This window comes from Anoplolepis gracilipes, unplaced genomic scaffold (assembly GCF_047496725.1).
Source record: "Anoplolepis gracilipes unplaced genomic scaffold, ASM4749672v1 Contig19, whole genome shotgun sequence".
Taxonomy (NCBI): Eukaryota; Metazoa; Arthropoda; class Insecta; order Hymenoptera; family Formicidae; genus Anoplolepis; species Anoplolepis gracilipes.
In genome coordinates, this window is record NW_027328667.1 from 487,431 (window position 1) to 559,519 (window position 72,089).

Here is a 72,089-nt window from a genome sequence, read left to right on the forward strand (position 1 = left end):
TTTTTAATAAATTATACTAATGTATGTCAAAAAAGTTTTAAGTTTGATTTAATGTGTATGTGTGTATGTGTGTGTGCATTATGTATGTATATATATATATATACATTACATCAATTTTTTGTTTACGAACGTATAAAAATATTAAAGGTTAACAACTACTGTAATACAATTATACATTCTTCTTTACCCTCCTGAGTCTTAACTTTATTAAAAAAACTTATTTTTAAATAATTTTTAATACACGCTTAGACTATCTTTTTATTTGTTAGGCGACAGTTTTGCGTTCGTTTACGCAGTATTGTGAGCAGAGCATCCAGAGCAGAACCTCTGAGGTGACTGCGCAGATGGGATGTATCTCTGCGTAAATGAATGGAAGATTGCGCTGCAGTCGCTTTTGCAGATGGAGTAAACGAACGACCATCTACAGCAGACCTGCATTAAAGAACGCACCCTTTGAGATCCACAATTATGGATCTAGCACGGACACGAACCACAATTTGTGGATCTAGCACGGACTCGAACCAATCGGTCGTTTTACCGTGGCACTGGAAAGTAGATCCAGCCGCGTAGTTCCAAAAACTCAATTGTGGATCCAGTTAGCGCCACTGTACGGCGGGGAAAAAGCGTTCCCTAAAAAACGGGGGCATGACCACTCTCAGTCTTCTCTCTGCTAATATATAAGAAAGTTAGCGGTCTAGTTATAGTATACAGTCTGTGAACTGAACTTGTTTTCGAACACGTCCTATGAATTCGTCATTCTTGGTCACGTGATCCTTTTTATTGCTCAATCGGTTTCAACGGCTCGTGAAAATTTACCTTTATTACATGTTATATGTAGAAAGCGTCTCACGAAAAATACCGGTATAGCCTCTTTCAAGTTTCTTTCAGGTTCAAGATTTATTTTGAAATAAGTTCAACGAATAATATTGAAACGAGAAGAGAAAAAACACAGGCAACAAGAAAAACAAAATCTTTTGCATATTTTGCTCTTTAAAAATTTTTAATACTGAGATTGCACAGAAGTTTATAAATATGGAGGTTAGTATAGTGTATATCATATATATGTGTAGTAAAATTTCAATATTAAAAGAATCATACGACTCCTTATTGCACTGACTCTGTTACTTCTATTATACATTACTTCTATTTCTCTATTGAAAAGGATCCAAAGTGGATCGAAACGTTTGGTACTGTTACAATTTATATACGTCAAATAGTAAACTTTTTTTTCACATTATATATACACGGTACTTACTGAACCCAGGTTCTAATTGGACTTTCTCTTTTTCTCATATAAATAATATTTAAACTTTTTTAATTAATTATTTTTAACAATTTATTAATTTTTAATTTATTATTTATTATTTTAATTGCCTGATAAATATGAATCAATAACACAATAAACAGATGAAAGTAAGATCAAAGCGTATAAGATAGAGACTATATATAATGTTACAAAAAATTGTTGACTATTAAACAAAAAGATAAAAATATAAAAAATGTTTTTGAATCAGTAATATAGAAAGGTTTAATAAATATTTATATAGGTAAAGTCACATCGCGCATCATTGAAACCTGGTGCTTTAACACCATCTGTAAAAGTAAGGACTAAAGCCTTAGCTAAACCAATTACACCATTACAAGAAGCTAGAATGAGGTTACATGTCAGTACAGTGCCTAAGTCATTACCTTGCAGAGAAGAACAATTCAATGATATTTATACATTTTTAGAAAGCAAACTAATAGACAATAGTGGAGGGTAATTTTAATAAATATCATTTAACACTTACTTTTAGTTACTAAAATAATACAAAATATGTACAAATATTAATTGCAGATGTATTTATATAAGTGGTGTCCCAGGTACAGGTAAAACTGCTACTGTAAATGAAATTATAAAATGTTTAAAGAGATCGGTAGAAAAGGGTAAATTAAACTATTTTGAGTTTATTGAAATTAATGGTATGAAATTATCTGATCCAAGGCAAGCTTATGTTCAGATTTTAAAGCAATTATCTGGAAAGGTTTTAACATGGGAACAAGCATATAATGCACTAGAAAAGAAATTCAGTAGCAATGCTAAGAGACCAATGACATTGTTGCTTGTAGATGAGGTATACATATATATTTTTATTTAATTTTTATTGTGTATATTTTCATTTATTTCTTATTTAATTGAATTTTTTGGATTTATGAATTTATATATTATTATTTTATTATTTATTCTATTGCATTAATTTTTATTGTTTTTTTCTTATTTGGATTTTATAGCTTGATTTATTATGTACAAAACGACAAGATGTGATATATAATTTACTAGATTGGCCTACTAAAATCTTTGCTCGATTAGTAGTTATTACTATTGCAAATACTATGGATCTCCCAGAGAGACTTTTAATGGGTAGAGTTACATCACGATTAGGTCTTACTCGAGTAACTTTTCAACCATACAATCATAAGCAATTACAAGAGATAATATTGACTAGACTTAAAGATATCAATATTTTTAAAAATGAAGCTTTACAATTAATTGCACGGTAAATATATCATATTTTTTATATTTTATATATATATATATATATATATATACAGGGTGGACCATTTTAATCCATCCATTCGAATATCTCGAAAACCAAGTCCGGGAGAGAAAAATGTTTCAGACAAAAGTTGTATGGTTTCGAGGGGGTCATAAGATGGTACCATTAGTTTGACCTTAAAAAGTCATTTGAAGGTCATGTGAAGGTCACTTCAAGTTTTTTAAATGGAACACCTTATATATTTTTACATATTCTTGTAGCTCATCTCGAGAGCTTTCCAAAACACTTATGACAAAGTATTTTTCATTAAGTATTTTTTGAGTTATAAGGCTTCAAAGTTGCAGTATTCTGACATAAAAAACAAGATATCTCATAAAATATTCATTTTATGATTATCTTACTCTAATACTTTTATGCACAGAATAACGAGACGAATCAATTGGCATAATTAAAACACATAATTATGTTAAAGTAGAAATGTGTAACTGTTAGTTGCAAATTCAGATTTTTACTTTAAAAACTTGAAGTGACCTTTACATGACCTTCAAATGACTTTTCAAGATCAAACCAATGGTACCATCTTATGGCCTCCTCGAAACCAAACAACTTTTGTCTGAAACATTTTTCTCTTCCGGACTTGGTTTTCGAGATATTCGACTGGATGGATTAAAATGGTCCACCCTGTATATGTCTTTGCACACATACATATGCATATTTTTTAACGTTTTATTGTATAACTTTGTTATATAAGTTTTTAAAATGTTCTCTAATTAAATATTATCATGTTTTACAAATTATACTAATTTTTAGTATATACAAGGTGTTCTCTCTCCCTGCAATTGATGATACAATTGAAAAGATAATAATTTTATGTGAAAAAAATAAGTCAAAGAAGTAAAATAAAATTTTTTAATATATATAAGGTCTTGCTTTTTGAGAAAAACAAATTGATTTCAAAATTTAAAAATGAGTAACATATTTAATATTTTGCTTTCTTTTAAACTTTAACAATTTTATAATAGGGTGTCTACTTTTTAGCAAAACATAAAAAATTGGTGAAAACATTGAATGTTATGGATTTCTTTTGTATCTCAAAAAAATCAGGCAATTCTCATTGAATTTTACTAGGAATAAGATTATTTAAAAAAATTTTGTCTTTGGTAATTTTATTCTTATATATATGCAGTCGATAATCCACCAATTCAAGTTGTAAATTATGTTTTATTATTTTTTATTATTTAATATTGTTTAAAAAATATTAAAAAGTTATATCTATTTTTTTATATATATTCAATATCGTAACAAAACATTGAACATAGAGTACTTATTCTTTATTAAAATTCTGTATTAAAATTTTTAATGACAAAAAAATAAAATTGATATGCAAGTGAAAAATGTTTATATTACAAAAGCTATTCAGTTTTTTAGTATATTTGCAAATCTGACACTTGAAACTTAAGCTCTGTGTTTTCTTTCATATAAGTGAAAAACATTTAAAAATACGTAATAAAAATTTATTTTAGAAAGTTACATTAAAAATCTTTAAAATATTTTCTTCATCTGAAGTTGTGAATAAAAATATCTAAAAGATTAGGAAATATAATGTTCCATTTACTAAAGTATTTAAAATATTATAAGTTACTGAAGAAATTGTGCATAAATATAGTCTGATAAATTTTATATTCTTAACAGAGAATACACACACACACACAGACACAAACACACACACACACACACACACATATATATTTATTTATTTATTTATTTATTTAATAAAATTAGGAGAAAGGCAATATGAGTCAAAAACAAAGTGTAAAGACACAACTAAAAATTTGAATTTTTTTTAAAAACCAAAAAATTCAAGAACAAATTGAATGTAAACAATACAAAGTTCTTAAAAGTATACAGATGTGCAAGTTGTAATATGTCCCTATTTAAAATTTTGGCTTGTATTGCCTTTCTCATGATGTTATTAGTTTTATTTAAGAATATTATAAATTAGTATTTATTATTTAATTATTAAGACTTGGAGACACATTCAATAATGTGTAATACATGATTATTAGTGGTCCCAATATTTTTAAAGCCAAATTTCTCGAAAACAAAATCTATGTTCAATAATTCTCAGTTTGGACCAGCTGGGACTAGAAATCTAGTTTATGTTACATATTATATATTATAGATTCCCAATCCCAGCTGGAAGTTTTTGAACGCAAATCTTTATATGAAATAATTTTTATTTTTTTTTTATATAAAATAATTAGTTATTATTTATGCCATCAATTATGGAACACTATGTTATTGTAAACTCTGTTGTTATAAACATGTATGTGTGCAAGTAAAACTAATATATATTCTATATATAATTATATATAATTTATATATATATATATATATATATATATATATATAATTTTTATAATTTATATATAATTATATATAATTTATTATAATTATGTTATAAAAAGAATTTTTTAAACTGTACTACTTATAAATAGTACTACTTTTTTATTGACAAAGAATTATTAATAAAATAAAATTGATAAAGTTTAATTTAATATTTTAAGAATCTTTACGTAATATAATAACTTATATTATTTTTATATACAATAGAAAAATATCTGCGGTATCGGGTGACGCTCGCCGTGCTTTGGACATTTGTCGTCGTGCAGCAGAAATTACCGAAATACGCAACGATACCACAGTAACCATACATGATGTAAACGAAGCTTTGTCGGAGATGATAACAAATCCAAAGGTTCAAGCAATAAAACATTGTTCGAAATTTGAACAAGTATTCTTGCAAGCCATATGTTCAGAAGTTACACGAACTGGTGTTGAAGAAGTTCGTTTTATAAATGTTTACAAACAGTTTGAATTTTTATGTTCCTTTAATGGTTTGTATAGAGACAATTAATATAAAGTAATATAAAAAAATTGTACATTTTAATAATTTTTTTCTTTTTAAGGCTATGAAACACCCAACATCACTCAAACATTTGATATTTGCACAAAATTAGATGATTATAGATTGTTAATATATGAATATTCAGGTAGTAATATACATCAAAAAATTCTATTAAATATATCAAAGGATGATATACATTATGCATTACAAAGCATTGAGCTCGATTAAAAATATGCATAAGATTTAGAAATAAATGTCTAATTTATTATTACTTTATCATATAGAATATATTCTTGATAATATTTTATAATTAACGAATTTGTGTATAATTGAAATATTTTCCTGTTATATTGTAATGGAACAAAGCAGGATAAAATATAAATAAGATTTTTGATAAGTTGACTTATATCTCTATTTTACATACTTATATCTCGTCACAATAAAAATCTAATGAACAAATATGTGTATGTGTATTCAGAGTTAATATATACATTATTGAAGTATACTATAGCTAGTACAGCTATCTATTATTGGAAAAATTACACAATTCAAGTTCAGCGTCGAACATCCTCTCTCATTTGTATAAATAGTCTGTTATATATTTGTATCCTGCATTCTGTACTCTGCATCTTACAATGTCATGTAAGTAATGTGTCATTTATTTTCTTTTTAAGTTTGAAGAAGAAGAAGACTATATTAAGATTATCTTTCTGTAACAAAAATATATTTAATATTTATATACATATATAATATATTCAGTAACGAGTGATGACAATATCGAAGAAAATATTATTTCGTTATATAATGTTCAAAAGTGGGAAGAAATAACTGCTTTATCTTGCACAACTAATGATCTCAGGAGATTATCATGGATATTGCCTGATTTAAATGATTTGTATTGGATGAATAATATTATACGAAAGTATAAGTTATTTGGAATTGCAAGCATCGGTTGTGGTTGTGGATTACTAGAATGGTTATTACAAAAATATTCAGGTAAGTTTTTGAAATAAAAATATATTAATATTTTCTTTTAATAATATTTTTACAGTTTGTTTTTTTTTTATAATATACTTTTAAGGATTAGACGTTATAGGCATAGAATTGGATAGTTCCTGGTGGAATAGCAAATATTCTCCACCACAATTCTTGAAAAATATTATTTTTATTGAGAAGGCATCAATGAATTTTCAAGTACCAAAACGATATGCTATGTTATTTTGTTACTTTAATAACAATAGTGCATTTTGTAATTATATAGAAAATTACAAAGGCAATTTAATTCTCGTTATTGGACCTATGCAACAGGATAATTGTACAACAGACCCACTACCATTTGATAAAAAATTTGAAAAATATTATTGGAAATTAATAGATAAGAAAAAACTTGTACGTTCCAATGATTATATTACTGCATATACTAAATAAAGATTCTAATATGAAAAAGATAAGAACTATAAATTACAAAATCCAACTCCATAACACTTTTCCTAACTATGCAAACAACAAAAGAAATAATTTTAAGAAAATTTTATAAAACAACTTATTTGGAATATACAAATTATGAAATCCTAGATAATGTTGTTAACACAGATATTTATATTATTAGACTTTTCTTATGAAGAGAGCGTTCTCAGTTTTATGTACATACAAACACATATATAAAGTATGTCTCTGCACATTGATGGCTCATGTGTATGTATGTATATATGTATGTATGTATACATATATATATATATATATATATATATATATATAAAGAGAGAGAGAGAGGGAGAGAGAGAAAGATAGAAGGGGAAGGTGGGCCATCTCTTGTGAACATGTGGTCTCGTATAAGTTCCTATAAATTTTTTTTATAACGCATCTTTACTGAGATTTGTCTTTAAAGTTAAAATTTGAGAATTATTTTTCTGAAATAACTTATATCATTCTATAGATCTTAATAATATTATATTAAGTAAAGATCTTTAAACTAACATAATAGGTTTCTTCCCTTGGAGAGCCAGATACAGACCACCTATAAGCCTTTCAACTTACAAAACTTTAAAGCCAATAGGTTTTCTTTTATTTTTAAATCTGTTTATAAATTTTCAACATCTTTCTCTAAGAAAAAGGTACTTTTGTTCACTCAAGGTGATATTAATAAGAAATCTATTACACTATTTAAAAAATTTTTAATTAATAAAAAAAAAAGTTCTTATATATATATATTATTAAGATATGTATGTATGTATCTACGTATGTATGTATGTATGTGCTCTCTCTCTCTCTTTAAAAAATCTTTAAAAAATTTACAAAAGAATACGTTCAGTTAAAAGAAATTGATTTTATAGCTCAAAAATAAATATAAAATCAGTATACAGGCAAATTAATTACGATTTTAAAAAGTTATTTTAAAAACGTATTGCAAGTCTAATAAAGTAGAAGGAAGTAAAAATATGTATAAAGAAAAAATTTACATCGTTTAATGCTATATTTTCAAACAAAAATCATATTTATTACAATCTACAAATAATCAATCTTATTTATTATACTCTATAATTTTATAGTCAGTTTTTCTGCTTCGACCCGAGCACGCCAAGTTTGTGTTTTCGTCACTTTGTGAAAATTAGTATACCTTTTACATTTGGCATATTGTCTACTGATCTCATATTTATTTTTGAGCTGTAAAATCGATTTTTTTTTATAAAGATTTTTTGTGAAGATAAGATTGAACAAACACATTTGTCTTCGTGACAAACTAAATTCAACTTAAATTATAAAATGGTAAGCCTAATTATATATTTAAACAAATAAAATTTATTATATAAAAATTTATTGTATAACTATAAACAATATTATACAAAAACATATACAAGAAGTTTTTATTGACAGATATACAATAAATTTTAAATTAGAACACATTGAACACATAACTGAACAACAATGGAAAACAGTTAATCCCAAAAAAAGAGGACAGAAATAAAAACCGCTTGTAATTGTAAAAGTATCCGTAGGATTAAAGATAATATAATGTATATGCAAGATTTTAATGTAAAAAGACACAATAAGTAAATGTCGAAATGTTCCACACTATTATAATATCTGACAATAAATGTCAATTTAATTAAGTTAATAATATATATCTAACAATTTATATAGCTCATATTTGATGTTGCGTTTGATATTACATTTACATGTATAAACATTATATGTCTATATAACATTTATTTACAATTAATTATATTAATATGTATATTACATCTGTAACTATGTATGTATATGATACTTAAAACAAGTTATATGTACTTTCATGCATGTACTTAATTTATACAATGCATATGTTATGTATATATAAAATACAGATAATTTTTAATTATAAATAAAATTTATTGATTGTAAAATGTATCAATAATTTATTATTTATTAACTGTTTACAACATATATTATAATAAAATATTAAATTGTCATCTAAAATAATAAATTGTTACTTATTCTTAACTAATTATTATTTTTATAAAAAATAACAAAATTTTTCAGATTGTACATGGAATAAGAATAATTCTAATTATAAACTTGATATGAAATAATCATACTTATATTTGACTTATTTTTATATGAAGAGGGATTTATCCTTAATTATTTTACTAATTTAAAAAGATATATTAATTTATTTTATAAAAATCTAGAGTAACTTTTGTATAAAAAACACATTCATATAGTTATATAACTATTATTTTATACCTATGACATTGTTTCTGTACACTTGTGCTTATACAAAAAAATTATACATTATGTATATAAAATTATTTTATTATAAGCATACATATTCCTATTTATTCATGTTTGACTCTACACAATGCAATATACGACTTTTTAGTGGACAAATCATGCCACCCTACTGGACCCCTCTCACAATCAGCGCAAGCTAAGTACTTGACATTACCTACTGTATGTGACACACCAATATTTTCAAAAGTATACATATCTTCTACTAACCAGTAGTTCAAAATAACTTCTGACTGAATGTCTTTACCTTCTCCTTTGCTATGAATATAAGGTAACGCAAACTGTAAAAAATATTTACATTATTTATTTACTTAATTGTACAATTATCTATTTAGATAAGTTTTTAGGAATGAATATTTTCCACAAATAAGAAATTTATATAGTATATATCATATAAAATAACCAATATAATTTTTAAGTTGTAAATAATCTGCAAAATGTAAAAAACATAATATATTAAACACGTTTTTAAATTAACAATAATAAAGCAACATAAATACATTGATGATTAAATTAATATTATGTAAAAGAAATAAGTAGTCGTGTAATTTTTTCAATATTGAGATGTTACTACGTTCACAATACTAACCTCCAATATTGAGATGTTACGTATACAATACTAACCTCCATATTTATTAACCTGGCAGTCCCAGGATTAAGCATTTTTGAAGGGCAAAATGTACAATAGATTTTGGTTTTGTTTTTGCCTTCTGCGTCTTTTTTCGTCTCAATAATCGTTTCAATAATATTCGTTGACATTATTGTTCAAAATAAATATTGAACCGAATTGAGCGATATGGGTATTAGTGTAGTTTGTTAGAAAGACGTGAAACGTGAAGCGTGAAGATGGCTAACCAAAATTAATAATTTTTTGAACATTCAATAATTTTAATCAATTGTTGATTATTGTTGGTCTGATTTTGGCGTTTATTGGTTATTAATTTAATTGATATTAACAAAATAAATACCTGATCATACCTAAAAATAATTTTTAATATTTTTTAAATTAATTGTATGTTAAATCGATAGGAAATTGATTGTTAGTTTCAATTTCTTCAATGATGTTTGCTGATGGATTATTTATTAATTACAACAAAATAATTTTCAATAATGCACATACTGCGCATGTGCAACTCCCAACCACGAAGTTGGCTCTCTAGAAATATATTATTTTCCGCGGCTTTCCAGTAGAGTTCCTTTCCTCTAGATCCTTGCGCCGCCGCGCCACGCCGCCGCCGCCGCCGATAAATAATCATTCATCGATTCCGCCGCCGCCAATCTTAAAATTTTCGTCAAACACCGCCGCCAAAAATTAATGCGGCGCGCCGAAAAAATAAATTTGCAAGAGATAAAACTCAATGAATACGTTTACATGTCACTTTTATGGCCGTTTCTACCAATGTCGTTTAATTTTAATCTTAGCTTACTCATTCTCTTTGTCTTCTTCTAAAGGCCTTTGCACGTACAAAAATTTTAGTCGTAACCATAAGGTCATAAGAAAATTGATCAATCACAGTTGATTATTCTTCTGAACTTCAACTGGGATTGGTCAATTTCTTAAGTCTTACGCCTATAGGTCCGAATTCATAGGCCCATATTCTGAATCCTCTTTTGCTTTCAACATGAACAAAAGCATTGAAATTCCAATATTGAACTTTATCGATTCCGTCATAAGTTAACAGTTACGGCCTCTAAACCAGCCTTAAATCTGATTGGCTGTATGCCACTTTTAAAAGCCCTTTTATCGATAAAAGAGGATTCATAATATGGACCATAGTAGTTTCTCAAATCTTAAGATTAGAGAATTTCTTAATCTATCATAATACGACCATTTCATTGGTTAAGCTATTCTATTCAACCAATGAAATGGTCGCATTAGGATAGATTTAAGAAATTCTCTAATCTTAAGATTTGAGAAACGACTATGAATTCGAGCCTGCTGCTTTACAATTGTTGTAAAATTCATGAATCTGATTGGCGTATGCTGTTAGATTTAGCCAAAATTAAAAGTATACACTAATTAGATTCACGCATTTTACACAGTTGCAAAGCAGCTTTTTTTCCTGAACGCAGCCAATGATACATGTAAACGTATTAATATTTCATCGTATATTTAGAAGTTGTGTCTCAAATATAATAAATATTAATTTATTTCAAATAAGACTAATATTTACTTTTCTCGAGTGTCATTTTATTAAAACATTATTACAACAAAGATTTTAGGTACAACTTATAGTAATAGAAAATGTATTATTATGTTATGATAATTATGAATTGTGCTGTTATAAATTAATTAGTCTTTCTATAGCAAAAATTAAATGCACTTATATAGTCTATATTATTTTCTGTTAGAATTAGATTAGAATGACTTAATGTTAATAATTTTATTTTCAGACAGTTTATAAAACAAAATGTCACTTAACGAATGTGCAGAAATAGATGTTGACGAGTCAAATGAAAATATTGATAATAATGAACTAAAAAAAAATAAAAATCTTATAGTGAGTATTGAAAATTCCACTCGTACTCGAAGTATTACCAGAGAACATTTTGGCATGCTTAAAAATAGTGAAAAAAGTATTGTAGTAGACAGATTTCACGTATATTGTAAGATGTGTTTTATGCATCCTGATGGACGAAAAATATGTAGATATAAAAAAACAGTTAGTACTGGAAATTTAATTGTCCACTTAACAGAAGAGCATAATATAAAATCAACACAGTTATCAAATCAAAGAGCCAACATTAAGAGATTCTTTCATTCTTATGGACAATCTGAACAATCATCCAAATCTTCAAAAATTACAGAGAAAAAAAAAGAGCTAAGTGATAGCATGACTATCTGGTTTTGTAGAGATCTCATTCCGTTTTTTGAAGCTGAAAAAGATGGATTAAAAGACTTTTTAAAAATACATGGTATTATACAAAATGATGTGGATATGCCACATCCAAGTACATTATCTCGACATTCACTTTCAAGGGTATATAATGATTGCGTATTTGTTGTTAAAGCAAAAATAAATGAGGATAATCAAGTGCAATTTCACTAACCACGGATGCGTGGACTGATAATTATCGTTATATTCCATTTATGACTTTCACTTTACATTGGATATCGCCTACAGAAATCCAGTTGAGATCATGTACATACATTACGAACAAGTTTCTTACCACATCCTCATACGGCAGATAATATTGTTGAAGAATTAAAAAAGGTATTAACAAAATTTAATTTAAACGACAAAATTATAACTCTCGTAATTGATGGAGGAACAAATATGATTAAAGCTGCAAAACTTATGAAAATTGAGAGGGTACCTTGTATTGCACATGGACTCCATAATTTAGTGATGGTAGACACTATTTCCAAATTACCAGATGTTAATAATGTTATAGTTAAAGTTAAAAGTATTGTAAAAATTCTTGCTTTTAAAACTCAAGATATTAATAAAACAAAAGAAATTATTTAACAAGAGACCATTAATAATATATTAGACAGTGCTGAAAACTTAGAAGAGATTTTAGAAGCTGATGTAAGATTTAATTCCACACTTTTCGAAAATAATAATGAGCATTCATATGCTCAGGGCTTTCCTTCATTTATATCACATTCAGGATTACATAAAAATGTATCAACTAGATGGAACAGTACACTAGAAATGTTATCGAGTTTACTTAAAAATAAAGGTAAGTTGAACTATGATAAAATTTATATTTATCTGAATGTATTGGCATTATAAATTTGTAAAATATTATTTACAATAAATTTTTCTATTTTACTGTAGAAGATATATGTTTAAGTTAATAATGTAAACATTACTAAAGAATTATGTAACTTATGCAATTAATATTTTCCATTTATAATATATAACATGTATAACAATTAAACATATGTATAACAATTAAATAATTTACATTGGACATATTTATATGTTATGATAATTGAAGTAATTTAAATATTTGATTAAATTAAGAAAACATCTCTTTATTATCGTATAATTATAAAACTATATACCATTTTATTATCGTATAATTATAAAACTATATACCATTTTATTATCGTATAATTATAAAACTATATACCATTTTATTATCGTATAATTATAAAACTATATACCATTTTATTATCGTATAATTATAAAACTATATACCATTTTATTATCGTATAATTATAAAACTATATACCATTTTATTATCGTATAATTATAAAACTATATACCATTTTACAAACATTAATATTCAAAACTTTATGTATTATTATAATAGTTTTTTATTTAAATGTTATAATTTATTTTTTAGAGATAGTGATACGCTGTTTGGCAATGAATAAACGTTATGATGCAATTCCTACAAGCAATGAATGGAAGGAAATCGAGGGTGTAGCAGACTGCTTAATAAGTATTAAAACAGCAACAGAAATTCTTTCAGGAGTAGAATATCCAACAACCAATCTTGCACTTTTATTTAGGTTTGTAATATATTTTTAAATGAATATAGAAATTTAAAATAAAGAGCAATATCATAAAATGTGTATTGATGTAATGTTCTTATTCAAATTTAATAGTTTTGTATTTTAACGTCACTAATTTATTTTACATAAGAAAGAAGTTATTAAATGCTACTATATCAACTTTTTCTTTAATTTTTTCAGGGCAGAAGTTGAAAGTAGCATGTATGTAAATGAAGATGATTCGGATATAGTAAAACAACTTAAAAAAACTATTTTACAGAATATAAAAAAGCGATTTCCAATTCATGAAACTCATGTTTGTGGAGCACTTCTGTATCCGACATTCAAAATGTTAAAGATGTTGCAGAATATCTCATAACAAACAACAATCTCCAGAAGAATTTTTAAAGTATATGATATATAAAATAATGCCTTCGAGCATTATAGCTGAGCAAGTTAGATAATAATTATCAAATATTCAATTGTATTTATGATATAATTAGATTCTCTAGATGTTTATTTTTGTTTTACAGGTATCTAATAAAAAAAGAGATGATTCTAACAATAAGTCACTTCTTGGAGTTAAGAAATTAAGATTAGAATTGGCTGCAAAACATACAAATATTATTCCTCATGAAGATCCCATTTTTATCGAAATTAAAAAGTATTTACATATTTCAGAATCTATTGAAGATCCCCTACAATGGTGGAATAAAATGAAATTATCAATGCCAAATTTGTACAAATTGGTATGTTGCATTTATGCTATACCAATTACAAGTTTAGTATCTGAGTGTGCATTCTCTTCTGCAGGTTTACTTATTACGGCAAAACGTTCTGTGTTAAAACCATCAAAAACTAATAAAATATTATTTATTCATGATAATTTTAAATTAATAAAAGATATATATTTAAAATCAGTATCAGTAAAATAAATATAATATAATAAAATAAATAAAATATAAATATAAATGCAACAAATCAATTTGTACCAATTAAAATTAAAATTATAAGTTTCTGTTAGAATTTAATTCTGATAACTTTCTGTTAGGTCCGTTCTACAATGAGTCGTAAGTCGTAAGTCGTAGACAAATTGACCAATCATGGTTGATTGTTTCAAAAATAATCAACCATGATTGGTCAATTTGCCTACGACTTACGACTTACGACTCATTGTAGAACGGGCCTAAGCCGGATCTACATTGGTCGTATCGTAACGTCGCAAATCGTAAGTCGTAGGCAAATTGACCAATCATAGTTAATTATTTTTGGAATAATCGACTATGGTTGGTCAATTTGTCTACGATTTACGACTTGCGACGTTACGATACGACCAATGTAGATCCGGCTTTATGTTCACGTTCAATTTCATTTCAGTTCTTTTTTCTTTATAACAATTTATAACATATTGTATTTAAACAATATTAGTGATATATTGTGATATATGATGTTATATATATTACAATATATATTATGAAAATTTATAATATATGAAAATATTATAATATATGTAAAATTTATAATATATATGAAAATATAATTAAAAAAAACATTATATTTTAATTTTCCAAGCTTATTTATTGAAATATTTTAAAGATGAGTTTTTTTATTAACGCCGCCGTTTGCCGCCGCCGCCGATAAATTATCATTCGCCGATTACGCCGCCGCCGAAAAAGAAAATTTTCGACGAATCCGCCGCCGCCAAATTATTTTGTCTCTAACGCCGCCGCCAATGTGAAATGTAACGGTGCAAGAGTCTACTTTTCTCCATGTATGTAATACTACTATATTACTAACGGAAGTCGAAAAATTGTAGCCAACATTACGGTGCGGACAATACTTCGTGTCTCGCTCTAGCAAGGAATATTGTGCGATGTGCTGATATATAGGGTGGACCATTTTAATCTATCCAGTCGAATATCTCGAAAACCAAGCCCGGGAGAGAAAAATGTTTCAGACAAAAGGTGTATGGTTTCGAGGGGGCCATAAGATCGTACCATTGGTTTGACCTTGAAAAGTCATTTGAAGGTCACGTGAAGGTCACTTCAAGTTTTTTAAATGGAACACCCTATATATTTTTACATATTCTTGTAGCTCATCTCGAGAGCTTTCCAAAACACTTATGACAAAGTATTTTTCATTAAGTATTTTTTGAGTTATAAGGCTTCAAAGTTGCAGTATTTTGACATAAAATACAAGATATCTCATAAAATATTCATTTTTTGATTATCTTACTCTAATACTTTTATGTACAGAATAACGAGACGAATCAATTGGCATAATTAAAACACATAATTATGTTAAAGTAAAAATCTGAATTTGCAACTAACAGTTACACATTTTTACTTTAACATAATTATGTGTTTTCTTTACACTAATTGATTCGTCTCATTATTCTGTGCATAAAAGTATTAGAGTAAGATAATCAAAAAATGAATATTTTATGAGATATCTTGTATTTTATGTCAAAATACTGCAACTTTGAAGCCTTATAACTCAAAAAATACTTAATGAAAAATACTTTGTCATAAGTGTTTTGGAAAGTTCTCGAGATGAGCTACAAGAATATGTAAAAATATATAGGGTGTTCCATTTAAAAAACTTGAAGTGACCTTCACGTGACCTTCAAATGACTTTTCAAGGTCAAACCAATGGTACAATCTTATGGCCCCCTCGAAACCATACAACTTTTGTCTGAAACATTTTTCTCTCCCGGGCTTGGTTTTCGAAATATTCGACTGGATGGATTAAAATGGTCCACCCTGTATATATATGTGCCTATTCATATTTCTCGAACAAGCCGCGTATAATAAGCCACGCCTCTATAGACGTCACGCATGCGCAGCACAGCAGAAATTCCTGCTATACTTGTCTCTTTTCAGCGTATCTTTTTTCTCTTTTCCTCTTATGGGTGTTAGCAATATAGTAGTATTACATATATGCTTTCCTCTAGTAAAGGCCGCCGCACACACTTTTACATAACGCATAATGCATATACATAAGGAATTCGATCGGTTGAATTCCTTATGCATGTGTTTATAGACCAATCAGTTTCCTTATATATGTGCATTATGCGTTATGTAAAAGTGTGTGCGGCGGCCTTTAAGTCTATAGCAAAATGCATAAATTGCATGTGCATAGCATAAGAGCGTATGGACCAATAATAATATTATGTAAATTAATATGGCGACTTAATACTTGATGCTCATTGGTCCATACAATCTTATGCTATGCACATGTAGTTTATGCATTTTGTGTGCGATAGCCCTTAGACCGGTTTACAATAAATGTAGTAAGCCTTAAGTTGTAAGAAATTAACTAATTACAATTGACTTTAGAGAAGAATAATGAATATTTCTTACGATTTAAGGCTTACTACAGCTATTGTAGACCCGGCATACACATAGGCCGATATTCATAGTCCGTTCTTATATATAAGATCATCTTAAGACATGTTTTTAGTTGACTTAAGACTAAAAACTACGTTCAACCAATCAGATGGCCGAATAAAATTTTAAGACCTTACTTAAGATGAGCTTGAATGTAAGAACGGACTATGAATACCGACCATAGTAAGGATAGACTGGCCATAGTCGGAGTGGGGACTCGGAATAGGGACTGAGTTCCGTATGTTACATTTGTATGTATATTCCTTACTATGTCTATGATATACAGTCGGACCTCTTATCCTACGATATTTTTGGTCCGGAATCTTCCCCTTAAACCTCTGATCCTACGACAAAAATTTGAGAGTGGGGATATAATGCCCCTTTCGCGGTCGTAGCATGAGAGGATTTTTTGTCGTAGGACAAGAGGTTTCGTAGCATAAGAGGGTCGTAAGATAAGAGGTCCGACTGTATACATACAAATGTAACATACGGAATCTCAGTCCCTGTTCCGAGTTCTCTTGTTTCTCTTTTCAGAGAGCTTTGCGCATGCGCGAAAAAGAGAAGAAACGCACCAAGCCATTCAGAGTGTGTCTTTTTTTACCTGAACTTACTCCCACTCCGACTATGGCCAGTCTGTCCTTACTATGGAGTTAAGACTACAGACTCCTATATAATACTAGACTGCTAACTCCTTATGTATAAAGCAGCTCTAAATTTATATACAAACAAGTATGTATGGCATCTCTTTCTGCGCATGCGCTGTAAAGGCGCGTGTTGCACGCATGTACATCACTGATCTATATGTATACTAGATGGATAAGGGATACACATTGTTCTGCGGCTGAAACTTGTGACCAATAGAACACCGGAAACTGCCATTAAAATCGGGACCTATGTCTGCACAAGCGGGACATTTAAATTACTAAAATCGAAACCTATGTCTGAACAAACAGGATTTAAATTAATAAAAATTTTACTATTAAATATTATTTTTAATGTTATTTATTGTTTAATGTTATTTTTATTTTTATCTTGATAATCTTACAAAGTAATTGTATAGTTTGTAATGAAGAAGTCGCTTCAAGAAGATGATAATATCTCTCTGTTATATGCTCCTTTTATGGTCCTTAGTAGAGTCTTATATAACAGAGAAGCGACATCGATCTCCCACCACCACCTCCAGCACCGCCATATTGTGCCCGCTCCAGAACTCTAGTAAACATTAGAGTCCTATATAAACAGAGAAGCAACATCGATCCCCACCACCACTTCCAGCACTGCCATACTCCGTTTATATAGGAGACGTGTACCCTGTCCCACCTGTGACGATTCGCGGAGGTCCCCCTCTTCTGGGGGAAGACCAAAGCGAAACGGGGGTAGGGTCGCATGACAGTTAACGGAGGGGGGAGGGCGGGGTGACTCGGGGGTTAAGGGTCCGCCTGTCCCTGATGTTCACCCTCCCCGCCCAGTCATCCGACCAGGCGGTGAACACGGGGACCCTAAGGCCCCCTCGCCCCTAGCCACGTAGTAAGATTACCGAGGAGTACCCTCCTCCCATTTCCCTCTTCCCTATCCTTTCTCCCTTGTGGTGGCGTCCCCCCTTTGCGTCTTAGCGTCTTAGTGGGTACGCCCTATGGGGTGAGAATGGGGGAGGGGGTCCGGACGGGGCTGTGAACACGGAGTCGGTATATTTTAATATACCGACCTCTCGCCCCAAAACAGACCGTCTGATCCGGCGGCCACTTAGGGGCGGGTAGAACATCTCCCACCCCTTGGAGTCAAGGGAGGGTGAGTGCGGCAACACTCATCCCCTATTGCACCTTGACCCCAGTGAAGGGACGGCGCTGCGGTGGTGGTTCCCGCAACATCATCGGCGGTGTGTCATTGGGACTTGTCTCAATGGCGCACCAAATAAAGGGAGCCCTTTGGGCTTGGGCGAGGGGGGGTTCGGGATAGTGCCGCTGGCGAGGCCCGTCCCCCCCATTAATCGCCGGATTAGACCACCCGTAGGAGTTTAAGTGGGTATGCCCGTAAAATACAGAGAATCCCACATACCCCTCAGGGAATTCCCGTTCTCCGGGGGGATGCGTAATGCATTTCCCCTACGTAAAAAAAAGGTACTTTTACCCGATATTTAATAATTTAAACTCCGAAACATTTATGTTCTTTTTTTTGATGTCCTCGCATAAATTTTTTGTGCTTAGATTAATGTTTGGGATAAAATCTTTTTCCGTAGTGTCTATTATGTTAACGGTTCGACTATGTAGTAAAATATTATCTGAAATAGTATCGCATTTTCGAGATAATGTGATTATTCCATTCGAATGCAACTATGTCCGACGTGGTTTGTCATTTGGACATATAGTAAAATGTGAAGAGTTTCCTCATGCGGTGTCGAATAAATCCAAGAATTCGCGGGTTTCAATTGGTACCGAACAATATTATGAATTTTTATTAAACGTATATCATATTTTTTTAATATGTTATCTAATCTAGTTGATCTTAACAGTTCTGACTCGCAACTATGAATACCCGTAATCTGGAATAATAAATTTGTTTGTTTACAGATCATCGCATTGTTAACCTTTTTGCATTTCGCTATGTCGTGATCTGTTAAATGTGTGTATCGTAGTTTATCGGTTCTAAGTCCTATATATGTGTGCGTTGAATTGATAAATGCGTAAACATTTTCTTCATTTTGTTGATAGGTAGTGGAATTACATTATATAAGATAAAATCGGTTTCGTTGAGTAATGGAATTTTAATGATATAAACTAACCTATGGTTTTTATAAAATATATTTAAGTTGCTAGAATGAATTAGATTATTAAATTGATTAGGTACTAGTGTTACAAATAATCTTTTGTTGTTTATTATATGATGCGAATCTTTTAAATTAGGGAAAATCTCACAAGCTTGGCGCAGATGGCGCTGTAGTAGTTGGAGATCAGAAATTATCACATGTCATATAGCTGACTCGATCTTTTAAGTATTAAGACAACAAAACATATTTTGTCGCAATGCCTTAATGTTGTGTTGTTCCTACATGCTCAAATAGAAAATCTGGGCATCGATTTCCGCGCGATAAAGCTCTTCTTAAAGCATGGATAATTGCTATAAAACGTGACAAGTTTACTCCGACTCATAACAGTCGGATTTGTAATGATCATTTCAAAGAGTCCGACTATTTCATCCCTAAAAACTCCGTTTGTGAAAATCGTAAGTATTTTATATGTAAATAAAAATTTAAATTTGTGATATTATTATTAAGTAATATGCTAAGTAGTTTTGCATATTGTTGATGCGCGTTTTAACCTATTTGTTTGTTTACATATTGAACATCATTCTTCGTAATTTCGTTCTATTCTTTAAAATTTTTCGACATTTTAACATCATTTATTTTTACTTTTTGTCACAGCTAAACCAAGACTGAAGCCAACAGCTGTACTGTCTGTATTTTCTTGGAGTCATAAGTCATCTATCAATTCCATCAATCGAGCTATACGAGCCGAAAGAAGAGCAGAGGCAAAGAATAAGAATTCTATTACATTAGAGAAAGAAACCTCTTCCTCTAATGTAATAGAAGAAAGAAATGGAGTTGATTTTGAATTGGACCATTTTGAGTTGTTTGATCAACATCTTGATAATTTATTAAATGTAGATGTAGAAGAAGTAACTTTGATTGAACAATCTCGTTCCATTTCTATTCAATGTAATTTATTAACTGATAATGATATGAGTGCACTACAAGTTGAAAAGTGTGATATTGAAATAAACACTGCTACTATGCCTAATTATTATTTAAATATTGAAGACTTTCGAGACCTTAAACGATCTGAAGAGCTTCAGTTTTATACAGGCTTTGACAATTATGAACACTTTATGTTTGTATATTGTTTTCTTGAACTTCAAGTAAACAATTTGCAATATTATACGTTTGTGCTTTAATGAAGCAAAGTGTGATAGTTCTGTCACCAACTAATGAATTTTTCTTAACTCTCATAAAATTGTGTCGCAATATGCTAATGAAAGAACTCGGTTATAGATTTGGAATCAGTATGAGTAGTGATATAAGGGGGATTCTAACTCAGGAGCTCGAAGGAGGGGCGGGGGCGGGGGGGACTGCGGACGCGGGGGGGGGGTGACGTCACGCAGGTCCGCGGCGCGGTTGGTAGGCGAGGGGTACGCGGAGAGGGGGAAAGGTTCGCGACACAGCTGTAGGTCCGCGGCGCAGTTGGTAGGCGAGGGGTACGCGGAGAGGGGGAGAGGTCCACGACACAGTCGCAGGTTCGCGGCGCGGTTGATTGGCGAGGGGACAGCGGAGAAGGGGGAAGAGGTCCGCGGCGCGGTTGGTAGGCGAGGGGTACGCGGAGAGGGGGAGAGGTCCGCGACACAGCCGCAGGTCCGCGGTGCGGTTGGTTGGCGAGGGGACAGCGGAGAAGAGGGAAGAGGTCCGCGGCGCAGCCGGTAGACGAGGGGACAGCGGAGAGAAGAGAGAGGTCCGCGACACAGCCGGTAGACGAGGGGACAGCAGAGAGGGAAGAGAAAGGTCCGCGGCGTAACCGATGGGTCCGCGAGAAGGGAGATGGATAGAGAGAGACGACGCGATAGGCGTTCGCAACGCGATAGACGGAGACGACGCGATAGGCGTTCGCAACGCGGTAGACGGAGACGGCGCGATAGGCGTTCGCAACGCGGTAGACGGAGACGACGCGATAGGCGTTCGCAACGCGGTAGACGGAGACGGCGCGATAGGCGTTCGCAACGCGGTAGACGGAGACGGCGCGATAGGCGTTCGCAACGCGGTAGACGGAGACGGCGCGATAGGCGTTTGCAACGCGGTAGAAAGAGACGACGCGATAGACGCGTGGTATAGGATAGGATAAGGAGAGCGCTATGTGCATTGTACATAGCGTAGGACAATGAGAGCATGATGTGGTGGAAAAAGGAGAGCACAATACGGCATAGCAGTAGGAAGATAGTGTGAGAGAGAAAGAAGGAGGGTGTGGGGAAATGATAGCGGGAGTGCGATAAGACGGAGGCTAAGACGTACGCGAGAACGCAGAGAATTTTTGTATGTTAAGCTTTTTTTTTTATAATATTAAATATTATCTAATTATGTATTATTATATATTAAATATTATCTAATTAAATCTAATTATGTATTATTATATATTAAATATTATCTAATTAAATCTAATTACGTATTATTATATATTAAATATTATCTAATTAAATCTAATATGGGGGAAGAAGGATGGGATAGATCAGGCCTGTAGTCGGTTTGCCCATTTCGGCCGATTTTGTGCATTGGCATCCCCACTCCTCTTATTTCGTAGCAACTAGATTACTCGCGGAAACGTAAGACGCTCGAGCTCAAGAACGATATTAGCTGTAAATTATATGGGTGCGTAATGCCCTGTATACTTTTGTTTATAGACTTATATTCTTATATTAAAGTTAAAAGAGACACTGAAATGGACACATACATACATACATACATATATATAAATAATATATATATACATATATATATATATACACATATAATAATTTAAGAATTTAAATATAAATATATACATGTAAAAATACCACACATAAACACTATATATATATATATATATATATATATATATATATATATATATTGTATATGTTGTGTTTATATGTGGTATTTTTACATGTATATATTTATATTTAAATTCTTAAATTATACATATATATATATATATATATATATGTTGTGCATATATGTGATATTTTTATATGTATATATTTATAGTATATTGTATTTAAATTTATTTTTCTTATTTATATATATGTTTATTTTTATTTATCTTTATATATATGTATATGTATGTATGTATGTATATGTATGTATACGTATATCTATATATATGTATATATATATATATATATATATATATATATATATATATATATATATATTATATCTATTAACATTAAATTGATATATGTGTGTATATACATATAATATATATGTATATATACACACATATATCAATTTAATGTTAATAGGTTTCCACATCATCCTTGAGGTACTATTATCGATGCGTTTTTTTTAAAGTGGTTTCCCCAGTAAGCCTAATCCACTAACTAAAACTACAACTCTATTTACATTTTTTTGCTTTAAGCAACGAAATATCAACATCAATGTTTGATGCATTTATTCGCATCAAAGAAGATAAAGATGTATCGTTTAAACATGAGCGTGTATCTGATTTTATGTTTCATTTTTGGAAATAAAGTTTCACACAAATATGTAGAACCAAACATTGAAAATATTTTTAAACCAAAATTTCTTAATTGTGGATATTTGGTTTCACTTAAAATTTAAAAAAATTCAACACCTGTTTCTGGTCGTGATTTCAGTGAAATGTCAGTTTGTAAATCACACAATTCCAATTGTAGGTCAACAGACTGTTCAACTATTGGAACAATCCGATTTTTATACAGGATAAGATCTTTCCTCAACATTTCGAAATCGCGAAATCGTTTGTCAAATTGTGTAATTAATTCATTAATAATATGTACATGTTTTCTAAAGTCGCATTTTGTTCCGTGCTTTTCAACAAGTACGCTACAGGAAGGAAAGAAGCATAAACTATTTCTTTCCAAATGGTTTAAAAATATTTTTAATCTTGCACGGAATGAATCGATGTGGCTCATTAATTCGGATATAATCTGATTACTCTGTTGAAGCTTCAAGTTCAAAGTATTTAAATGGCAAGTCAAGTCTGTAATGAATGCTAATTCACAAAGTGATTCAACGTCCTCGAAGAATGTTCTAAATCTCTACGTTGCACGTTTCTTGTATGAAAAGATATATTTCTTTTCTAATAGCAAACAATTTTTGCAAAGTTTTTCCGGCACTTAGCCATCGCACTTCACAATAAAGAGGGACGTCTTTGTAGGCCGCAGCGTATTCTTCAAGGAAACTTTGAAATTTTCGATGAAGCAAAAACTTGTGGCCACCTTTAATTGCATTTACTATTGCCGTAACAGTCTGCATAGCGTTGGATAATTTTACATTTTTTCCACATAAGCTTCTTGATGTATTATACAATGAAGTATAGGAAATTAAAAAATTTTTTTTTTACTTGTCCGAAAAGTCCAATTTTAGATCCTACCATAGATTTTGCACCATCTGTCATTATACACGAACATTTCGTCAAATCGCAACCAAATTTTTGAAGAGTAATTTCAAGCGCTCTGTAAATATCACTGCCGGTTGTTGTATCATGTAATGGCACTAAATCTAACATTTCTTCAACACACGAAAAATCATCTTGTACAATTCGCGCGAAGATACTTAGTTGACTTATATGTCGAACATCCGTGCTCTCATCGAGGCACAATGAGAAATAAGTACATGTTGCTAACAATGATCTCAATTTCTCTTCGATAGAGCTGGCTATCATAATAATTCTTGATTTCACTGTGTTACGACAAAGTGGAATATTATTGACGTTTTCAGGTGTTATATTTCCAAATTCTTTTACTGCTGCAAGAATGTAATCTTTTATGAAGACACCATCGGTAAATGATTTTGAGTGTTTCGCAATGAGATATGAAATGGCATACGATGCGCGAATCGTTTTATCTTGAATGTCTTCATCTTCATTATTACAAACGTCCGAAATTACACCAAAACGTTGCTTATATACTAATTGTAATGCTGCAATCAAAGCAAATTTTTCGTGTCCCTCATACATTGAATATTCCTTGGAATGCTTATGTTCATAATGTCTATGAATCACATATTTTTTTACACTTGCCGGTTCAAAACCACATAAAAGACACACTGTCCGATTTGCAATACACGTGAAGAAACTGTCTTCCCATGCTTTATCAAACTGCTCTTTATAATTCTGTTTAGTTGCCATTTTTTCAAAATTGCCGCAACACGATATGCACAATTGCACAATTTGTTGATTGTACAATTTGACAACGCATATAAATTGATTATATTTTGTTTTAAAGAGGTTCTCAAAGTGTTATAAATTAGGTTCTCAAAGTGTTATAAAGTCATTATAAATTACAATTTTCGAAGACATGAGTCACTTTACAAATTAACTTTTTTAAATTGGAATTATTATATTTCTAAACTGGGAATTATTTAGAAAGTAAGATATCTTTACAATCAACAAATAGTGCAATTATGCATATTATGTTGCGACAATTCTGAGAAAAATACTAAAAAGAATTATAAACAGTATTTTGATAAAATATGAGGAGATAATAATAAAACGAATTATAAGAAAAATTTTGATAAAATATGAGAAGACACTTGGAAATATTAGAAATACACCTGAGACATCAATAATATTCCACTTTGTCGTAATACAGTGAGATCAATAATTATTATGATAATCAATTCTCAAAAAAAAAAAAAATAAAATAGTTAATAAATTTAATTTTTTTACTTTAATATTAAGAAGAATTATACGGGAAAAATAAGATATATTTATTCTTATGCAAATCATTACTGCTACAATTAAAGGTGGCAACAAGTTTTTGCTTTATAAAAAATTTTAAAGTTTCCTTGAAGAGTATGATGCGGCATAAAAGATGTGTTTCCTTATTTATAGTTTTATTTATTGGTTCTATGTATTTATAATTTATATGTTCTCATTTTCTGACATAAAATATAAAATTGGATATACGACATCTTTAAGCGATATATCTTTACCTCACTGATGTGAATAAATACATCAAGAATTGATATTGTATTTCGTTATTTAAAAAAATGTAAATAGAGTTTGTTTTGATAGAAAAGTAGAATATAGGGAAACTTTTTCAAAAAGCATTAACAATAGTACTTCAATCATGGAAATCTATTGACATTAAATTTAAATATATGTAATATATATATATATATATATATATATATATATATATGTATATATATATACGTGTTCATTTCAGTGTCTCTTTTAACTTTAATATAAAAATATAAGTCTATAAACAGAAGTACACAGGGCAATATGCACCCATATAATTTACAACTAATATCGTTCCTGAGCTCGAGCGTCTTACGTTTCCACGAGTAATCTAGTTGTTATGAAATAAGAGGAGTGGGGATGCCAGTGAACAAAATCGGCCGAAATGGGCAAACCGGCTACAGGCCTGGGATAGATAAAGAAGGCGCAAAACACAATACACGTATTTTATCATTAACAAAATTTTTATTCATAAAAGTGTGTGTGTGTGTGTGTGTGTATACATATAATGTGTGCGTGCGTGCGTGTGTGTGTTTTAAAAATATAATAGATAATATAAAATATAAAAAATCTAAAATCCAATATATGTATATAAAATTGAAAAATATAAAATATAAAATATAAATTATTAAATATAAAATATAAAAAAGAAAATATAAAACTTAAAAACTAAAAAATCTGTAGGCGCGAGGCGGAGGGGGACCTCGCGACGGCTGCGTCTGTAACAGAAAAGAAAATGAACATTTTTATTAGTATTTTTTAAAAAATCTTTAAAATTTGAGCATACTTACAATACGAGGGGCTCCTCGCCGAACAATCTGCGGAGACAGAAGATATCCACATACAAATATGGGAAGAACTCGTCTAAGAAGCGAGCACGGGGGCCGCACGCGACGCACCTCTTTCATGTGCACGATGTTGACGTATCCTGGGATGAAGTTGTGATAACATTGATATTCCTGTAAAAGAAAAAAACATAAATATATTATAAATAAAAAGCGTATAAAATAATAATAAAAATTACTTACATCACCACACGTGGGAGATGGTAGGACCGACATTGGAAAATCTATAAAAATTAATAAAATATAAATATAGATAGATAGATAGATAGATAGATAGATTGATAGATAAATGTATTTATTGATTCCCCTTGGGGATTTTAATCTCTTACATCTCTTACATATTCTCCTTAACCTATCTTACCGCTAACGATAAATATTTCTCCGCTCTCCTCTCTCACCCTCTCTCTCATTCTCTCCCTCTCTCTCTCTCTCTCTCCCTTTCCCCTTTCTCTCCGCGCCTCACTTCATTATTAACTCTATACAGCATTCTATTTTCAAACAAAAACAAACAGCTCCTCACACGGACCTGGCCTTGTGTAGCCTTACAATTTAAAAAACCCACTCCCTACCCCACGCCTTTTCTCCCTCTTTACGCCCTTCAGACCTCTAACCTCTCCCTTTCCCTTCATTTCCCACTTCCTCCGCTAAATCTCTCTCTCTCTCTCTCATCCCATTCTCTCCTTCCTATCCCGATTTCTCTCTCAAACTCACTTCTTTTCTCTCTCTCCCTCTCTCTTCCTTCTTCTCGTGACTCCTCATTTACACCTTATTTCCTCTATCTTACCACTAAAGCACAACGTTTCTCCACTCTCCTCTCTCACCCTCTCTCATCCTCTCTCTCTCTCTTTCTCTTTACTATTACCTATATACACTAATTATATACTGTACATTCTTCTAACCTTCCCCCTTCTTTGCCTCAATTTCTTCCCCCACGACTCTGGCCATTTTGTGACCCTTACATACTGGTTCCCTTTCCCTCCCTCACGGCCCATCCTCTCTACCCTTTCTCCCCTCCCTCTCTTCTGCTACTCTTGCTCCCCCTTTCCTTTCCATTCTCGCCTCTTTTCCATCTCTCTCTCCGCTCTCTCCGTCTTTCCTCTCCCTCAATCATTTCCTCCTCTCTCTTCCAGTTTCCCTCTCCTCTCTTTCCTCTTGGCTGGGCTGTCCTCCTCTTCTATACCTTCCTCTACTCGTCCTCTTCTTCTCTCCTTTTACCTCTCGTATCTCACTCCTCTCCATCTTCTTCTTTCCATCTTTTCTCCTCTTCTAACCATCTCCACCTCTTCCCATCCACCCTCACTTCTCTGCTTGTTGTTATCACCTTCTTGCCTCTCACTCTTTCTCTTCTTGCTGCCTCCCCTATCCTCCATCTCATTCTCCTCTCCTTCAGTGTCAGATCCTCGTCCACTCCTACTCCCCAATTCCCTCTAATCTCTCCTTCTCTTTCTAGTACCTCTTCCCCGTCCTCTCTCCTCTCCATTTCCGTTAGCACCGTCCATGTCCCGTTCTCCCTTCTTCTTTCCTCTATCCATTTCATCCTCAGCTTCCTGCCTAACTCCTCAATGATCCCTTCCACTATATATCTTCTTTCCTCCTGATCTTCCCCTTCTATTCCTCTCCATTTCACATTTCTCTCTCTCTTCCTTCTTTTCTCCTCTTCCTCTCTTTCCGCTCTCTCTCTTCTTTCTATCTCCCTGTGTTCTTTCTCCTTTCTTGCTCTTTCCGCTCTTCCCTCCATCCTTTTCCAGCTCTCCCGCTTTTCCCTCCTCTCTCTTTCCTTCTCTTCCAACCACTTCTCCTCTTCATCCTCTTCTACCCTCTTCCACCATGCCTCATCCTCTCTGTGCTCTTCTGTTCTTCTCCTCTGCTCTCGCCGCTCTCTCCTCTCTTTTTCTATTTCATCTTCCCATTCTCTCCTTATCTCTTTCTCCTCTCTCTTCCTCTTGTCCTATCGCCTCTCCTTTCTCCTTTTCTTCCTCTTTCATATGTTCTCTCCTCTCACTCCCCATTTTTCTTTCCCCACTCTCCCTCCTCACTGCTGGCTCCCCGCCGATCTTCCTCTCCGTCGCTTCTTCTCTTTCATTCACTTCCTGATCCCTTACCTCTTCCCCCTTTTCCTCGTTCTTCTTCTTCCTCTCACTCGTCTGTCCTTCTTCTTTACTCTCTTCCGTGTTCTCTTTCTCCCCATTTTCTTGTCCCTTCTCTTCTCTTCTTTCTTCCTCTCGCTGCTTCATTCCTCTCTCCTCTTCCTCCCTGTCATCTTCCTCCTCTCGTTTCCCCCTCGCCTTGCCACTTTCTCTCGACCCTCTCTTCTTTCCCTTCCCTCCTCTTCTCTCCTCTCCCTGCCATTCCGTCACTCCTCTCTCTCCTTCTTCCTCTCTCACCTTTTCTCTCTTCTCACACTCCACCTTTCCTTCCCTGCTCTCCCTCCTCACCTCTATCTCTCCATAAATCTTCCTTACCACCACTAACACTTCCGATATGCACTCCTTTATTTCTCTCATCTCCTTCCTAATCCCCCTCAGCTCCTCCATCTCTCCCTGTTCCTTTCTCCTCATTTCCTCTCTCTCTCTCTCTTCTTTTCTCGCACCACTCTCTTTCCTCCACTTTACTCGCACACTCCACTGTTTCCTAATCCTTGTCCTGTATCACTTCCCGCTGACCACACACTCCACTGTCTTTTTGCTTCTTATTCCCAACTTTCATCTAACCTCTCCAACACACGTGCTCAGACCATTTGCTCACCCTTATCCTAATCGATATCACTGCTCGCCATCTTCCTCGATATCGATATATCGGGATCCTTTTCCACTACGCTTCTCAATTATCTCCTGTCGCCATCTGCCGCCTCTGTCGTTTACTGTTATATCTCTACCTCCTTTCTCTCTACCGCACCTCTCCTTCTTTCTTTTCTCCCTTACCGACCCATGACCGCCCTCCTCTCCCCGTTCCTCTCCGTTCCACGTTTCCACTCATTATCCTCTTGCCTCATTTCCTTCCTCTTGTCTATTTTATCCTTCCTTTTCCGTCACTCTTCTTCTAACTCTCCCTCAGCCACACTCCTCGCTACCTCACTAACTTCCCTCTTCTTTCCTACTCTCTCGCTCTTCACCGCTTTCCATTCTCACTCCTTTGTCTCCCAATTCTTCCACGTCATCTTTCTCCGTCCTCTCGTTCCAGCTTTCCATCCTTATATTTCTCTTCCCTGACTGCCCCTCTTCTCCACTCCACTTTCTTTCACCTCACTGCCCTTCCGCTTGTACTTCTGCCCTTACTTTTTACTTATCACTCTTCCCATCTCTCTAAAAACTCCAAAATACTCCGGACTCAAAAACTTCCAACCTCTCCGCCCGCCATCTTTATCCCCTCCTAAAATATAAATATAAATATATTATAAATAAAAAAGCGTATAAAAAATAATAAAAACTACTTACATCCTCGAACAGTACATCCAACAACGCTCGGAACAGAGTGCGGGCCAAATTCTTGACCCAGCGAAGTGTACGGCGATGGCGTCGCCTGCCAACGCCTTCGGGAAGCTGAAGGCGACGGTATCCCGTCTCGAAAACAGCGTCGAGAAATGACATAATGCTCGACATTTTAAAATCACAAAAAGAACTTCACTTCACTGGATCACTGTCTGACACTTTATGCCAGCTCCAGCGAGAGCTAGGTAACGTCTCGGTAAAAAAAATGGGTAGGGTATGAGCATGACATAAGAGTTAGCAACAAATGCTTTCTCTTTATAGCTGATAAAGAATTAAAAGCTGACGCGGACTGTCGTTTCACACAACATTCATACAGATAATTATAATTAAATAGCGACACAATCAAATAAGCATTAGACATCTATTGAAACATTGATCAACATGGATCTAAACATTGATCAACATTGATCTAAACATGTTTGAATCTTATTATACATCAAATAAATATCATGACTTGAAATATAATACCAGATGCAGCTGCACCATGAAATGTAATATTCACCACACAGATGTATACATGGTTAAGAGATATCAAATAAACATCTATCGAACCATGTTTGAACCACTATCATACATCAAACGAACGTCGATTAACATCAAACAAACATCTATCGAACCGCGATGAACATCTATCGAACCATGTTTGAACCATTATTGTATATCAAACGAACGTCGATCAACATCAAATGAACGTCGATCAACATCAAACGAACGTCGATCAACATCAAACGAACGTTGATCAACATCAAGCGACTCATGAACGACATGAATTTTGACATTTTTTTGCGTTTAAAGATGTCAAATATTCCATGTCCATTGTCTGCTAAAATGCAGACTAATAGAGAAATGCATCACGTACTGTAATATAATACATGCTATCAAGAGAGGATAAAAAAAAGATAATAACACACATGTATTGTAACAATAGTTTATTATAAATATGGATTGGTCGAATTTTTATGATGATGATTCGACCACCAATTGAATAATTTAAATATATTTTGTAAAGCACAATTTCGTACATGTCTATCGCAACGCAGAGTAGCATCTAATTTATCTAAAGCAGGAACGTCATCATAGTCGTTATCGAATGTCTCGATAATAAGACCGATTCTCGCATCGTCTTCCAGTAAATTTGCCAATCATTCTCGTTTTTCATGTCCTTTGACATACACTCGAGAAGATGCATCTTTCAACGTCACGGCGTCAGTGATTAAACGTTTGGCCCTGTATTACAGAATGTTTCCATCTTCCCATTGCAGATTGTGATGTTTTCCAATCAACCATGCAACTTGAAATCTCTCAGATATCGTGAGCAAACGGAATGGTGTAAGACTCGTAAAAATATAATGAGAGAGTACAGAGCCCTTTGTCAGAATCGCAATTTCTTTCACGATAAACTTTCCTCCAACAATAAATCCTTGCAGATCTACAAACGTTGGTACCATAATGAAATAATATTGGCGAGAACTACGACGGACGACTGATGTCGATCATCGAGTATCGCTAGTTTTATAATGTTATAATATTATAATGTTATAATGTTATAATATTGGAGGGGATTATTCCTGATTCATGTAATTTTGCGGACAACATTTGTCAACAGGTTATATTCGACAATGCGATCGTGCAAGATGAGGCAATATGCGGTAGTATTTGTGGGTACGTCTAGCTTACATTCAAATTCTATCCTTACGTCCACGGTAGCATTTTTGACAGACTCGTTTTGTCGCGAGCAGTCAATGACCGTGAGAGGACCGCACTCTAGAAATTTTGCCATGGTAAATAATACATTATCATTATTGCATCCATAATAAGATTTACGAAAACGCGCATACATGCCGAATAGGATAGTGTATCTGTTTTTATCAAAATTCAAATTTAAATCATCATACGGATAAAAATCAGAGTTTAGATAGAGTTTAACGTTTGTCAATTTGCAGTCATCGAATTTGGTAATATCTTTCGACGCTACATTTTTTCTATCAGTCTGTAGTACAAAGATTACGTATCGCGGTTTCTCCAGCTGAGAGGCAGTTTTCACAGTCCACGAATGCTTGGTCGTACTGTGTAGCAGAGGAAATTCGTATAAATCCCACGAGCGGAAACTCATGTTCAAGTATCTACCGCTCTCCAACGCTAGTAGCAAGGACAGTTTACTAATTTCGTTCAATATTACGTGAGGCATATGCCATTGTATTTTGTGTAATTCAATCTCAGCTTCAGCCGCCTGAGCTCCAAATAGACAATTGTCGTTGCGTGAACGTATTAGAATCAATTCATGACGAGCGTTAATCACAACGCGCTTATAATCCTCGCAAAATTCAAGCAACATGTTGAGCGGCACGCAAAAATTGAAGTAACCTTCACCACCATTATTTGCAACTATATTCCACGCAGCGTTGTGTAAGATTTTACTTCTCTCGTGTATAAGGGAGATGTAGATTTTAATCGTGCAAGTTATTCCAACGTTTCTGTTGCGATCAATTTCCACACCGTTGAGTTCATATCGAAGTTCATCAAACATGAATGCAACGCAATTATTTCCCAATATCGTTAGTTCATCCTTTTTCCTTATCGTCAATTTTTCCTCGATGTAAAGGAAGCTTTCGGACGGCAACGTGTACAAATTCTGATGCTGTATAGGTATCCGTACCTCATCGTTATATCCAAGTGTTGTATTTGCGTATGGATTGTACGTATGAGTTTCAATCTTTACTATACGATCGTCAAAGATCGGTTCGCTTCCAATGTTCAAAATGTCAATCATTTTTTCAATTATTTTGTACGACAAATCCCAAAGACTTTAAAAATTCACGATTCAACGCGCTGAGCTTCTTTTTAGGGTAACCATACATCTGATTATTGTCACCAGACACCGCTCACCTCCTCGCAAAAATATTGTCCCTCGTAAAGATATTGTCTCTCGCGTGCTTCGTTTCGTTCAACACGAGCATACTATTTTTGACGTCGTCGTACGTGCAATCGTACGTAATTTCCTCTCCTCGAAAATCGAGCAATCGACCCTCCTGATCCACAATACGTATCGTTAAATCAGTAATGCTTCGCACGACGATCGGTAGATAAATGATTTGCGCGGGCGTTTCCGATATCTTATATCCCGGTGGTACGCTCGGAGAAAATTCATGTATCGTGTGTACGCGCTTGCTATTGCTATATGCACCAGCGGTCACACTGCATTCTATACGAATAATGTTTACGTTAATAATATTTATCGGTACATCCGATTCGTACCATTTCCGCGGCTGCAATACACGATTCGAGAATCTCAACAACGATCCTATGTTGATGGGCTTATTAAAATTTATTGTGTATATGCATTTAATTTTACTTTTCAACGTATTATGACTAGCGCGAATCACTATTGGATATTTCTTATCATTGTTATTAACAATGTTGTGGGAATCGTATTGTAAAATTGCATGCGTTAGATATTCATTTATACCATGTAATTCGTACGATCCTTCGGGAATCGTAATTTCCTTGTCGTCGTTGTCAAAGTAAAATTTATTATTCGAGGAATTCATGTTCGGTATCGTATGATAAGTTTCAAAATCCGTTAAACCAAGTTCGTAATTATCATTGTTCAAATCTATGGCTGGAAAGTAGCTTACGGCAAGAACGCTACTCTTACCAGTCAACGTAAGTGTCAGTGACATGTCGAATACTGAATACGACAGTAGAGTGTTAGGCTTTAAATTTAATCGTTTGAAGAAATTGTAGACACAATTATCCGCAAATACTCTGATTATAATTTTGATAAGACGCATGATTGTATTCAATTTTTGTTACATTCTGTCCAAAATATTGCACCAATTCCTCGGGCGGTCGAAGATTTCTAAAACTGTCAAAATATACAACATTATCTCCCCTCTTTGCGTATGCTACCCAATAAGTACCAGGACCCTCAACGTCGTCCAAATTGACAATGCAGCTCTCGTTTCGTCGCACGCCGTTTATCGGTCAATTATTGCGCATGAAAACGCCTCTAAAGAAAGGTATGCGCATACGTCTTGCAAGTTGTTCCAATTGTACGTTAGTTGTTACACCAGGCATTTTTAACGTTTTTTTAACGTTTTTTTTTCTTAGCAGTCGTTGAGAACCCCCGTCCACGCTTGTACGGAACGAGATCAAGTCCACGACCTTCCATAGCACGATTGTGACGTTGCATTTCTTCGAATTGGCGTTACGCGGCCTTGCTATCGTTTACAGCCTTTGCGATTCCCGCTGCTCTACCAGCCAAAGAACCGACTACTCCCAACAATGGTAAAATCGGTAAAACACCACCACGCTTCGCTACTAGAAGTATTCGTTTTTTCAACATCTTTTTCTTTTTCAGTGATTTTTTCATCTTCATTCCCATACCAAATTTCGTTTTTGCCTTCATGGCCGTTCAAACAGCCGTAGCAGCCGCTCTTTCACCAAGAGTCGAATCCCTCGCGGTAATACGTTCCCGCGCCTTCACAGCTAGTATACGATCCGCAACGTGTCGTTCGCCGAGGTCGTTGCTTTGCGAGTAAGCTATATCGTGCTCGTGACTCGCAGCGTCCAATGGATTGATACCTCGATCGCCTCTAGCCAATCGTTCTTTTAAACGAGTTTCCGGTCCGCAAAACTGATCCAGGAATATGCAATTCGATAGGAAGCGCGTTTATCGCACGATTCAATAGACCGCTACCTCTTATAATTCTCGCTGACATTCGTAACAATCTTTAATAAATGGTGCTGGACCGTCGATATGTGTTTGCTGCCACGGTAAATTATAATGTTGCAAACATCTACGATACCATTGTACTTCAAAATCAGCCTTTATATGTTCGGGAAGTTTGTCCCACAGTCGTTCCACGTAGTGGCTAAACTGTCTCAATAAAATAATCTTTGGTATATATTGCAACTGTTCAGAGGTAAGCTCGAGAATATGACTGTCGTCCGACAGATGAAAAAACAATTTCAATACTGAGCGGTTTCGATTCGATGCATATCTATAAATAGGTCCTCCCATGACTCATTCTCAAAATACGGTTTGTGCGGCAAGCGACGATAATCAAAATTATAAACTTTGATAATAGACTAATGCTTGAAAAAGAAATACGCAAGCATGGAAACATGTTACCAATTACTATACGCGGTATTATTTGCGGTCCTTCGAATTGTGGTAAGACTAATGTATTGATAAGTCTAATTGAAAGTTCGTACGGTGTTCGCTTTGAGAACCTGTACGTATACTTAAAATCGTTTTAACAACCGAAATATCAATATTTGGAAAATTTATTGACACCGATAGACGAAATTGGTTATTTCACATTCTCTAATAATAGTGAAGTCGTTGCTCCAAGCGAGGCGCTTCCGAATTCCATTTTTATCTTTGATGACGTGGCATGCGATAAACAAGATACGATAAGAGAGTACTTTGCAATGGGTCGACACTCGAGCGTCGACTGTTTCTATCTTTGTCAAACGTATGCCAAGATACCCAAGCATCTTATACGCGACAATGCGAATCTGTTGATTTTATTTTAACAGGCTAATACAAACCTGAAACATGTATACAATGATCATGTAAATACTGACATGTCATACGACGATTTTCACGCATTATGTCAGAAATGCTGGCAGCACAAGTATAGTTTCGTAGTTATTGATAAAGACAACTCGCTGACCAATGGATCATATAGAAAAGGATTTAATGAATTTGCGATACCGTAGAGCGGTTAGTCGCTGTCGACATATCAGTCTAACAACGTTTACAAAATATCCATCATGATAAACAACAATGATGATGATGGTGAACGTGAAAAGATTGTGAGAGAGATTGCAAGAACGAGCGAATTAATTCGCAAAAAATATCACGCTTTAAAAACTGGTAAAATTGAGGAAGACGTCGCTTTGGAGAGACATTTTAAGCCAATCACTGAACCTCTAAAACAAATTGTTGAGAATACCATTGATGTAGAATCTGATGTATCGAAAGTGGAGTCGTTTGGTATACCCAGAGAAGAACAAGAGAGCATAAAGCAGAAACAATCAAACATTTCACTGACTTATGAAAAAAAATCAAATGGGGGACGAAAACGATCAAACGATTAATAACTTCTACTCCAAATCAATCAAAGCGAATGAAACAACCGACTCCAATAAAAGCTGTACAACAACCTCAAATAATCTCGTCTGCTTCCATTGAAGAAATTTTTGAGACCACACCCGAAGCGGTTGTGACGTCGGTTCAACGTCAATTACAAACATCCGGGTCAGAATATGTTACGAGAACATCTTGGTCTGCTCGGACAAAGATATATCAAAGCAATTTTGAGCCAAGATGTAAATAACGAGATGGATTACGTATACGGTGTTAAATTTTCCGACGAAGGAATAATGCTCGGCGATAAACATTTCGAAGTGGATGATAATATAATCATCGATGGAGTAAAATATGCAGGGACGCCGGGTCTCTACGAATTAATTTTCAAGAGAATTCCCGACGATGCTGTATATACAGAGAACAATATGCATAAATATATAAGTATATTACTGGCGACAAACGCGCATAGACATGATAGCAATGTGCGTAATCCAGTATTAGGTAACAAAGGATATAAATATAAATAATCGCTTCATTATTTACTATCAAAAGAAAAATTGGAAAAGGTATAAACCTACCAAGCACTATGACACTGAGTAAGAATAAAATTGAATACGTGCATTGGAACGATCCCAACGAATTGGTAGATCGTTTGCGGCTGCTGGAAGCTTCGCGTCGAGCAGGTAACAATGCGCATGGCAATGAAATCATGTCAATTATCGAAGAGCTTCGCGAGGCGGGTCTTATTATAAATTAAACAACATGTTGACGATACTAGTTATTCTGTCAAAACATTTGGTATTGAAATGTCAATTAATAAATTTGGAGTATCGCTCGGTACGTCGAATAATGCATACTATGAATGGAACGGATTACTAAGAACGTATGTGCGAGATAACGCTCTGTGTCTGACTAGCGTCGGCCTTGACGCAAGGTTGCGCAAGATACGACGTGTTGTGCAACTGGAAGATGATAACGACGCTGCTAACAAACGGTACGTTGAAACGAGTGTTGAACTTTTGAGGAATAGACAGAAAGAAATTGAGAAAACAATTATTGCGTTCGAAACGCACGTGCAAACGCTTCAGATAATGATGCATGAAATGCAGAAAATGCTTCAGACACGTGTGCAAACTACATCCGACTCAGGAAAAGATACATAAAGAATTATACATGAACTTTTACATTATTATGAAATATGCCACGATCAAACATGCAAGAAAAGAAAAACAACTCTGAAAAGCGATAGCTCGTGGAAGAATTGCACGCTCCGGCGAGAAGAAATTTTCCGCGTAGATGCGTCATAGTACACGGATACGATAATCTGTGGCAGGCAGACGTGGTTGAGATGCGTCCTTATGCACGAGTCAACAAAGATTTCAATTACATACTCACTGTTATCGATGTGCTGAGCAAGTATGCGTGGGCCATACCGCTCAAAAGTAAGAGCGGAAACGAAATGTCTGAAACGATTGCGAAACTAATTCAAGATGGTGGAAGATGTCCGAAAAATTTTCAGACAGAGGAAAGGAATTTTACAATGCATATGTGCAAAAACTCATGAAGAAACATAACATTAATCATTATTTAACGTATTCCATCATGAAAGCGTCGATTGTGGAACAATTCAACCACACTTTAAAGAAAAATATGTGGAAATTGTTTACGCTAAATGGTAATTACAAGTGGAACGACGCTTTATCCCAACTCGTTGCAGAATATAACGCGCGAAAACATTGCACTATCAATATGAGACCTATCGATGTCACTCCTACAATCGCCGATAGACTTTTAAATACAGTATACAGCAATGTAAAAATTGCTGCTCCAGCGAGATTCAAAGTGGGTGATTCGATACGTGTGAGTAAATTCAAGACCATTTATGATAAAGGTTACACACCAAATTGGTCGGCCGAAGTGTTTAAAATTGTCAAAATACAGAATACTAATCCCGCGACATATCTACTCGCAGATTCGTGCGGAAATCTAGTAGCCGGAGGATTCTACGAATACGAGTTGCATAACGTTGCTAACCCCGACATGTATCTCGTGGAAAAAGTGATACGCAAAAAAGGCGATGAAGTTTTTGTGAAATGGTTGGGACTTGATAAATCGCACAACTCTTGGATACATAAAAATAATTTATTATAAACATATAACATAATAAAAATATACATAAATTTACATGAATGAATATATATATATATAATTTAAATTTACAATAAATAAATACAATTATTTACAATGGTATTTTATAATGTCCCCACGGAAACGTAGTTGTAGGTACAATATACCGCTTGTCGTCATACGGACTTAGAGCAATTTTTGTTTCGCGAATGGTGTATACCTCGTGCAATTTTGATTTTATACACGATTGACTACGCGTCATTTCAATCTCTTCGTTCAAACACCGCGTGTAATCGTCAAACGTTATCGTTCTCGCGACAACGTTACTCTTGACGCCTTTTACCTTTTTCGTATCCTTCTTACCATCCACGCGCAACGCATACATTTTTGCTCTAAGCTCGACAAATTCGGTTATTATGGTACCGTTGTTTTCATCCTTCATTAGACCCGGTACCTTTTTATTCACGAGCGGTATACTGTACGCATTGTCTATCGCATAGTCGTTCGTATCAAATCTGCTGTTATCGCGTTCATATTCTCGTACACATCGTCGCACTCAATGTGATATATAAGACCATCCGTGTCAGTGTATATGACTTTGCATCTTTCCCGATACATTGGTACCATATAATCGTGGTGAAATTCGTACAAACATGTCTTGGATATATCGAGAATACACGTAAATTGGTTTGTAGAATTTCACCTCGAGTTTACGTAATTCCACAGCGATTAGATTTTCCGAAAAAACGCTCCTGCTATGAAAATTTGGTTTTGTAATTAATGCCTCTGCGCCGTACCTTCCATCCCATTTTGTTAAAAGTTTAACATCTACGCGATTGCGCACATTTTCCATCGTTTTGTCAAACACTGCATTATTCATTAGTTTGTACAAATTTTTTTCAAATTTATTTTTCGCCAGTGTTCTAAATTTTGTGTTGAGTTCTATATAAGTACGGAGCCACGGAGATTGAGTGAATTGTAATATACGATGAATTTTTGCAATACGAAGACCGTGACGGGAACATTGCTGCAGGTTGCGATAATGGATCACGTAACGCTTCTTATCGTATAAGGTTGCGAGAAGCTTGTCTTCGCGCTTGCCAGGTGGTTTGTCGCGTGTCGGACAAAACGGTAGGTCAGTATGCGAATCGTGAAGATGCTGCGGATACTCGAGGACGACTTCGAGGATGTAGCCTGTAGACGAATCGAGCGCGATCGATAATACATCAAAATTCGAAACATTATCGACCCACTGAAAATCGGCATAGGGTAATGGTTGACACAGTGCCCATCCGTATAAATTATTAACATCGAAATACATCAAGTACGTTGATGGTTTCGATGAGTCATACGACTGCATGTACTTGTTATTAGCACGCGCGTACCTGTTGGAACATTGACTCAGACCACCGCGTATACCTCGTTCGATAAACATAACCATGTCAATGTCTGTGAGTAATTCAAATATAATTTTCGTATGCTTTAACATGGCGTCCCACGTGTAGCCGGGAAGAGTATAGTAATACGCGGGGTCGAGCCCATAACTCTTGATACAACTCTCGCAGAAATTTTCAAAAATGTCTATTAGTAAGACATCAGTTTTGAGGTATAAATCGCTATATTCGCCTAGTGTTCGAATTGAGAATCGTTTCCACACAATCTCAGCGTGCGCGTAATCGGTCTCGGATACTGTGTTACCTGTCAAGAAGCTGTAAAATGATTCTCGCGATGGTAAACACATATCTTGCAATTTATCTACGCAGTCAATGTACTCGTACGGGAAGACACCTTTTCTTGTCAGGAAATTGAAATCCTCGGCAGAAAATTTTTAAATTCCATTTGTAAAATTTTGAGTTTATCCTTGCTCAGAAATGATGCCAATTTGTCGAGACTTGTTGTGAAAAATTTATATGAATCTATGAAACGTAATTTAATGTGATTTCTCGGTTTGTCTTTCGTATCCTTAACATGTTTTGTAAATGAAATATATTTTTCTTTTGTTATCGGAAGTAAATCGATTCCCCTTCGAACGCTGTGGCTATTTCCTCGATTATAAAGTGAGAATCATAACCGGATAAATTGTGAAATACTATTGGAATGCAAAAAGATTCTTTGTAATTTAGATTGCAATTTGAATGCGCGGGACCTCTGTATCATCCGGTCAAATGACAATTATCGCATACGCGCGTATCATCATCTTCCACGAATGGTTTTTCACATATATGACACTGAGTCGCGCTTCGAAATTCTTTCCATTCATTTTGCGTTAGTTTTACCATGGGGACATTGGTTGTTAAAATATTTTCTACACGTTGCGCCAAATTTTTAAGTTCGTCGGCGAACCACGCAACGCAATTGGCTTCGCGACGAAAATGATACGCGGATAACGAATTATCGTACGAGCAATGTACATAATAAGCGATACTAAATACTTGGTGATGTTGATAAAAATTTTCTTCTTTTTTCACCAAAACGCACTCCAGGTCGGCATACATGACGAAAGGTAGTCGCTCCTTTCTGTTGTAGTTGGCGAATGCGAGCCACCTGTCCTTATCGCTCGGTAACCGGATAGCGCAGTCGTTCATCTTTCCATAGTCTACTGTATGCGACAGTAGTTTCTCGTCCGACTGAAAATAGTGCATGCATCTGTAAAATAAAAGTTAAAATTTTTATATCCTTGTTTTAAATATTTTTAGACAGTTTTATTAAATATACATACCGATCGCAGATATATTTTTTAGTCTTGTGTTTGCTGAGTTGCGAACTCACGAGCCTGGATAAATTCTTGATTCACGCGAAATGTTCGATATCTCGCGCATCTTGCACGTAGAGCAAGTTGACGTGCTTGTTTCTCTTTTGCTCCGTAAGGCGTAATGGGATAATGTTTTCATTCTCGATGGTATACACATTAATTGAAATGTCATTTTAAATTTCAAATTTTTTAATTTGATTAAGAGTGACTGGAAACTCAATATCTTGGAGATTCAGTACTGTTGTATAATGTGGGTACGACGATTGTCGGTTTCTTTCAACTGGATACAGAGGAGCCACCACCGCCCACGCAAAACATGCATTGTCTTGAGATTGCACGTTAATCACTGCTCGTTTCATTATTATCTTTCGCAGTAATTGCACGCAACATCCGGCGCGCATAGGATTATATTTATTTATATTTACAGTCAAATTTAGTATACGCGATAATGTCCATCCGCTATCGCGTTCCTGAAATTCTTCGAGCGATGCAAGGGTGGGCTCGACGACTCGCCGCTCATACTACTCGCGTAAATCGGATGTACGAAAGAGTTCAAATTTTCTCGTATTGATTGATTTATTGGCGCGCTTATCGCCCGTCACAAACTAACCATTAAACACTGTATTCACTTTCACACTGCTGTGTTTTTGCATAACGGCTCGCACGTGCTCGAGCACAATGTCACTCGTGTTTTCCAAAAATTGATGAAGTTCGATATAATTATAATTTATAACCGCATAAATCAAGATACGACCTTCGAACGCCGTATCGATCTCTCGCCAAATCAATCCATTTTCTCGCGAACTGCATCCTGCACCCGCGTGTACGAAACGTTTGCGCAACACATTTTTCAGTCCTTCGAGTTGCGCGATTCGAGCAATCAGCGATTGTCGATTTCCGATCGATAATCGTGGTCGTTTAATTCGACTTTGTTCTTCCAACGACTCGATACATTCGTTACATTGTACCTCCCACGCAATGTACTCCTCCACTGAATTTGCCCGGATGGATTGCTCCCACACAATTTGCTCCGCCATGGTTTTCAGACCGAACAAGATGCATGACTCGAAAATAATGGAGGTGCACCTCTTTGCAGCGATTTTATATCGCGATTCATAAACGTTTCTATCACGCATTTCGCGATTTGTCATCTAACGATGACGTTATGTCGAAAAATTTTTTTTGCTGTATTTCAAATATTAGCAGCTGCACATTGGCGCTCGGAAGATCCGCGGCTTCAAATTACATATAGTTGCATTTCGCGATTTGTCACGCACACTTTAAACATTTTAGTAAGATTCGTTAGTGCATGGATAATTTGTAGTTTCAAATTACTTGCAGCTGCGAGTTACTTTTTGATAATTTGTCACGTTCATTTAGAATATTCAGGTGTGACTTTATCAGAAAATGTTGTCGTACCTCGGCGCATGGAAAATTTTAAGCACATTCAGCTAAAGTCTTTGGAGATGTAATTATTAATTAGCAGCTTATATAGGCGCTTGGAGAAAAAAGCTTGCTGTATCAACAATCACCCCCTTCACATTGCAATTTGTAGTGCTAAATTGTGAACAATAATTCCCTCCACATTGCAGTGTGTAGTGCTAAATTGTGTTTTAATATACTTAAAATAATTTAGTATCGTGTCAATCGTTTGTGGTCTCCGCTAAAGGAAGCAACATGAATTATTACGTCCCGATTATGGACACTTTGCCAAAGAAACAGTAAGTTAAACAGTTTTATTTTTTAAATAATATTTTTAGTATTTATATATACAGGGTGTCCCCAAATTGGCGGATCAACTCTTGTGGGTAGATAGAGCGTGTTAAACTAAAGAGAAAAATCTTATATCATTTTGCTAAATTTGCAATAATTAATGAGATATAAATTAATAAAGATCGGCCAATACGTGCTAAGATAAGCGCGCGGCGCGAAGAAGCCTCCTACTTGTTACTTGATACTAGGTGCGCGACGAGACAGCAGGCATACAAAGGACATACAAAGGATGTACAAAGGGCGTACTAAAAGCGACACGTACATCGCTCTGCGTTTATGTCTTGCCTAGTATCAAGTAACAACTGGGAGGTTTCTTCGCGCCGCGCGCTTATACTGGCACGGATTGGCCGATCTTTATTAATTTATATCTCATTAATTATTGCGAATTTAGCAAAATGATATAAGATTTTTTGCTTCAGTTTAACACGCTCTATCTACCCACGAGAATTGATCCGCCAATTCGGGGACACCCTGTATATATATATATATATATATATATATATAGAGACTCGGATGAAATGCTGCAAAATTTTAGAAAAATGTTATTAAAAAATAATATATATATATATTATTAATAATAATATATATATATATATATATATATATATTATTTTTTAATAACATTTTTCTAAAATTTTGCAGCATTTCATCCGAGTCTCGTCGCGCGGGTCGTATCTTGGGAAGAAGATATACTCTAACCCCGACATCATACAAATACTTGGAGATTGGAATAAGCGTCGGAGCTGTCATATGTGGAATTACTTGTTGGTGATAACCGAGGTAATCAAATAGTATTGCCTATCGTTACCTGGCACTCATTGATGCAGAAACATGCTGATATTGAACGACATGTACAATCGACTGAAAGTGAGCTATTATGGATCTGCGATCTATCTATCCAAATGATTACATTAACTGATTTACATTCCAAGATTGTTAAATTAACATTGTCTAATAATTCTTTGTATATGCATCCGCAAACATTTCAAGATTGTTAAATTAACATTGTCTAATAATCCTTTGTATATGCATCCGCAAACATTGGTGCATTTATTCGATTTTGAAGACTGTATCGATCATATGCATTTCTGGCTGTGTCAGAATACATATATTGTTAATGAAAAGTTTAAACAATTTGTTAACGTTTTGCAACGCAACAATATCACTGACATTTGCGATGCGGTAAAAGTGATACGTGAGAGTGATGTGTTTGACGGCAAGTCACTCGTAGATTGTGAATTGTTAACATGTGATGTAAATGATTTACTCTATGATGTTTGCAATAAATAAATTACCGTTTTTATTATTGATTTTTATTATTTCTTTCTTCGCCTATTTTTTATAAAACGTATGATGTATATAGTTGGATCTACATTCATTCTGCTGAAGATATTGAAAAAGGCTGATGTAGATGAGACGTGATACTCGAGTTAGAGGGAGATGAGACGTGATACTCGAGTTAGAGGGAGATGAGAGATGTGAGATTAAAATATATATATTTGGGAGGAGCGTGTACCATAAAATAGTTTGCGACCATTCTTGTGACAATCTTGTTGCATCTGATAAAGAAAACGCGAGTTTGGAAGAAAACGCGAGTTTGCGATCATCCTTGTGACATTTTTTTTTGTTATATCTGATAAAAAAAAACTTTGTGCTTATGGATGACTTGATGAACATTTCATCCGATTCGTTCGAATTTGCCGAGTTGTCCGATTCGATGGACTTTTCGTCCGAGCATTCTGATTCGGATGTAGAATCCTTACACGTTAGTGTTCTTGACGGTAATTCTAGTGATTTCAGTGATGTTCTAGAACCTATTATTCATACGTTAGATGATGTACAAGTACGTACATATAATGAAATGAAACGACTGTGCATTATATCTTTTTATTATAAACCTGGGATTTCTGTTAAACACTGTATATCGTGTTTCATGCGATTACCGGAGAGGTCACAGATTAGGAGTGATGTGGTGCGCACACATCAAAGTGAAGTTTATCAGCAAATCTATGATTTACATGAATGCGGTAGATGCCTGAGACCGCTGTATCAATTAATACCGTATAATTTTTGTCCGTTTTGTACGAAAGAAGACTAATGTATGAAAAATAAAACTATTATTGTGTAAGTGTCGCGATAAGATGCTGTGGAGAGAACGCTCCGACGCCTTCGGTGACTCTGTGACTTCTGTGGCGCAGTTTTTCCGAAATCGTGAAATTGGTTTGCCAAAGACTCATACGAGATCGCTAAAACTGTTTTTCGAGGTTCGTGATGATATAGACTTTTTATGTGATGTGATCAATGAGGATACCGAAGTAGAACTTTTACAATTTGAGGATCCTGTTATTGCGGAAATGAAGCAACTCCAAAAAGAGAAGCTGCTACAGATGAAAAGAGAAAGAAGGATAGACATTTTAGAAGAGAGAAGAAAGCGACTTGCCTCTCACACCATTAATACACGCATGTGGTAAACGAAGAAGTTCTGCATGATTTGTGTGTATTTATCATTTTTATAAAATTTTAAAGATATTAATAATGATGTTTTTTTTCAGACGCCGCTGCGGTGCGCTCTCCCTCCCGTCTCTTATTTTAATTTTTATATTTTATATTTTATATTTCTTATTTTATATTTTTTATGCTATTCAATTATAATTATCTGTATGAATGCCGTGTGGAGCGACAGTCCGCGTCAGCTTTTAATTTTTTTTAACAGCTGTGAAGAGTAAGCATTCGTACTAACTCTTATGTCATGCTCATCCCTTACACATTTTTACCGAGACGTTACCTAGCCTCCGCTGGAGCTGACATAAAGTATCTGACTGTGGTGCAGTAAGTGTATTCATTAAAAAACAAAAAAAATGTCACAAGTAGTAGTTTTTATGGAGGCGATGTTTGAGTCGGGTTATTGCCGTCTACGGCTTCCGGAGTAGATCGACCATCGCCGGTACCATCGCCGCGCACTTCGAAGAGCGCGTCCTGTTTGGAAATGTAAGTAGTTTTTATTATTATTTTATACGCTTTTTTATTTATAATATATTTATATGTTTTTTTATAGATTTTCCAAATAGGTGCTTATCCTGTGCCTGGGTATATAAGCATAGCGCACATGAAGGAGGTGCGCTGGGTGCGGACCTACCGCAAGGAGTGCGCGGAATGGGAAAATTTGTGGTGCGACGGCCCCCATGCGCGAAAGCTAGACGTTGAGCACCCGGAGATATATGCGGACATTTTCTGCCTCCGCAGGCTGTTCGGAGAGGAGCCCCTCGTACTGTAAATATGCTCAAATTTTAAAGATATTTTAAAAAATACTAATAAAAATGTTTATTTTCTTTTATGTTACAGACATAGCCGTAACGAGGTCCCCCTCCGCCTCACGCCTACAGATTTTTAGTTTTTAAGTTTTATATTTTCTTTTTTATATTTTATATTTAATATTTTATATTTTATATCTTTTTTTATATCTTTATATATTTTATACTTTATATTTTTCAATTTTATATATATTAGATTTTAGATTTTTTATATTTTTTACTTTTTATATTTTATATTATCTTTCATATTTTTAAAACACGCACGCACGCACGCATTATATGTATACACACACACGCACATTATATGTATACACACACACACACTTTTATGAATAAAAATTTTGTTAATGATAAAATACGTGTATTGTGTTTTGCGCCTTCTTTATCTATCTCATCCTTCTTCCCTCATATTAGATTTAATTAGATAATATTTAATATATAATAATACATAATTAGATTTAATTAGATAATATTTAATATATAATAATACATAATTAGATAATATTTAATATTATAAAAAAAAGCTTAACATACAAAAATTCTCTGCGTTCTCACGTACGTCTTAGCCTCCGTCTTATCGCACTTCCGCTATCATTTCCCCACACCCTCCTTCTTTCTCTCTCACACTATCTTCCTACTGCTATGCCGTATTGTGCTCTCCTTTTCCCACCACATCATGCTCTCATTGTCCTACGCTATGTACAATGCACATAGCGCTTTCCTTATCCTATCCTATACCACGCGTCTATCGCGTCGTCTCTTTCTACCGCGTTGCGAACGCCTATCGCGCCGTCTCTTTCTACCGCGTTGCGAACGCCTATCGCGCCGTCTCCGTCTACCGCGTTGCGAACGCCTATTGCGCCGTCTCTCTCTATCCATCTCCCTACTCGCGGATCCATCTTCCCTCTCCGCAAACTCCTCGTCTACCGGCCGCGCCGCGGACCTCTCTCTTCCCTCTCTGCTGTCCCTTCATCTACCGACCGTGTCGCGGACCTCACTCTCCTCCGTTGACCCCTTGTCTACCGGCTGTGTCGCGGACCTCCCTCTCCTCTCCGCTGTCCCCTCGTTTACCGGCTGCGCCGCGGACCTCTCTCTCTTTTCCGCTGTCCCCTCGTCTACCGGCTGCGCCGCGGACCTCTCTTTCCTCTCCGCTGTCCCCTCGTCTACCGGCTGCGACGCGGACCTCTGCCCCTCTCCGCGTACCCCTCGCCTACCAACTGTACCGCGGACTTGCGTGACGTCATCCCTCCCCGTGTCCGCAGTTCGCCCCCCGCCCCCGCACCCCCCTCGAGCTCCAGAGTTAGAATCCCTCTTATATCACTACTAGTATGTCTCTCGTAAGCCGCATTTTTATAACATGGATAAACTTGTTGTTCTGTCAATTCAAAGAACTTAATTTTGAGCTCCTTATAGCAGGTTAAAAGATATAATGAAATTCAAGCAAAAAGATTGTACTTCCATTGTTATTATAGACTGCACTGAAATTCCAATTGAAAAACCAAAAAATCCACTTTCACAACAACAAACGTACTCAAATTACAAGAGCTGTAACACCTTCAAAATATTAATTAGTATATCTCCAACGGTACAGTTACATTTGTGTCTGATGCATATGGGGGAACAATTAGTGACAGACAGATAGTTGAGAAGAGTGGCTTTTTAGATCAATTAAAATCGAGTGATGTAATTTTGGCTGATCGTGGCTTTAATATTGAAGACCTGCTGCTCTCTAAAAATGTCTTTGTAAACATTCCTGAGTTTGTTCTACAAAAGAAGGGACAATTAGATTAGGAACCATCACAGTTAGATCGATCTAAGAAAGTGTCATCAAAGCGTTCATGTAGAGCGTCTCATAGGTCTAGCAAAAATTTATCGCATTCTTTGTGGACCTTTGTCTCACAAACTTGTTCGTCTAGGCAGCCGCATTGTATTTGTATATTTCATGCTGATAAACTTTCGTTGTAATATAATATGATATTTTATCAAATAAATTCAAATATAATTTATATATGAATTGTTTTTAAAGAGAAGTTATTTGTCATATTATAAAAATTCGTTATATTTGTAAAGAAGTAGGTAATAGCAATGTTATTGTATCTTTTTGCCTATATATAATAAAATCTGTAGATACGAAGGACAGAAAATTATCAAAAGTGAAGGATATTTCTGAAAGTTTTATTATGAAAATAGATTATGTATGAGTAAAGAAATATAAAATTATTGAATCATAAAATGTCATATTGATTTTATATTATACATTTTATTTTTATACTAAATAATACTATATTTTTATACTTAATAATACTATATTTATTAATACATATTTGTATACATATAATGGAAAAAAAAATAGAAAACAAAAATAAAATCTTTTCTTCTGCTTAAACATACATTTAATTGTGGTTTAAAATAAACAAAATACTTGAAATTAAAGCGACAAAAAGTACAAAGTAACTTCACAAAAGAGCTAATAAATAAAAATACTTATTATGTCATTGTCACATGTTGTCAATTGCTGTTAATACTGTATTCTTCTTATAAATCTAATTTTAAAGAAATTTATTTTATTAATTAATTAAATTTAAAAATATTTAATATTAATTAATTTTATTTTATTTTACGAGCATAAAATTTAAATAAGAAACAAACATAACATTTTATTCCTATGCAATATATGCAACACATGCGTTTAACTTTGATTTGAAATAAACGAAAGAACATGCTTAGAATAAAGTGCAAAAGAATAGCTTATTAAAATATGTATTATTTTAAATTACTTTACAAATACATAACGATTAGCAATATGTATTATTTTTATATTTTTTTTTGTTAAAATTTTTAATGGACGTTTTCTATTTAATGACATAAGTCAACACAAGTGTGATTCCATCTTTGTTCGTGAATGTTGAAAAAAGACAGAATAATACTTGCGTCGATTTCGTCACTAAATAAAAAACATACATTAAAAATGGTAACAAAAAAATATTTAAAAATAACATGTTGCTAATCGTTAATTATTTGTAATATAAATTAAATATATTTTAAAAATATAAGGCTTTAAAAGTATCATATAACATGCCATGACCAAACCATAAAATCACAAATTCACCTTAATTATGAAGATGGATAATGTTTTTTGACTAGAGCTTGAATCATATAATTTTCAAAAAAATCTTTTACTTTTGGAATTATCACATTTTGAATGACAGTCATCTCTACTTACGCTTAAGCGTGCCATATCACATGTCGTCCACACAGTAAAATCGCAAAATTGTCTTCCTGTAACAAACATTTTTGTTTGAACTTGATAATAATAATTATTGCCTTCTCGTAAAAATAGTTTTCCATCTCGTTCAACAAGATAATCTAGATATTTAGCTGATATTTTATCATTTTGAATAGAATATGGACATTTTATCTCTAAAACAGTTGCTACAGCAACTAATCCATCTGGTGAACCACTAATGAAAGGATGGCTTTCAGAAATGAAAAGTCCACACTTTTTTACAATATTGCCACTTATTTTTTCATATTCCTGTTGTTAGGGAAATATGTGTTACCGACGTAGGACCGAGATAGAGAGCGCTCGATTTAAAAGTGGAGGCGCTTGAGCGGGCCCCGCGGGTCTTTCGCTGAGGTTTTCTCGCTTGGGGCTGGTTGCCTACGCGACGCGTTGTTGATTGTATATTTCTTGGTTCCGTTTTACGAGCGTTTTTTGTTTTTGTGTGCTATCCGTTTCTTTTTACCACGCGACATTTTCTAGCCTTGATTGGTGTCAGAAAGTCCAACTGGGGACAACGTACTTGCCTTTTAAAGGTGCGAAATGTCCAAATTGGGGACGATAAAGTTTACAAGCGAGCCTTCTCCCTCCTGCCGCAAGGTGTGAGTTTTCTCGACTTTTTCGCTTTTGCCGACGACTCCCTACATTGGGACGAGGTGATGGATACAAGTCTCATTTTTTGATGATACAACAAGGAAACTAGTCCCAGATCGACTTGTTTTCCAAACATTACATTTCGAGCGACGAATCTCATAAAAAGAGAAATGTACGAGAGAGCCTAACCACCTTACAACTTCCTTAGTCTAATATTGCAATTTATCCTTCCACCTTTCAACTAAGTATTATAAGCTTATTTTTAGTTATTCTTTTAGTAATGTAAAATATTATTTTTTGTGTTCGAGCTTGACATACATATGAAACATTTAATTTTCTATAATTTTTATTAGATTATAATTTTATTGCACTATATAACATAATCAATTTTTCTTCATATTAGATTAAGACTGAGATTAATAAATACAATATTTTAACGATTGTTTGGTTTATTCAACTTTTTTAATATAGTTAATTGAAGTAATCAAAAAACCGCGTGTGCATTAAAAACGTTGCATTATATGAGACCAAAAGAAAACAAATAATTTGACATTTTTGTTACATTATACGTTAATTTTTCTTATTAATTAAGATTTTCAAAGATTCATTTCATTTTCTATTTAATTCTAATAAATATTCCTTTTCCTTACTTATTTTATAAAATTTTCTCAGCGTAATCATTCCTTCTTCCAACACTAATTTTCAGCATAACACCTAGTAAAATACAACACTTGTAATGCAACAAGTTCGTACTTTCTACCCCATGATAAAGCAGCAGAACGGATGGATCTGGGATTTAACAATTGTTCAGCATGCTTCCTTGTTTTTACGTTCCGTCATGTGGATTATAATTCCCACATTGGATGCAGTGACAATACAGCTTCGAATTTGATACCACTCACTACAATTGCTCTGTTTTACAGTCCGTCTTTCAATTCCAAACCTATCTGCATGATAAACCTGCAAACAGTGGTGTGAAAGAAATATAGTAATTGTTAGTAAGTTTCATAGTGTTTTCTGCAATATATGTATAAAAGTGTATACTACAGAAGTAAGTAAAAGTATGACACTTACCTGAATGAGGTTCATAATCATTTGATGATCCAATGGATGCAATAAGTAATCATGATCGTGGATAACCCCTTTTATTGATGCATAATCTAAAATACCATAGTACCCAAGTTGCTTTTTTGAAGTGAGACAGAAATTAACGGTCATGTTTCTTACAAAATCATTGAATCCAGGCAAATTACGAAATGACAAAGGCTTCGGATCATAACATAAATTGCTCTGTTTCTTTTTAATAACATTGTATTCAGGAATATGGAATGAAAGATTTTGGACTTTGTGAGGGGAAACATCAATTTTAACTTTCTTTGGCATATGCCATGTCTGTTTCTGTTCTGTGCAGGTTTTTTTTATTTGCCAAACTCTTCTCTCAGAGAATCGTAATAAAGCATAGCAAATAACAGATATATGTTTGTATACAGCACGTAAACCCTTGCCTGCCACACACTCACATGAACTCTCCATAATATTTCCATTTTTATGTATAACTAATTTAGTGAAATACGTCAGTCTCTTTGTATATTTTGAATTAACTTGTCCATGATAAAAATATATATCTCCATCTTGACATTCTTGCAGTGCTGCCAAAAAATTTTTATCCATCATCCCATAGCCTATTCTGTGGACTATCTGGCAGGTAGAGCATTCTTCTTCAAATGAATAAACATTGTCAAAATACTCTTGGATATTGACAATGTTTATATTGAGAAGAAGCGAACTGTTACAGACACTTGAATATTACGTTTAAGGGCCAAGAAATACCTTTATTATTGGAGCAATTTTCATTTTTTTCATTTTCCATATTTCTATTATTGTTCTTGTCTAAATAAATCAGCCTGAAACAGACAATAAAAATATAGTAATACAATATCTGACAGTGAGAAAAATATGACTTCATAAGAATGCTTATCAATTTTAAAAAACTTACCGGTCGGTTAAGTCTTTTTTGACACCTGTAGTTTTTGCCTTCCTCCTCTTGAGCTTTTCTCGCAATTCTTTTACTTTTAGGTGACCGTATTTTTTCATTTTTACTGTCAAAAACGCACCATTAAAATATTACAATTTTTAACTTCTTGACCTCCAACCACATCAGCGCGCTCTATCGGGAGCAGCGGCGCGCGAGAGAATTATTAAACAATTCTTTAAGAGATAGTATTTTAGGATGGAGTAATCCTCGGCGTGCTAATAATATAGTGTCGGTAAGTATTTCTAGTTCCAATTCATATTCGAGCATCATTTCGGCACATTCTAGTAAATATGAATTTATTTTTGTGTTCATTTGCGTTTCAGTTAGTTTATTAGAGTTTTGTAACATGTGTGCTTTTAATGTGTTTAAATTAAAATCGATTTCTTTAAATTTTTGATTATTTGCTATAAAGCCATTACTAAAGTTATTAATAGTTGATTGCATAATACTGATTTGTCTTTTATATAGATTTGTTAATTATTTTGAATTATTATAAACAAAATCTATCTGTTCGTTATAACAATCAGCATCATATGAATCTAATGTGCCGAATAAGATCTTCGAAATTTATCCTATAAAATTAAAAACGCCTCGCTTGTCTTTCGCACCGCGGTTATTAAGTTGAGGTTCATCGTCGAATCGTCCTACCATATTATTAATAATTTCTCTGTCTGCTTTTAGTGCTGTTAATTTTCGTTCAATGCGTTGCAATTGTAAACCTGAACATGATATATTGTTTCCGTAGAGATTGTAGCATAAAATTTCGATCTTATGTACTTAAAATTTAAGTATATTTTCCTTTTCTTCTAACGATGTAAAATTGACATAACTAATAAATTTCCAATAGTCTCTAAAAATAAGAAGATTACTGACATTTTCAAAGTAGACTCCGGCTAATGTGTTAATGGTTGATTAGTAAAGACCTCGAAAGAGTTCGAACTAATTGGCATCATCATTCTGTAATGGGAAATATGCGCGTTTCAGTTTATTAACATGTATTTGATTTCTGTTGCCTCTCTTAATTTCATAATTAACGTCATTTATTTTGCGTATAACTTGAAATGGTCCATTATATTGATTTGTCGATTTTTTATTACCAGTTCTGATTGTTTCGTAAAGTACATAAACGTATTCTCCCGGATCTAATATTAACGGTTTTAATTTTTTATCATAATATTCTTTTGCTTTACATAAATTTTCTTTTGTGTTTTTCCTTAAGTAAGTTAATTTGTTGATTAAATCTACAAGAAATTCCTTATGAGTAATTCCTTGTCGCGGTTCTGTAAATATAAAAGATAATCGTGATTTTCGTCCAAATATTAACTCGGACGGAGATATTTTAGTCCCTTCGTGATATGCTGTATTGTAAGAGAACATTGCTACGTCTGGAAATAAATCCAAATTATTTTGATTTTTATTAATATATGATCTCAAATATTCTACCAGTACATGATGAGAGCGTTCTAACGACCCGTTAGATTGAGGGTGATAGACACTCGTTTTTATCTGTTTTATTTTAAAGATTCTTGCAATTTCTTTCATTAGTTCTCCTGAGATGTTACTACCTTGATCGCACAGCAATTCTTTAGGCGAACCAAAAGTGTAAATATACTTATTAACGATTATATCGACTATAGTCGCGCTGTTTGTATCTGGTAATGGATATGCTGTGCAAAATTTTGTCAATTGGTCTTGCGTAGTTAATATATATTTATTTCCTTTTTAGTAGTGTTATAGTGGGGATTCTAAGCCATGGGGCTCCGAGGGGGGTGCGGGGGTATCTGGGAGGCGCGAAGGGTCTGGTGTTACGGAAAGGGAGGGGGGGGTGAAGGGTCTTACATACGTTCGAAAGTAGATGTTTATCTTTGTGGTTGATTTTATAGCCGGGGGCATTTTAGAAGTCATAAAACTGTTTTTTTTTCTAATTTTATGATCATATTATGGTCATTATATCATTAGGATTTTAAGCGTCGACGTTCGGCAGCTTTGCATCCTCGCGGAAAATTTCCCATAAAACTGGAGCGAAACATCTTCTATAATTTTTAAGGAAAGAACTGCAACTGCAAGGTGTTTATCTTTGTGGTTGATTTATAGCCGGGGCATTTAAAAAACCACAAAACTATTTTTTTTTTCGTTAATTTTTATGATCATTTTATGACCATTAGGATATTATGGAAAAAGAGATTTTAATCGCCGGCATTCGGCAGTTTTGCACCCTCGCGGAAAATCTCCCATAAAACTGGAGCGAAACATCTTCCATAATTTTTAAGGAAAGAATGCAACGCATTAGCGCCAACATTCGGCTGCTCGAATTTGAGAATCTGTCTCCGCGTTAAAACGTATTCAACAGTCGTCGAGTGTCGTTCTGTTTAGTGCAAAAATGAATATAGAAGCAGAAGATGTGATTGTCATCGAAGACAATAAAGACAATGAAGATGTGATTATCATCGACGACAGCGATAAAGATATGAACGATGAAGAAGTGGAAATAGTTATTGACTCCGATTATGAGAGTGACCCGGAAGACTATTTAAATGAGCAAGTAGTGCCGTTAGTGCGTGAAGACTTACGAAATATAACCGAACGACAGGAAATGTGTAATATCATATTTTATTATGAAGTGAAAAAGTACGACGACGACAAAGCAAATAGTGAGAAATTTTGTTCTGGATGTTTTATTGAAGTTCAAGATTCACATACACAAGGTAAAATTGTGTATAAACTTGAAACTGGACAATATATTCATCACAGTTGGAACTCGTGCAAAAACTGTGGACATTCACTGTGCCAAATAATAGCATGTAGTGTGTGCCATTTTTGTGCGCAACAATACACTTTTTGTAGACATTTGCTAGGACTAAGTGCTGTGAAAAATGGTGACCGAAAAACTATTGAATGCGGTGGTGCAGTTTCAACGAAATCGCGAACTTGGCATAAAAAATTCTTCAACCGTGATCTCCAAACTACAAACTTATATATGGACTAATGAAAACAATAGACTAAGGGGAAAGACTTGCGAGAATTGCTGTTTACCAGGCGGAAATTGGCAAGCATGTCCTGAGCAGTTGCAAGAAATCCATCGGAAAATCCGTCAACATATCGATAACATATTGTATTGTTATAGCCCCAGAAAAGGCTACAGACTTAATGAATATATATATATATATATACATATAATTATATTGATGCAGGAATACATCGCGAGCGAAGCGATAATCGCGCGAGCCGCTGACGCAGCGAGCCACGCGCGCCCGAGACCGAGCGCGAACACGAAACCGGAAAGGTGTCGCCGAATTGCTAAAAGTACAAGCGAGGAAATTCGACTTTGAACTTCCTCGCCTGCACTAAAACGCGAATTCAGCAACATAACCATATTTGGTCATGTTGCTAAGGGACCCCCTCCGAAAAACCATGCAGTTCGGAGGGAAGCTCAGCATCCGCCGTGATGAAGCGACGGGCAGTCGTTGATCAGATCCTAAAGAGGAATAATCGTCACGGGCAACCATTAATCAGAACCGAACGAGTAATAATCGCCACGAGCAGCTGTTGACCAGATTTAACAGAGTCATACACGAATGACTAAGAGATATACGCGCGCCTGAGATAAGTCGACGCGTATCAGACTACCCGTGCGACAGAGTGTACGAGAGATACCGCTCTCTCACTTCAACCGATATCAAACGCGAGTGACATAACGTTCGCTGGGAGCAGTGACAAAATACCAACCCATTGAGTCTATCTAACTGTTATTTATTATAATAAAAGGAAGAAGCAAGCACATATAAAAAAAAGAACTTTATTAAAATAAATAGAGGCCACTGCCCGCCGTATCCCCGGCCTTCCCTGCACGAATCCCGAAAAACCCTGTGCCCCTTCACGGAGGCACAACAATCTGGTGGCAGCGGTGGGATCCAAGGAACACCCTCGGTGGATGTCAAGGAGTTGGCACCTCGACCGTCGTGTAAGACCTGCAATAAAATACAAAGTGCGTAAACAGACAGGCACGTCAGAAAGTTAGCAAACACTGACGGACATCAAGAAGCCAAGAAAAAACTACATGCAGAGCAGACGACTACGGACCACGAAATAAACAGAGCATCGCAGAATTGGAGCAAGGACGCGAGCCGCCAAGCCGCCCGACCTACGACAACTCCATCGACGACGCCTTATCAGCCGCCGAGCGAAGGACGCAACGTCAGCGAAAACCGAGACAGCGAGCGAATATGCGAGCGATACTACTACTGTAAGTCCGAACAAAATTAATTTTAATTAAATTTGCGTGAATGTCGGAAGGAAGAAACTTACCGAAACCGATAGCAAATAAGTCGTGGTTGCTTAGCGAACGAGCAAATCGAGCTATAAAATATTGCGAATTAAGTCCCGCGATTGTAGCCGTAGAAGCGCTCCGAGACATACGCGACAGTGTCCGACGGAACCTCGAAACTCGATACTCGAATGATAGCAACACAGAGCTACCGAGCAATGTTATAACAGAACGCGAATTTCCATTTACGAGTTTCGACGCGAGTCTTGTTGAAAATAATCCGTCTGACCTCACTGACGATTTACACGACTCAACCAGACGAACGAGACCGTATCTTAGTCGAACTCCAAGCCAGGTATCACTCCGGCGAGAATTTTCATTGACATCTTACGAGAGCGAGATTTTTGATCCCGAAGAAATCTACGCACGAACGCGCGAGATGGCAGAAGCTCAAAATCCCCGCGCGTCTACGTCCGCAAACGTGTCTAATGACGCGGTAGACGACGAGATCGCACGATTGCGACGAACAATTAATCAACCGATACAACCGCGAGAAGAATCGACAAACGACTCTACGTCCACAATGTTAAGAGAAATGCGCTACGCAATACAATTCTTAACAGAGCAAGTAGCTCAACTACAGCAACGCGATCAAAATACAAGCCGTCGAGAAGAACTTTCCGAAAGCATATATTACGGACGGACCGATCGCGACGTTAGAAACCGACGTAGTATGGCACCCAATTTCCTGACGTTAAAGGAAGCGAGACAAATGATTCCGGAATTTGACGGAATGTCGCGACACAAGTTGCAAGATTTCTTGAATTCATGCACATACGCAATACAAAATACAAACCCGGCAGACGAAGAATCTCTTATGCAGGCGATATTATATACAAAGTTACGCGGAAGAGCGCGACAAGATTTTGAAACGCGCGATATACGCACTTTCGATGAATTTCGAACGCAACTCGAAGCTTGTTATCAAACGAAACAAAGCACGACACACTTGCAAGTCGAATTTAATTCATTAAAGCAAAAAACAAGCGAAACCGCCTACGCGTTTGGACAGCGAGTCGATCTAGTAGCTATGAAATTATATGACTCTATGACCGAAGGAAAAGAGCATACTCTAGAACAAAAACGCACGATTCAGCAAACTATCAGAGACCAAGCGTTAATTAATTATCAAATCGGACTACGCGACGACTTGAAAGTACTCGTACGGTTACAACGCTTCTTGACATTGCAAGAGGCGATAAACGGCGCGAGCTCGGAAGAAAAACTTATCAAGCCGATGGGAGCGAGAACAAACAGTTATCAAAATAAAAATAAACTCGACTCGAATTACTCGCGACCGCCTCGAGATACTAATGCAATATGTTTTAAATGCGGCAAGATAGGACATTATGGACGAGATTGTCGAATGAGCAGATACGCTCTGCCAAAACCCGAAAGACCACGCGTCAATGTGGTAGAAAAATTTTGCAAGTATTGTAGAAAGCGCGGACATAATCGCGACGAGTGTTGGTCTTTAAACGGCCGACCGCAAGGAAAACCAGAATCGAAAAAACCCGAATAACGCGATAAATCGAGCGATATTCAAAATAATTCAAAAGGAACGCGTTATAAGACGCGAGGAAAGAGTTTCGACTCCGAGCGTAGTAACGACGAAGAAGAAAGAAGCGATAGCAAGGCAAAGCGCGCGCTGGAATATCAGGTGACACACGTACGACAGACGCGAGATAAACAAGGACTCGACGTCGTAACGATGCCCATACGCGAAACGAAGACAGGGCGCATAAACATGCTATACGATGCGAACGTGCTATAGCACTATTCCGGTGCTACCATATCACTAATAAAAGTAAAGCATTTAAAAGGCGAAACATTGATATACAATAGAAAATTAGCGTTAATAGGAATAACCGGACACAAAGTATATACAATAGGGAAGATGCATGCAACAATTAATCTAACCGGACAAGACATTAAACATGCAATTTACGTAGTAAAAGACGACTTTCCCATGGAATACGACGGGATACTAGGAATCGATTTCCTAAGGAAGCAAAAGGTATCCTGCGATTACAAAAATAAAGAGTTAAAAATCGGTACGGATGTACACAAGATGCAACCATATAATAAAATTATCTTGAAACCACGCAGTGAAACCATTGTGCAAGCCGCGACTAATCGAAACGAAACGGGAATAGTACGCGCGAAAGAAACAGCCCCTGGAATATATATAGGAAGATGTCTGGTAGAACCGAAAAACTTTCTCTGCCCAATCAGCGTTATCAACACAACAGACGAGACTATTGAGATACGAACACCTGTTGTAACTATAGACGACCTCGATGAAGATAACCCGCACGGTATCTATACAATAGCCGTGGGGACGGACGATAAAAATACCCCACGTAACTGACAATTGTTGCAAACACAGCATCTCAATTCTGAAGAACGACAGGCACTCTCAAGGATATGTGATGAATATAGCGACATATTTCACCTGAATGGAGAACCACTGTCGTGCACTGCGACGGTAGCACACGAGATAAATACGCGCATAGACGCCTCAACGGTAAATGTAAGACCGTATCGCCTTCCGGAGAAACATAAGACGGAAGTAAATAAACAAGTGCAACAAATGTTGGAAGACGGAATAATTCGTACCAGCGCGAGTCAATGGAATGCTCCGCTATTAGTAGTACCAAAAAAGACCGACGTATCAGGTAAACCGAAACTTCGAATAGTTATAGACTTTCGAAAGCTCAACGACTTGACGATCGGCGATTCCTTCCCTCTGCCTAATATTACGGATATACTGGACCAACTGGGAAACGCAAAATACTTCACAACATTAGATCTAGCATCTGGATATCATCAAATACCAATGGCCGAAAGGACAAGCCTAAAACTGCCTTTTCAACTCCGTATGGACATTACGAATTCAACCGAATGCCCTTTGGATTGAAAAACGCACCGGCGACATTTCAGAGATTAATGAACTCTGTATTGACAGGAATACAAGAACTCAAATGCCTGGTCTATCTAGACGACATCGTCATTTACGGAGCAAGCCTCGAAGATCATAACAAGCGACTCAAGGAAGTGCTGCAACGACTTCGAACTAATAATTTAAAATTACAGCCGGATAAATGCGAATTCCTACGCAAAGAAGTAATGTACCTGGGCCATATAATATCGGAACATGGAATATCTCCTAACCCGTCTAAACTAACAGCGGTAAGAGATTTCCCGACGCCAAAAAAGGTGAAAGATATCCAATCATTTATAGGTCTAGCCGGTTATTATCGAAGATTCATAGAAGATTTCTCGAAAATAGCTAAACTATTAACGAAATTGACAAAGAAAACCGAAAAATTTGTGTGGACCGCAGAGCAACAAAATGCTTTCGAAATACTTAAAAATAAATTAATAACGGCACCCGTATTAAAATATCCAGATTTCGCTGAACAATTTAATATAACTACAGACGCATCCGACTACGCGATCGGAGCGGTCTTATCGCAAGGAAAGATAGGCAGCGACCGACCGATAGCTTACGCCAGCCGAGTACTGAACCGCGCGGAACAGAACTATAGCACTACCGAAAAGGAACTATTAGCTATTGTATGGGCTGTAAAGTATTTCAGACCCTACGTGTACGGAACACAATTTAAGGTCATTACAGATCACAAACCTCTAATATGGTTATTTAACGTGAACGATCCAGGATCACGATTAATTCGATGGCGAATAAAATTAGAAGAGTACGATTATGAGATAATACATAAGGCCGGACGTGCGAACGCGAACGCCGATGCGCTAAGCCGCAACGTAACGCGAGACGACGACGAGCAAGAGAGAGAAAATATCCTCACCGCCGAAGACGAAGAGATGGATGATATCAGCAGCGAAGAAAGAGATAAAGAAGAGGACGAGAAAGATAGCAACGATGCGACACGTGCCTATAGCGCAGATGAAAAGAAACAAATATTATATGAATATCATGATGCACCCACAGGAGGACACCAAGGTATCGAGAGGACGATAAACAGAATTCGCCTCACGCACAATTGGACCGGGTTAACGAAAGACGTCGAACGATACATTAAAAAATGTAACACTTGCCAAAAAAATAAATTATCGCGACGATTTAAAGCACCCCTCGTTATCACCGATACACCGAGTAAACCGTTCGAAAAATGTGCATTAGATATAGTCGGTCCATTAACGATAACTAATACTGGAAATAAATACTTACTAACTTTTCAAGATAATTTGACAAAATTTAGTAAAGCAATACCGATACCAAATCAAGAAGCGAACACTGTGAGTAAAGAATTTACCACAAAAATAATTTTAGAATACGGAATACCGGAAAAAATTTTAACCGATCAAGGCACAAATTTTTTAAGCGAAATATTTAAAAATACGTGTAAATTATTAAAAATAAATAAAATTCAGACGACCGCGTATCATCCTGAAAGTAACGGCGCGTTAGAACGATCGCACAGAACATTAACAGAATATCTACGACATTATATTAATAATGATCAGACTGACTGGGACGAATGGATTCCGTTCGCGATGTTCACCTACAACACTACGCCACATACAGCTACAGGATACACGCCCTTCGAGCTAGTATACGGACACCAAGCTGAAATACCGACAGCATTAACGAAGCCACCACAACCGACATACAACTATGACGATTACGCGCAAGAGCTAAAAGAAAGACTACGCGCCACGAATCAAGTTGCAAAAGATAATCTCACAGAGAAAAAACTGAAATCGAAGGAACACTACGATCGAACCGCAAAAGAAACAAAGTTCAAAATCGGCGATAAAGTACTCATTTACGATGAAACGCTACGACGCGGAAGATCGAAAAAACTCGAATCTCTATGGATCGGACCGTATATAATAATCGAAAAGCACTCGAATATCAACTACACGGTAAAGAAAGGAAGGAAAAGCACCCGCTTACACGTAAACAAGCTTAAGCCATATATAGAAAACTAGTACTCACCTTCTTCAAGGATCCGTGTCCTAGTCCTCCTCCTCCTCCCCCCGGCGACATCTCAACTCGAAAAAGTCAAACTGGTCGTGGACCTTCCTCAGTTCCACGCGGACGGGATGCATTAAGTCCAGGGCGGGCACCACTGCCCGCACAAACCTCACACCCGGCACCGAGAACGTAACGCGGAGGGACAAAGTACCCCCCGCGACCCGGGAACTTCGGAAAACGGCGCTCCGCGCCCGCACTACGGGGTCCACCGGAGGCGGTAGACCCACAACCGGTAGGCGACCCCGAAAACAATCGCGGCAGATATCGGGATGAATACCATCCCGATATCCATCGCACTGGCGACAAATCGGCAGGCTCCATTGGAGCAAGAATCGCAGCATCTTAATGATCTGCCTCAAACAAAAGTCGTTGAGAGACTAAACCAACATTATAATATTACCGGTGTATCACCCGCTGGATTAGCGCGAACCCCGCGAAGTCAGAGAAGTCGAGCGACACCCAAGAGATAAAATATAATAAAATGAAATATAATATGATATTACAGGACATTCGCCTGCTGGATCAGCAAAGGTCACACGAAAGACGACGAAACGAATCTCTCATACCAGATACAAGAATTTAAACATAATCCAGGGTTATTCTTCGAAGAAATCGGACAAATCCACTACGCAAAAGAAAACTGGAAATTAGTAATAAAATTAGACTTATCAAACTTAGACGAAAGATACGAGCAAATAAACGAATATTTAAAACAGACCGAAAGATTATGCGAAACTATGAAATTTCACACTCATTATCTTCGAGATACATGTGTGAACCTAGACATTCTAACAAAAAGAGAAGCAAAATATTTAAAAAATGTCATAATACAAATTAAAACAATATACAAAAAACAGACAAATAAACGACAAGGACTCATAAACAGAATAGGTTCCTCATCAAAGTCTTTATTTGGCACAATGGACGTTAACGACGAGAAACGAATTAACGAACAACTTAACATATTAGAAAACAGTCAAAAAACAATACAGCATGCCGTACAAAATCAAATTAAAATAATAAATACAACTATCGGGCATATTGATAAAATCGAAAATACAATACAACGTAACGAATACCTCTTACAGAAACGAGTAAATGAACGCAGCAAGATAAACGAACACTTTACCATAATTACCGCAGTAATAGCAGAATTAATACGCGACACGGATAACATTATAGAATATCTAACATATACAAAAAACGGAGCAATGCATCCGAGATTAACACCGATAGAGAGCATAATAACACATTTAAAGGAAGCAACACAGCAGTTGCCACAAGGACTGTACTTCCCTTTTCAAGTACACACCAAAGATTGGCTTACTATAGAAAAATACGCGAAAATAAGCGCATTCAGCGATAAAGCAATCATTTATACCATTCTAATCTTCCCATTAATTGCGCAACCGAGCTATACCATAATGAATGTAATTGCGTTACGTGTATTCAGTTATAACAATATATTCGCAGTAACAGAAATTAACAATAAAATAATTGCGGTAGACAAAGAAAAACTAACATACGTTATAGTAACAGAAAAAGATTTAAAAGATTGTATTAACATTAACTCACAATACATATGTGAGCATGCGACACCGACATATAGAGTAAATTTAAATGCACCATGCGAAATACAAATTTATACACAGCAGCGTCAACGTAACTGTAAGACGAAATACATTATATCAATGCGTACCACATGGATCGCATTACAACAGCCACAAACATGGCTCTACTCGACTGCTACCGAGCAACAATTAACAATACAATACGACAAACGACAAGAATACAAAACAGTGATTAAAAACACTGGGAAAATTACGCTGAAGGGAAAATGCAAATTAATAACTCCAGACATGACTATACAGACGAAGCAGACAATCTATGAAACGGATATAGAAACGTACCTGCCTGAATATAACTTGACACTGGTACGAGAACGCAACACGATAACACACGATAATGACACGATACAAGACATAGGTCAACACCGAATGGAACTGACAAAATTAAAATTACAACTAGAAGAAATAGACAACAATTTAAAAAGTAACGAACAAAATTTTTTCGCGAAAAAACAATTCGTATATCCAATGGCGACAAGCGGAACAATTACGATAACAATAATAATAATATTAATTGTACTTTACATAGTCATACGAAACAAAAATAAAAGAAGGAAGCGACCATTAATTAGGATATACGACGAAGAGCGATCCGAACCGATCGATCGACTCCCGAAACCAATATTAAAACGTAGCCTAAGCACGCGATTTTAGATAAGAAAAACGATTATATTTAAATATTGTAAACGCGAAAACAAACAAAATTGTAAACTAGAATAAGAAAATAATATAAAAGAAAACATATAGTATATATATATATATAGTATATATATATCGGGAAACTTAAAACTTAAGGAAAAGAAATAAATTCCCTAAAACAGAAAACGTTGTACCTCCGTTTTCTTTTCCAACGGGGGAGGGGTGTTATAGCCCCAGAAAAGGCTACAGACTTAATGAATATATATATATATATATATATATATATATATATATATATATATATACATATAATTATATTGATGCAGGAATGCATCGCGAGCGAAGCGATAATCGCGCGAGCCGCTGACGCAGCGAGCCACGCGCGCCCGAGACCGAACGCGAACACGAAACCGGAAAGGTGTCGCCGAATTGCTAAAAGTACAAGCGAGGAAATTCGACTTTGAACTTCCTCGCCTGCACTAAAACGCGAATTCAGCAACATAACCATATTTGGTCATGTTGCTAAGGGACCCCCTCCGAAAAACCATGCAGTTCGGAGGGAAGCTCAGCACCCGCCGCGATGAAGCGACGGGCAGTCGTTGATCAGATCCTAAAGAGGAATAATCGTCACGGGCAACCGTTAATCAGAACCGAACGAGTAATAATCGCCACGAGCAGCTGTTGACCAGATTCAACAGAGTCATACACGAATGACTAAGAGATATACGCGCGCCTGAGATAAGTCGACGCGTATCAGACTACCCGACAGAGTGTACGAGAGATACCGCTCTCTCACTTCAACCGATATCAAACGCGAGTGACATAACGTTCGCTGGGAGCAGTGACAAAATACCAACCCATTGAGTCTATCTAACTGTTATTTATTATAATAAAAGGAAGAAGCAAGCACATATAAAAAAAAGAACTTTATTAAAATAAATAGAGGCCACTGCCCGCCGTATCCCCGGCCTTCCCTGCACGAATCCCGAAAAACCCTGTGCCCCCTCACGGAGGCACAACAGTATCTACAACATGTCATCGATAATGATCCAGATTCTGATACTGATTCTGATCAGTAATTGTAAGTAATCCTTGATGTGTAAGTATTCTTTTTCAAATTATGAAAATATTAATAAATTTTTTTTTCTGTTATGCAGGAGCCCTACCTGGACGCCACCACCACCGCCCGGTCATTCCCTCCAGCGCCTCGCAGCAGCAGTCGCCGTCGTGCCGTACCGCTCGACCATCGTCATGCAATCTTTTATATATTTTTTTTATATCTTTTTTTTTTATTTTTAAATTTACACACACACACACACACACACACACACACACACACACACAGATTTTTGTAAATAAACACACACACACTTTTTAAATAAAAAAATTATGTTAAACACATATAATTGCTTGCTTGCGCTTCCTTCATTTATCTCATCCTTCTTCCTTCATATATTAGATATAATTAGATATAATAACTTAATAGATATAATAATTTAATATAAAAAAAATTATAAAAAGAAAAAAAAGAAAAAAAAAGAAAAAAAATTATAAAAAGAAAAAAAAGAAAAAAAAAAGAAAAAAAATTATAAAAAAAAAAAAGAAAAAAAAAGAAAAAAAAAGAAAAAAAAATTATAAAAAGAAAAAAAGAAAAAAAATTATAAAAAGAAAGAAAAGAAAAAAAAATTCTCTGCGTTCTCGCTCTCCTTCGCCTCGCGATATCTCTTTCTTTCCTAGCGTTTACTCTCTCGCTCTCCTTCGCCTCGCGCTATCTCTTTCTTTCCTAGCGCTTACTCTCTCGCGGTTCCTAGCTTCGCATTCTCCCTTCCCAGCATGACGTCATCCCCCGCAACGAGTTACGAATGAGAACTGGGACTGTTTACGAGTGGGAGGAAGCACGGATGGGAAATGCGTGCGAATAAATTATATCATGATTTTAAATTTAAAAAAAAACTTTATTCTTCTCTTTTATATTTTTTTTATTATTACATATTGTGACTAAAAACTAAAGCTGCCAGTTCGACGAGTTGATGTTTATTGAAGGCGTCGCTGGCACGTATTACATTTGATACTTCTTTATTATCCGTTATAGTGGACGCGATATTGGAGAATTGTGTAAACTTAGTATTAACTCTCTCGGTGATTATAACCAATCGATTAAAGGTTACATCGATGCATTGATCGAGATCAAACATACGGTGTAACGTTGGTTCAATCATCATCATGCGTACGTTTAAAGATTCAAGACTTATAAGTTTAGTATCGTTAATCGTATGAACTTGCACTGTTAGCGGTCCAACGCTTATAAAATTATAGGTATCTTTAGAGTCCTTTCGCAGTAAATCGTGAATATTGCGACGTTGCTCGTAGAGTCCCTTCCACGTTTCAAGAGATAATACCAGTTCCTTTCCTTGATGATCTCCTATGACAATTTCCATGTAACTCGGTGGACCCACGTTGATACCAATTTCAAGGAATTTAAATTCCGTAGTTGTCAATGCGTATCGTCTACTTAGTATACGAATCGCACGACGCTTCAACGAAATGCTGTAGAAAAATAAAAAAAAATAAAAAAAATTAGTTTTAAAACAATTTGTGAAAAATAGAAAGAAGTTAAACAAAAACTTACTTGTCACATTTGTTCTCAAACGATGGAGTTTCATAACGACTCGGTACGTAATTATTCACGCTTCTGCTGGGGCCGCCACTGCTTCTTTCGACGTAGTACATATTTCCAGATTTCAAAAGTGGACCACTTTCACGAATGGTTAACGCAACACTGACGGTATGAAGAATCGAATATGAAGAATCAAATATACGTGACACCCCGTTTTTTTAAAGTAGTGGGGGGAGATTAGTGGTAAATGTGGTGGGAGATTGTAGAATACTTTAGTGCTCTGAAATTTTTAGGAGAAGGGAGACACGATACACGGATAAAAAAAATTCTTAAATGACTCGTGAGGGAGGGAGGGAATGAGGAGGGGGAATAAGAGATAAAACATATTAGTGTTTAAATATTTTATTTTTCCAAATCTTGCAATTCTTTCTGGCGTTGCGACCACCAGTTAAATATTTTGAATATATTTTGTAATGCGCAATTCTTAACATGGTTTCCACATCGTATAGTATTTTTAACATCTAGATTATTTAGAGATTCGATATCGTCGTAATCATCCAAGGTCTAAATGATTAAATTTTCTCTCGCATCGTCGCCGAGCATATTAGCAAGCCATTCTCATTGCTGACATCCTTTAACGTATACGATACACTGCATTTTATCATCTTCTTCTTCAACTACAGCTGTTGTAATCAATCGTTTCGCCATGCTGTACGCAACGATTTCATCCTCCCATTGTAGTCCATGATGATTCGCCATCAACCATGAAGCTTGACACTTTTCGGATTTTGTAAGGAGATGCCATGGTATAGGACTCCGAAAAATGTAGTGTGCGAGAACAGTTCCTCTTTTCAACACCGTCACCTCCTTTGCGATGAATTTATTCGAAACGACAAATCCTTGCAGATCGACAAACGTTGGTACAGACATGATGAGATCTCTTTTTGTCAGTTAAGAAAAATGACAACCATCTCGTAACACTTGGATTTATATCCTGCTCCCCTCTCTTTCTAAATTATTGTCACAAATACTTAGGTAATTTTGCGCACAACGTTGGTCAACGGGTTGTACTGGATCACGCGATCGTGTATGATGAGACAGTACGCAGTCGTATTATTAGACACATTCTCCTTACACTCAAATTCCAATCGCACATCCACGGTTGTACTCTTGACCGATTTGTTTTGTCGAGAACAATCGATGATCACAAACGGATCGTAATGTAGAAACAGCGAGACGGTGAGACTCGGTTCGAGGTACTCGTATCTGTAATAGTTTTTGCAGAAACGCGCGTACGTGTCGTACAGAATCGACCATCTGTTTTTATCGAAATCCAGATTCATGTCGTCGTACGGATAACATTCCGAGTTCAGATAGAGTTTCACGTTTGTTAATTTACAGTCGTCGAATTTACTCGCATCCTCGGACATAACATTCTTCCGGCCTGTCTGCAGAGCAAAGATAACGTATCGTGGTTTCTCCAGCTGAGTCGCGGTCTTAATGGCCCACGAATGTTTGGTTGTACGCTGCAACAGCGGAAACTCGTACAGATCCCACGAGCGAAAACCCATGCTGAGGTAGCGTCCGCTTTCCAGAGCGCGCAGCATAGACAGCTTTTTAATTTCACTCAACAACACATGTGGCATTCGCCATTGTATCTTGAATATGTTGATCACAGGCTCCAGCGTCGAAGCTCCAAGCAGACAATTGTTGTCATTGTGCGATCGTATTAAGATCAATTCGTGACGAGCGTTAATTACTATGCGTCTGTAATCCTCGCAAAATCCCAATAACATGTAGAGCGGTACGCAAAAATTAAAGTGTCCATCCACAATAGTTGGCTCACTCCAGCCAGCATTTCTCATAATCACGCTTCTATCGGATGATATTGTTACATAGTTTTTGAGCATACTTGTTATTCCCACGTTTCTATTCCGATCAATCTCCACACCATCGAGTTCGTATCGAATCTCGTCAAACATGAATGCAACGCAATTATTTTGCAGTACCACATCGGAACCGGCAGTTGGCTTCTTTATCTTCAATTCTCCCTCGATGTATAAGAAACTCTCATACGGCAATGTATACAGATCCTGTTGTTGTGTGAGTATTCTTATCTCATCACTGTGTCTGAACGTTGTGTTGGCGAATGGGTTGTAGGAGTGAGTCTCAATCTTGACGATGCGATCGTCAAAGATTGGCTCGTCCGCGATGTTGAGAATGTCAGTCATCGTTCAAATGTTTCGCACCGCGAATCCCAAAGATTGTAAAAACGCAACGTTTGATGCGTTCAATTTCTTTTTCTTAGTGCCGGATGATTGGATATTAGCAAATGTCGATGTTGTTGTCGCTGGCGTCGTAAAGATTGTGTTGTTTCTCGCGTCTTTCGATCCGTTCAACACGAGCATCAGACGCTAATTTTGCCGCCGCCGTACATGCAATCTAATGGTGATCTCTTCTCCTCGAAAATCGAGTAATCGTCCTTCCTGGTCGACAACGCGTAACGTTAAATCCGTAATGCACTGCACGATGATCGGTAGGTAAATGATGTGCCGGTGTTTCTGATATCTTATATCCTGGTGGTACCCCTGGTGGTAAAAATTCGTGTATCGTATGAACGAGTTTGCCGTTGTTGTACGCACCCGCGGTCACATTACATTCGACGCGGATAATGTTCACGTTGATAATGTTAATCAGCACGTCCGACTCGTACCATTTTCGCGGCAGTATACGGTTCGAGAATCCTAGCAGCAATCCAATATTGTTAGGCTTGCTAAAATTTAATCTGTAGGCACATTTGATCTCGCTCCTCATCGTATTGTAATTAGCGCGGAGCATTATAGGCCATTCTCCAACCTCAAAGTCATCATCGTCGTCAGTGTGTTTTTTATCACTATCACGAACTGTGTGTTGCGAACGTTTTCGTGAAATTGTATGTTTCAAAAATTCATGTATCGCTTGCAGCTCGTACGATCCCTTGGAAATCATAATTTCCGCATCGTCTTTGCCAAAGTAAAATTTATTATTCGAGGAATTCACGTTCGATATCGTGTGATAACTCACAACATCTGCTAGACCAAGCTCGTATTCACCGTCGCTTAAATCTACGGGAAAGTAGTTTGCTGTGAGAACGTTGCTCTTTCCAGTCAGCATGAATGTCATAGACGTGTTGACCAAACTGTTTAACGAATACTAAGTTAAATAGCGCAATGTATGTCTTTAAATTCGCGTGCATCGACCGCTCGGAGAAACTGCAAGCACAATTGTCCGCAGATGCTTTGATTATAAGTTTGATAGGATGTGTGATTATAATCTATTTTTGTCACATTTAAATATCGCACCAATTCATTCGGCGGTCGAAGATTGCCAAAAATGTCAAAATATATAGCGCGATTCTCCCTCTTTGCATACGCTACCCAGTGAGTACCCGAGCCTTTAGCGTTATCCAAATTTATGATACCACTCTCGTTTTGACATACAGGGTGTCCCAGAACAACCTTCCGTCCGTAAAATGACGTACGCCTGACACAATTCTAAGACAATTTTTCCTTTACCAAAATTTGATTTAAAGCGTAGTTTTTGAGTTATAAGCGAAAATAGTTAGCAAATCACTCGTCGAGTGCAGAAGGCAGGCAGGAGCGGCGCGGCGCATCGCAAGCGCGGGCGCAGCTGACCGTCCGACGAGTGATTACTGCTGCATAAGTCAAAATCGCTAACTATTTTATCTTATAACACAAAATTATGCTTTAAATAAAATTTTGGTAAAGAAGAAAATGTCGTATAATTACGTCAAGAATAAGTGTTCCTTAAAATAACGTCGGACGCTGCGATCAGCTGATTGCTACACGCGATGTGTCTGTCAGCTGAACTGGAAAATCAATATATCGATCGGTCTGAAGTCGTCGACGACAATGTCGATGACAATCGAAGGAGCGTCGCCGTCGCGGAGACGGTTATTTCTCTCTCTCTCCCTCTCTCTCTCTCTCTCTCTCTCTCTCTCACTCACTCACTCTGTCCCTTTCTTTTACACACACACTCAGCCATACACACATCGCGTGTAGCAATCAGCTGATCGCAGCGTCCGACGTTATTTTAAGGAACACTTATTCCTGACGTAATTATACGACATTTTCTTTTTTGTCAAAATTTTATTTAAAGCATAATTTTGTGTTATAAGATAAAATAGTTAGCGATTTTGACACATGCGACGGTAATCACTCGTCGGACGGTCAGCTGCGCCCGCGCCGCTCCTGCCTGCCTTCTGTACTCGACGAGTGATTTGCTAACTATTTTCGCTTATAACTCAAAAACTACGCTTTAAATCAAATTTTGGTAAAGGAAAAATTGTCTTAGAATTGTGTCAGGAGTACGTCATTTTACGGACGGAAGGTTGTTCTGGGACACCCTGTATACCACCGATCGGTAATGAGTCACGCATAAAAACACCTCTAAAATACGGAATATGCATACGTTTTGCTAGTTGCAGCAGTTGAATGTTAGTAGTTACGCCCTCTGACATTTTTAGCGTCTCTTTGACGTTTTTTCTCCTTTCTCATTGAGACTCCTCGTCCGTATTTGTATGGCGCGAGATACAATCCGTGACCTTCCATGGCGCGATTGTGACGTAGCATCTCTTGAAACTGACGTTGTGTAGCTTTTCCGTCGTTCACCATCTTTGCTACACCAGCCGCTCCACCAATCAGAGATCCGAGAGCGCCCAACACTGGTAGAATCGGTAATACGCCCCCGCGTTTCGCTACCGGAAGTATTCGTTTTTTCGTAATCTTTTTCTTCGTCAACGACTTTTTCATCTCCATACCCATTTTCGTCTTTGCTTTCATGGCCGTCCAAACGGCCGTGACTGCTGCTCTTTCACCAAAATTCGAATCTTTCGCGGCAATACGTTCTCGCGCCTTCACACCTAGTATACGATCCGCTGTGTATGAACGTGTCGTTCGCCGAGGTCATTGCTTCGCGAGTAAGCTAAATCGTGTTCACAACACGCGACGTCCAATGGATTGATGCCTCGATCACCTCTAGCCAATCGTTTTTATAAACGAGTTTTCGGTCTGCAAAACTGATATCCAGGAATATGTAATTCGATAGGAAGTGCGTTTATCGCACGAATCAACAGACCAATGCCTCTTACAGTTCTCGCTGACATTCGTAACAATCTTTTATTATCGGCGCTGGACCGTCAATGTGCGTTTGTTGCCACGGTCGATTGTAATGTTCGAAACAACGATGATAGGTCTGAACCTCCGAATCTGCTTTTATGTATTCTAGAAGTTTGTCCCACAGACGCTCCACGTAACGACCAAACTGTTGCAATAAAATAATCTTTGGTATATATCGTAACTGTTCTGAGGTAAGGTTGAGAATATCACAGTCATCCGACAGTGAAAGAAACATGTTTGATACTGAGCGGTTTCGATTTGATGCGCATCTATAAATAGGCTCTCCTCCTCCTCCTTCTTCTCCTCAGAAAGTATTGTTAAGTCTGATTAGACAAGTCATGCGATTCGTGCAACAACCAATGGTAATTAAAGTATTAAATTTTGACAATAGGCTAATGCCTGAAAAAGAAATACCCAAACATGGAAAAATGTTACCGAATACAATACGTGGTCTCATTTGCAGCCCTTCGAATTGCGGTAAAACTAACTTGTTGATAAGCTTGATAGAAAGTCTAAACGGTGTACGCTTTGAAAATTTATACATATATTCAAAATCGCTTCAACAACCAAAATATCAATA

The 72,089-nt window shown here is 35.7% G+C and overlaps 2 protein-coding genes and 2 pseudogenes across 4 annotated transcripts; 2 read left to right on the plus strand and 2 right to left on the minus strand.

Moving 5' to 3' along the window:
• Window positions 1–742: 742 nt before the first annotated feature.
• Window positions 743–6,197, plus strand: LOC140675550 (origin recognition complex subunit 1-like). Of its 3 annotated transcripts, none has more exons than XM_072910138.1 (7): window positions 743–1,038; window positions 1,548–1,759; window positions 1,838–2,114; window positions 2,272–2,537; window positions 5,151–5,434; window positions 5,507–5,590; window positions 5,924–6,197. In XM_072910138.1, the coding sequence occupies exons 1-7, from the start codon at window positions 1,033–1,035 to the stop codon at window positions 6,193–6,195; spliced, it is 1,401 nt and encodes a 466-aa protein (XP_072766239.1). In that variant the 5' UTR covers window positions 743–1,032; the 3' UTR covers window positions 6,196–6,197. The 3 variants fall into 3 exon arrangements, with proteins under 3 accessions (XP_072766239.1, XP_072766241.1, XP_072766242.1); XM_072910141.1 differs by having other exon boundaries at window positions 749–1,038; window positions 6,120–6,139; XM_072910140.1 differs by lacking the exon at window positions 5,924–6,197 and having other exon boundaries at window positions 747–1,038; window positions 5,507–5,688.
• LOC140675551 (uncharacterized) lies at window positions 5,948–6,934 on the plus strand. Its single transcript, XM_072910142.1, has 3 exons — window positions 5,948–6,087; window positions 6,205–6,441; window positions 6,527–6,934. The coding sequence occupies exons 1-3, from the start codon at window positions 6,081–6,083 to the stop codon at window positions 6,871–6,873; spliced, it is 591 nt and encodes a 196-aa protein (XP_072766243.1). The 5' UTR covers window positions 5,948–6,080; the 3' UTR covers window positions 6,874–6,934.
• A 12,429-nt stretch (window positions 6,935–19,363) lies between these two features.
• On the minus strand, window positions 19,364–53,057 carry LOC140675574 (uncharacterized; annotated as a pseudogene).
• Window positions 38,469–42,145, minus strand: LOC140675537 (uncharacterized; annotated as a pseudogene).
• Window positions 53,058–72,089: the final 19,032 nt, after the last annotated feature.

What these genes read in the sequence shown, in the direction of transcription:
- LOC140675550 (XM_072910138.1), top strand. An exon ending in GCTTTACAATTAATTGCACG is followed by an intron (nt 2,538 to 5,150) that starts GTAAATATATCA and finishes TATATACAATAG; the next exon opens with AAAAATATCTGCGGTATCGG. An exon ending in GTTAATATATGAATATTCAG is followed by an intron (nt 5,591 to 5,923) that starts GTAGTAATATAC and finishes ATGTGTATTCAG; the next exon opens with AGTTAATATATACATTATTG.
- LOC140675551 (XM_072910142.1), top strand. An exon ending in GTTATTACAAAAATATTCAG is followed by an intron (nt 6,442 to 6,526) that starts GTAAGTTTTTGA and finishes TATACTTTTAAG; the next exon opens with GATTAGACGTTATAGGCATA.